General features: G+C 46.0%; 1 protein-coding gene and 1 long non-coding RNA gene across 2 annotated transcripts; one reads left to right on the forward strand and one right to left on the reverse strand.

The window, feature by feature from the left end:
* Positions 1-1838: 1838 nt before the first annotated feature.
* Positions 1839-13431, reverse strand: LOC139703029 (uncharacterized). The gene is made up of 2 exons (XR_011705558.1): positions 12842-13431; positions 1839-2122 (listed from the first exon to the last, which is right to left on the reverse strand). It is a non-coding gene; the product is annotated as an uncharacterized lncRNA (long non-coding RNA).
* Positions 13432-14418: 987 nt separating this feature from the next.
* Bhlhe40 (basic helix-loop-helix family member e40) lies at positions 14419-20042 on the forward strand. The gene is made up of 5 exons (XM_027931900.3): positions 14419-14924; positions 15088-15157; positions 15419-15526; positions 16485-16608; positions 17990-20042. The coding sequence occupies exons 1-5, from the start codon at positions 14845-14847 to the stop codon at positions 18841-18843; spliced, it is 1236 nt and encodes a 411-aa protein (XP_027787701.1). The 5' UTR covers positions 14419-14844; the 3' UTR covers positions 18844-20042.
* Positions 20043-61878: the final 41836 nt, after the last annotated feature.

Raw genomic sequence — 61878 nt, forward strand, 5'->3', positions numbered from 1 at the left:
TATTAGTACTAAATGGTATTGAAAGGTACATCCAGGCAAAGTCCATGTGCACAGCTGGCCACTAGATCAGACATCTTCATTAACTTAGCTTATCTGTCAAACAGCTTTTTTTTTTTTAAATCATTGGTCAACTGTAATTGTTTGAATTGTTCAGAAATTTTAACACTGAATTGTTCAGAGAGTTCTGAACACCTCCTTGGAACTGCGTGAGCCTTTGTGAAACGATTTTATACAGGCTAAATCGAAAAATGTATACATTTTCTTCTAAGACTCTAAGGAATAATACTTCAAAAATGGGTTTGAGCTAAGCACATGGTACACCCTATAATCACAGCAGCTTGGGAGGCTGAGGCAGGAGGAATTGAAAGTTTGAGGCTAGCCTCAGCAACTTAGTAAGACCCTAAGCTACTTAGCAAGACCCTGTCTCAAAAAAAAAACTTTTTAGTTCCTCAGGATAATGTATTTTCATATAGCCCTGAACTAAAACTTAAAATTTCCTTGTTTACTTTAAAAAAAAATATTAGTTATTCTAGGCAACCTCATAAGCTGGGAAAGGTCAAAGAAATGCTGGGACGTGATACTGACCAAATTATGTTGTTATATTGTGTGCATGTATGAATATGTAACAACAAATCCCATCTTTATGTACAACTATAATGCATGAATTTAAAAAAATGTGTGTGGGGGGGGTCAATTTTACCTTTTTCTGGGCAAAAAGTTAGGACTCCTAAATTGTTTCCTTGATGATGGTCCCAAACAGCAATTAACAATTTATATAGACTTACCCAGTCTTAGAACCCAAGTTCATCTTTAGTACATTTTGCAGAGAAAAGTCTATTGATGCTACTGATGTCTAAACTACATCCATGTGACTAAATGCTCAGACAGGCTAAGCAATTAGTAGCATTACATTAATAAAAATAAACAGTAGTCACCAACATAAATTGAGTCATTCTTATATGCTAGGCACAGTAAACAGTATGTTAAATGAAAAACTGAATTCTACCTTCACAATGGCTCTCTGAGTAGACACTACTGTCACTCTATATTACAGATGAGCCAACTAAATCTTTAAGTAAGAAGTGGGGGCTGATCAAGAATGCTAACACCATTGCCAGGTGTGGTAGCACATGCCTGTAATCCCATAGACTTTGGAGGCTGAGGCAGGAGAATTGCTAGTTTAAGGCCAGCCTTAGCAACGTAGCAAGGCCCTAAGCAACTTAGCAAGATCCTGTCACAAAATAAATTAAAAGGGCTGGGGGTGCTGGGGTTGTGGCTCAGTGGTAGAGCACTTGCCTAGCATGTGTGAGACACTGGGTTCAGTTCTCAGCACTGCATATAAATAAATAAGGTCCACTGACAACTAGGAAAATATTTTAAAAAGGCTGGGGTTATAGCTCAGTAGAGTGCTTGCCTAGTATGTGTGAGGCACTGGGTTCGATCCTCAGCATCACATAAAAACAAATAAAAAATAAAGGCATTTTGTCCATCTACAACTACAAAAAGTAATTAAATATATATACATATACATAAAAGGGCTGGGGATGTGGTTCAGTGTTTGAACACCCCTGGGTTCAATCCTTGGTACAACAACAACAAGAACAAACTAACGCTGTTGACAATGACTGAATAAACTTGGTTTCAGTACTTAAGAGAACAAATTATTTTCTAGTTAAAATGTCCTTGTTTGTAGGCAGAGAATGATGATTTTGAATAATTTTTACTTATTAAACAGTTGCCCTAAGAGAAAAGAATGTGATGACGTAACAACTTACTTCAGGTTACTTATAGCTTCGAGGTCATAAAATTGCAATTTCTAAGAGAGTATGACCTTGAAATTTTTGTTCATACAGTATGTATTTGGTAGATATTAGACACTCAGGAAATGTTTTCAATTAAATAAATGAAGGAAGTCCCTCACATTTTCTTTAATTGGATGTGGCCAAAACATCAGACTCCCCTGCTCTCTGTGTTTCTTTGAGTGGTAAAGTTGCATTCAATAAAATCTTTATCCTCGGGCTGGGGATGTGGCTCAAGCGGTAGCGCGCTCTCCTGGCATGCGTGAGGCCCGGGTTCGATCCTCAGCACCACATACCAACAAAGATGTTGTGTCCGCCGAGAACTAAAAAATAAATATAGAAAAAAAAAACATTTAAAAAAAAAATCTTTATCCTCATCTAGATTTCTCCATGTGTCTTCCTAACACAGGATGAGGTAGTTTGGACCTTCATCATCTCTGTCTGAGATTAGGATGGCACAGACAAGCACACACAATGAAGGAAAATTTATTCTCTCTTCTGTGGATTGGAGTCATTCATTAGTAGATAACATGGGACTGGTAGCTAATATCAGAGCTCTACAGTCCCAATTGCTGAGTCTCTTTTGATGAAAAGCAAACAAATGTGGTTATTGGAAGGTAAACCGGGGTGGTGGGATTTGGGCGCTAATTTATAACCATTCCATGAGTATTTTCTGCAGTCGTCAGTGCCACCAGTAGTCTATTTAGATAGCCAGACTCTGGGGTTCCCTAATGCCACCCAGGCCTCTCTATCCTTTTCCCATCCTTCCCTCCCTACAGAAGTCAGAGGGCAGAGCTGTCAAAGGCCTGGTTTTGTATGGCCACAAACTGCCCAGCATCAGCTCCCACTACAAAACAAACTTAAACCCCCACCTGAGAAGGCAGTCTGAGATAAGACAGGTATGGTGGCACACGCCACCTATCCTCCCGGCAGCTCCGGAGGCTGAGGCAGGAGGATTGTGTGTGCAAAGCCAGCCTCAGCAACTTAGCAAGACCCTGACTTAAAATGAAAGATTAAAAAAAAGAAGAAGAAGAAAAAGGCTGGGGATGTGGCTCAATGGTTAAGCACCTCTGGGTTCAATATTTCCAGCCCAAAAGACAGATGAATAAATAAAAGAAGGCAGTCTGACAGGTTACCTCTCCTAGATTTCTTCAACACTAAACCCGCAGTATTCTTTGCATGACTGTCAGCCACATTCTAGCTACCTCCAGTTCTGCACTATTGGTTTTCTTTGGTCAATTTGATGAAAATCTTTCCTGTGTTCCCTTGACACTGCAAACTCTCCTTAGCACAAAGGGATTGAGTTCTATGGCTATGATCCACCTAAAAATGAAGGCTGACATGCTCTAGGACATTGCTGGTCAGTCACGTGTCATTAGCACTGAGAGTTTGTTAGAAATGCAGAAGCTTCAGCCCAACCCTAGTTCTACTGAGAAAGAACCTGAATTTTAACAGGATGCCCAGGTAATCAGTATGCAGAATAAAATATGAGATTTGCTGTCCTAAGAGGCAGAGTGGGGAGTGGGATGTTGTCCAAAGAAAGCAGCACATTGTAGCCCACAATCCATTCTGTGAAAATAAAAGCCACCTTGCCTTAGTCTGTGTGTGTTTGCATGTGTGTTAGCACTTCTGCACTACACAACAAAATCCTCATTTTTTTTTCCTTTTTAAAATCCCTGTGCTCACCTCTAATCCCAGTGGCTTGGGAGGTTGAGGCAGGAGGATCCTGAGTTCAAAGCCAGCCTCAGCAACTTGGCAAGACCCTAAGCAACTTAGCAAGAACCTGTCTCTAAATAAAATATTTTTAAAAGGGGCTAGGGATGTGGCTTAGTGGTTAAGTGGCCCTGGGTTCAATCCCTGGTGCCAGACACACACACACATACACACACACACACACAACCCCTGTGCTGGCCTCAGCTTTAGAATTTGCAGCTCTGATGTGATTGGTCTCCTTTCTGATTCTCACATACTTTTCATCTCTAAGAGGCTGTCATCCATCCGTCTAGGGCATTTCTACCTGAATCAGATGGATAGGGTTCCAAGGGACCGCTGTTCTCTAACAACCAAAACAAGGCAGGTAAGCTCAAAATAATTGCTTTTTAAAACCCATCAAGAGCAGGGTCAAGCCTACATGAACTGAACTCAAGAGAGCAGCAAGTTCTCTGCAGGAGGGAGACACCCAGGGTCATTTTGTGATGGCAGAAGAATGATTTGTGACCATCGGGTGAGGACTTAACTGAAATGGTAACAAACTTCTAGGCTGAGGGAGCCCCCACCTAAGTGAGCATGCACCTCTCTGCCTGCCTGTGCAGGAGTTGCCCATCAATGCTGAGGGCAGGAAAGAAGGGCTCAGGAAGACTCTGTGAGGCATTTGGGGTTCTTACAGAGTCCAGAGAGCAGCCAAAGCTGGGGGAATGAGGGCTGAGGGAGCTCTTCAGAGATGCAGAGAGCAGGGACAAAGGGCAAAAAGCAATAAAAAAGGCTATCAGCTGGGCTGTAAGCAGGATGAGATCTCTCGCTGTCTTGAAACCTGTCAGCTCAGTTTTGAAGTCCAGGCAGATCTCAAGAATCTCACCCGTGCTGAGGTCCCAGACTCTGCCTAAGGCAAAGCATTAATCCCACCCTCAAAACAGCTGAAAGCAAGTGACAGGATTTCATTCTTTTTCATAGATGAATAATATTCCGTTGTATATATAAACCACATTTTCTTTATCTGTTCATCTGCTGATGGACACCTTAGATGATTTCGTATCTTGGATATTGTCAATAGTGCTGTAATTCAGCCATAAAAGACTATAAACCTTGCCAGAATTAACCCAACTATTATGCATAACATTTAAGCTCTAAAAAAAAAAGGACTATACTCCTGTCATTTGTGGCAACATGGATAGAACTGGAGAAGATTATGTAAATGAAATAAGTCAGGCAAAGAAAGACAAGTACTGCAAGACCTCTCATGTGGAAGCTGAAAACACTGATCTCATAGAACTATGGGGTAGAATAGTGGTGACTTGAGCTGGGCAGAGCAGGAGCAGAGAAAATAGAGCTAGGGAGGATAATGAGTGCAAGATTACAGTTGCACAGGAGGAGTAAGTTCTCGTGTTCTACAGCATGGCGGGGTGAATGGTCTCAGAAAAATACTGTGTATGTGCTCATGTGTATGTGAGAGACAGAGAGAAAGAGATAAAATGGGATGATTTTTGAAATGCAACACACCCAAAGTGAGACAGCACATGGTAGGAGCAGAAACAAAGAATAAGTAAGATAAGTAAAACTTACACACCAATATGGGTTCGTTAAGCCCAAATTTAAACCAATAATAATGATTCTATCAAAGATAAATACATTAAGCCCTTTAATTAAAAAGTAGAGATTAAGCTGGGTGCAGTGGCACATGCCAGTAATCCCAGCAGCTCAGGAGGCTGAGGCAAGAGGATCACAAGTTCAAAGCTAGCCTCAGCAACTTAGAAGGCCCTAAGCAACTCAGCAAGACCCTGCCTCAAAATAAAACATAAATAAGGGCTAGAGTTGTGTGGCTCAGCAGTTAAGTGACTCTGAGTTCAATCTCTGATATGAAATTTTAAAAAGTATAGATTATATTCAGGCCGGGTGGTACACACCTGCAATTCCAGCAACCTGGGAGGCTGAGGCAAGAAGACTGCAAATTCAAGACCAGCCTGGGTAACTTAGCAAGCCCCTGACACAAAATGAAAAAAAAAATTAAAATAACTGGGGATATAGCTTAGTGGTAGAACACCTCTGAGTTTAATCCCTAGTACCAGAGAGAGAGAGAGAGAGAGAGAGAGAGAGAGAGAGATTGTCAGCTTAAAATCAATGCAAAATCCAACAATATGTTATTTCTGAATACAAAATTCAATTATAGGAGCTGGGTATGTAGCTCAGCAGTGAAGCACTTAGCTAGCACATATGAGGCACTGGGTTTGATCATTAAAATAAATGAATAAAATAAAGGTATTGTGTCCATCTCCAATTAATTTTTTTATTTAAAAAATTCAATTATAAAGACACAGGTTGAAAGTATAAGGGTAGACAGAAAAAAAGCATACTACACAAACATGAAATATAAAAAGCAGGCTGGGGTCGTGGCTCAGTGGTAGCACGCTTGCCTAGCATGTGTGAGGCACTGTGTTCACCACATAAAAATAAATGAATAAAAACAAAGGTTCATTCACAACTAAAAATATATATATTAAAAAAAACATTTTCATCTCACTCCAGTTAGAATGACAGCTGTTAAGAATACAAACAACAATAAGTGTTGGCGAGGATATGGGGGGAAAGGCACACTCATACATTGCTGGTGGGACTGCAAATTGGTGCGCCCAATCTGGAAAGCAGTAGGAGATTCCTTGGAAAACTAGGAATGGAACCAACAGTTGACCCAGCTATCCCACTCCTCGGCTTATACCCAAAGGACTTAAAACAGCATACTACAGGGACACAGCCACATCAATGTTTATAGCAGTACAATTCACAATAGCTAAACTGTGGAACCACCCTAGATGCCCTTCAGTAGATGAATGGATAAAGAAAATGTGGTATATATATATATATATATACACAATGGAATATTACTCAGCATTAAAAGAGAATAAAATCATGGCATTTGCAGGGAAATGGATGGAGTTGAAGAATATCATGCTAAGTGAATTAAGCCAATCCCAAAAAACCCAAATTCCAAATGTCTTCTCTGATATAAGGAGGCTGATTCATAATGGGGACGGGGCGGGCAGCATGGAAGGAATAGACGAACTTTAGATAGGGAAAGGGGAGGGATGGGGGTAGGAAAGATAGTGGAATGAGATGGACATCATTACCCTAAGTAAGTATATTAAGACACGAACAGTGTGATTCTACTTTGTTTACAACCAGACATGAAAAATTGTACTCTATTTGTGTAATATAAATTGAACTGCATTTTGCTGTCATATATGACTAATAAGAATAAATAAAATTTTAAAAAGCAGGTGTAGTTATCAAAGTAGACTTCAAAATAATTATATTACTGAAGATTAAAAAAGGAGAAAGTATTAATGATAAAAACATCAAGAACATGTATAAATCAAAAATGTATATGCAGCTAATAATAGAACTTCAAAATGTATAAATCAAAAGTTTACAGACATGGACAAATCTACCACTGACTGCAGAGATTTTAACTCTCAGTAAGATGAGATAAATGGACAGTAACTCTCAGTAATTGATGAGTAAATGGACAAAAAAAATAGTTAGAGCTACATTATATTTTAGCAACACTATCTACCAACTTGGCCCAATTAATTTTATAAAATAATATACCAACAACTGTAGAATATACATTCTTTTAAAACTCATCAGGAACATTCTTCAAGATAGACTGTATGATGGGCCATGAAAGAGGTTTTAAGGGCTAAGGGTATAGATCAGTAGTACAGCATGTGCTTAGCATGCATGAGACTCCTGGTCCCAACCCCAGCACCAGATGGGGTACAGGGAGGGAGAAGTTTTAATAAATGTCAAAGAATTAAACTCTAAGAGTGTATCTTCTGAATCAATACTAACAAATTAGAAATCAAAAATAAAAAGGATACCTGGTACTACAGACCTATTTGAAAAACAGCTATAATGAAAAGTAATGACAATACTAAATGATGGCAGGGATGCAGAGAAACAAGATCTGTCACACATTGCAATGGGCAGTGTGAAATGGTACAGTTATTTAAGCAAAGTTTGTCAGTTGCCTAAAAAACTAAAAATACATTGCTCATTGACCTAGTAATTAAATGTACCCCTAAGTGTCAGAGAGAAAGAAAAACAACAACAAAACCCCCTGATGTCCACAGGAAAACATGTACACAAATGTTCACAGCAGGCTTATTGCTAATATCCCCAAACTGGAACAACCTGAATGTGCTTAAGTGGATGAATGATTAAACAAACTATGGTATATCCATAAAATGGAATACTAATCAATGATGAAAAAGAAACTTACTATGTATGCCCAATTACTATGTTTACCCAATTACTCAGATAAATCTCAAAAGACTTACGCTAGGTGAAAAAATATAAATCTCAAATGCTTATAAACTATATGATTCCATTTATATAATATTCTTTAAATAATAAATTACAGACATGGAGAACAGATTTGTGATTGCTAAGGGTTAAGAATAAATATGACTATAAAGGGACAGCATGAGAAAATTTTGTTGTGAAAGAAAAATTCTGCGTTCTGATTATGGTATTGGTTATACTAATCCTATTAAAATATTAGCAAGAATAGGGCTGGAGTTGTGGCTCATCGGTAGAGCACTCGCCTAGCAAATGTGAGGCCCTGGGTTTGATCCTCAGCACCACATAAAAATAAATAAAATAAAGGTATTGTGTCCAACTAAAAAATAAATATTTAAGAAATATTAGCAAGAATAGTTAAAGAAGGAAAAAGAAGCTGAATCTAAAATGTACACAGTAATGAAAGGAACCTAAAATAGCCAAACCAATCTTTAAAAAGGAAAAAGCTGAAAGATTTGCACTAGTTGATTTCAAGATTTCTATAAAGCCCCAGTAATCAAGAAAGTGTGGTATTAGCAGTGCCTAGGCAAATACACCAAGGGAAGAAAATAGAAAGTATATAAGTAGAACCACACATGTATGGTGAATTTTCAACTAAGTCATAAAGTCAATCCAACTGGAAGGGAAAGCCTCTTTAAACATTGCTGAAACAAAACACTAAATCTTAACTCTTTTTCACTCCACAAACAAAAATTATTTCAAGATAGATCACAGACCTAAATATAAGAATTTTATCTATAGTCGGGTATGGTGGCACATGCCTGTATATCCAGCAGCTTGGGAGGCTGAGGCAGGATCTCAAGTTCAAAGCCAACTTAATGAGGCCCCAACCAACTTAGTAAGACTCTGCTCAGAATACAAAAATATAAATAAATAAGAAGGGCTGGAGATATAGCTCAGCAGTTAAGCACCCCTGGGTTCAATCCCTTGTACCAAAAAAAAAAAAAAAAAAAAAAAAAAAAAAAATCATACCTATAAAGCTCATAGGAAAAAACATAATAGAATATTTTTTACTTCAGTCATCCCCAAGTTTTTGAAAAAGATGAATACACTTACATATACACAAACTGTAAAAGAAAATATTGAAAAACTGAACTTTATAAAAATTTAAAATTCTAATTATAAAAGATAAACAATAAAATCATGTTGCTGACCAAGTACTTGTATGTAAGGAACACTTACAAATCAACAATAAAATAAAATATCCAAATTGCAGGATATGAGGTCAATATAGATAAATGAATTATATTTCTATATACAACATTTTTTAAAAGGTGAATAATCCAATTTAAAAACCAAGCAAAAATTTGGACAAATACTTCACAAAAGAAGATATATTAAGGACCACTTAGCACCTAAAAAGGTGCTCATCTTTATTAATTTGCAGGAAAATGCAAAATAAAGCCAATACCAATACCATTTCAGACCCATTAGAATGCTCAAAATAAAATATGAAAATCTGTCAAGACTAATGTTGTTGAGGATGTGGAGCAATTGGAAACTTTGTATATTGCTGTTGGTATTGTAAAATGGTAACACCCCTTTGGTGATCTGTTTGGCAAATTGTAATAAAGTTAAACATATATTTAACCTATGACCCAAGAACTCCACCCCTGATATTTAGCCAAGAAAATGTACATTCACAAAGACTCCTATAGGGACATGAACTGCAGCCTCATTCCTAACCATCCCAAACTGGAAACAAACCAAATACCCATTCAGTAGAGACTAGGAAAACAAATTGTGTTAAATGCATACAATAAAATATACTCAATAATAATATTAATAATAGATGAATTTCTGATATAGGCAACAATGTAGAAGAATCTCAAAAACGTGAAGCAACAGAAATTTTTCTCAAAAGAATACATTCAGGCAGGTCGAGGAGGCACATGCCTATAATCCCAGCAGCTTTGGAGGCTGGGGTAGGAGGATCCCTAGTTCAAAGCCAATCTTGGCAACTTAGCGAGACCCTCTCTAAACAAAATATAAAAAGGGCTGGGGATACAGCTCAATGGTTAAGCACCCTTGAGTTCAAACCCTGGTACAAAAAAACAAAAAACATTCAGCTGGGTACTGAGGTGGGAATCTGTGACCTGGGAAGCCCAAGCAGGAAGCTCGTGAGTTCAAGGCCAGCCTAGGCAATTTAAGTGAGCTCTGTCTCAAAATATAAAAACTAAATGGTCTGGATATGTCACTAAGGGGTAGAACATTCCTGGTACTATAATAAATGAACGGGGAAGAAAGATTTATTTTGGCTTACGATGTCAGGGGTTCCAGGCCATGGTTGGCAGGCCCCTTGCTTTGGGCCTGTGATGAGGAAAAACATCATGGCAGGGAGCCTGGAGTAAGCTGAGCTGAAGAGGAGGGATCCTCACTAATATTCCTATCAAGGGCACGCCCCCAATTACCTAACTTCCATTCACTGGGCCCCGCCTCTTAAGGGTACCACACCTCCCAATAGCCCCAGGGGCCGGTGATCAAGCCTTTAGCAGGTAACCACTTAAGATCCACACTTTAACAGGAAATGTCTGTGAAGATACACACATTGACCAAAATTCATGAACCCTTGTATTTTACTAGACGTTTATCTCTCAATAAAGTAAACATAGAGTTTGTTTTGTTTAAGGAGCAAAGAATGAGGAGGTTGATTCTATATATAGAACAAAGGGTAGGAATTTACAGATGCTTTCCTGGACAAAGACATCTACATCCTTGAATCCACCCAGGGCTCACTTAACATTTTTTCTGAGTGGTTTGGAAGATGTTCAAATGTGCAGACACTACTCATCTCTTGCTTGTGGGGGCAAAAAATGAGAACTCAATCCCTATTGAAGAGCAAATTTTCAAACTGCAAGTCGGGATCTATTGGATTGGAGGGTTGTGAAACCAACTTTGCACATCAAGACCAGAATATCGTTCTTTTAATAAAATAGATTAGACTAGAAAAATATATGAATGCATATGCCAAGGGGAAGTATTGTTTGCGAGCTTTTTGTCTGGAATGCTTTGGACTATTTTTTTCCTAAGTGGTTTTAAAACATTTTTAAGTGAGCAATGGTTATTTAGGACTGCTGGTATGAGGGTCATGGTAGCTTATTGCTATAGCCCAACTAAGTCTGGGCTGCTCTATGCATAAGACAGGTTGACACACACACGTCATAATACACTGTACTTCTTACTATGATCTGTCATTTTAAAAATCGGAGGCTCCATAAACTGGCAAAAAGTGAACAAAATCTGAGCAAGCGAGGTGTAGATACTGTGAGGGGATCATGGACTCCAACCTGTGTGGGAAAGACCCGGGAGTTACCGCAGACAGCAACAACATAGACTCTTACCAATATACAACATCAGGCCACCAACATGCTGATCCCCACTGGGAAAAAAGAGAAATACTCATGCTTCCTTTATAGAAAATTACATTTTTTTCTGTACTTGGAAGAAATAAAACATCAGGGAGGGCTGCAAAATGGCAAGATAACCAAGGGCAGGTGCTCAGTTACACCACTCCAGAGGGTCTCTCGCATGGACTGCAGTATGAACAGCTCCCTCTGGAGTTGAGCAGTGTACAACCTATATAGCCCTACCAGACAGCCAGAAGTATAGCGATTAATAGCACAAACTTTGAAGTCCAACAAACCTGAGGTCTTATCCCAGATTATGCAATCTGGGGCACACTATTTAACCTCCCTGAGCCTCAATTTTCCAAAGGGTATGAGTTACATACCACTAGGACCTAGTTCAGTGCCTGAGGCAAAGTGGCTCTCAATAAATATATGTGTTAAGTGAACTAAGCTAATACTAGTACCAGCCACATAAAGTGGTGATAAGGAATGAATAAATTATCATGCACAAAGATTTTAGCATGCACGCAATCTAAAAACTAGCACGTGGTAAACCGTAAAGTATCTATAAAAGATTATATACTGAAATAGTGAGATTCTTCAGATGGAAAGATACTCGCTGGGAAGGAATTATGTTGTTTAATTTTTTAAAAAAGCAGTAAACTATAGAGAGAAGAACAGATTTTTAAAATAAGAAGAAATCAGGACATGGTAGGATGGGGATAGTTCTTGAAACTTGAGAGTATATTTAGAACGAATAAAAAGTAGGAAATGTCCTGTTTTATTATTTACAGATGTAGAACAAGTGAGAGCAAAACGTCTTGATAAATTCAAAGACTTCAGAATGATATTGTCATGAGTCACTCAAGCAGAAATGGTGGCATGGGGGGGGGGGTGACAGCAGAGGGGGACATAAATCCCTTCCTCTTCCAGAGCTTATTTCGTAGCAGAACTTTGGTTTTGACGCAGTCATGACAACTCCTCACGTTTATTAAAGTCGTGCAATAGAGCAGGTTACCCCAGGCTGAAGCACATACCCAGGGTGGACTCCAGTCCCCTCTCTGCCTCTGGTCCTACTGCCCACCTGGCAGGAGTAAGGTGGGACACATTTATTTCCTCCAGAGAGATGGCTGATAACAAGCCAGCAAAAATCGGCTCTAGGGAGGGAGGGATCTCTAAGCCCCGAAGTGAGGTCACCCCAGTTAGCAGTTAGAAATTGAGGCACATTTCACACTTGCTAATGGGTTTGACGCTTGTGAAACATAAACAGGAAGTGGAAGCTCTCCAAAGTGATCTGAAGGAAACACACTCCCTGTTTGGTCAATTCTCCACGTTGTCAAAGACACTGTCAATTAAGACTGACCCCCAGCAAAGTGCGCCCGATGCCAGTCCTCGCCCAGTCCCAGCAATGACCTCATTTTTCTCCCAATGTTTCCCACTGCAAGGTCATTCAGCAACGGGGTGACTGACCTGAAGCGTAGTGGGAAAGGTTTACAGTCATCTCTCAACTCCCCGAACTCGCAGGGCAGGAGAGCGCAGAGGTCAGTGAAATCCCCAGCCAGGCCTTATTTTAGTCATGAATTTCCACTGGCTACCTCCTCTGACAGTATCAAGGCTACTCACATCGCAGGATTGGAGTTTCAGCTGTTTTCTCTGCTCCAGGTCACAGAGACGGGACTTTTCCTGGGAAGGTAGGCAGAGGCCTCCGGAGGCCTAAGTGAGATCTTGAAGACCTGGGGCCTCTAGAGGAGGTCTTTTTGCCCCAGGTTCTGGGTTAACTTCTCCCGCTTCTACCTAAGCACTTTGGTAAATGTCAATTAAAAACAAAACGACAAAAAGCACCTTCACCTCTTTTTATTTCCTGCTAGCCAGGGGCCCTTATGTATTTTTCCCAGGGCTGCCTTCTCCTCATTGTCCTATCTATCCTTCCCCGGGGTTTCTGTAAGTTCAAGGACAGGATCCCTGTTTGATCCACCGGGCACTAGGCCTAACACAAGGAACCCAATAAAAGTGTCGACTGAATGAATGCGAAGATTTCACTGTGATAGGCGGAGAGTTTTCTTCCTGCTGGTTTTTCTCTTCCCTTCTCTCTTCCCTTCTGCAACACACCGAAAAACAGCGCCACCGAAGTTCGTGGCAGCAGAATGACGATTGACCCCGGCTGGCACACCACCTTCCTGGGGTCTTAGCTCGAGCCAGCGCGGTGGGGCTCCCAGTCCACAGCGCTGCGGCCCAAGACTGGCCACGTGAAGCGTCACGCCCCGCGCTGCTGCAGGGCAGGCGCCGCCGCCGCGGTTGTGTAACGCTGCAGCCGGAGGGGAGGCGACCCGGACGCCTCTGCTTCAGAGGGGGCAGAGGGAGGGAGGGAACGCTGGGCACCGCGCCCGGTGTCTTTCTGTGCTTGACTGGCCAGGGTGGGTAGGGGCAGAGGGGCACCCACGGGGGGGTGCACAAGTGGGTGCCTGTCCGCCTGCAGGCTGTGCCCAGGAGCGGAGCTCCGGGGGAGCAAGGGGCCCGCGGCTCACACCCTCGGCGGTCAGGTGCGCGCGGCGTGCTCGGCGGCGGCCTCGGCTGCCCCTGCGCTTGGCCGCCAGCCCGCTTCCCATGGGGTGACATCCGCCCCGCCCCTCGGTCCCTCCCCAAGGCGGGCAATTCCTGGACACGGGGCTGAGCGGTGGGGGCAGGGAAGCCGGGACGGAAAGAAACCCCAGCCTCTGGGGATGGCAGAGGGGCCGGGCGACTCCCTCCGCTGTGCGCCGGTTCCTCCGAGCGGGCTGGGCGGGGGAGGAGGAAGAGGGTTGGGCTGAAGCAAGCGAGGGGATATTCCTCTCCCGGCTTGAGTCAGACGCGGGCGGATCCGTCCTCCCCCGTTCCCTCCCAGGAGACGGGAACTTACTTCATTTCCCTGGGGCAGGTTCGCCCACGTTACCAACTCTCCCCCTCCCCCAGCTCCCCGGTTCCTTCCAGCTTCCGCGCCCCCCACCCAGCTGGGCAGGACCCAGGCTGCGCTGCCACCCCCTCTTCGGGGAAAGGAGGCCGCAGCCGCAGACACCTGGGGCCAGGGCTGGGGGTGGGGGCTCCCTCGCAGCCAGCCAGAGCGTTGTCCAACACGTGAGACTCATGTGATGAAGCCGGGGGAGGGCGGGCAGGTCGCTCCTTCCCTCCCCGGCAGCGGCCAGACGTGCCTGGAGTCACAGGGTAGAACACGTAGCTCCAACCCACCCACTCGCTCCCATTTAACCCAGCCCGCAGCCTCTCCATTACTCCTCGGCTCGTCCCCCCCCACACACACTCCGCCCTAACTGCTCCCCCGTTCCCTCCCGCCTCCCTGCCCGCCCCACTTCTCATTCACTTGGCTCGCACGGTGCAGACAGCGCAGGGTGCACACACCGCCAGTCTGTGCGCAGAGCCTGGAGCCAGAGGCCGCGAGGACACCCGGCCATGCACGCCCCCAACTGAAGCAACACCTCAAAGCCGCAGCTCGCAGCAGCTCTGCGCATTTCAGGGAACTCAGGCTCAGAGAAACCTCTGCGGAGAGACCCTCGAAACCTGCTTCAGGACACTCTTCAGCCCGACGCTCCGCTAAGTGCAGACAGGAGCGCACAGTGGCCCCGGATCGCCGCGCCATGGAGCGGATCCCCAGCGCGCAACCACCCCCTGCCTGTCTGCCCAAAGCACCAGGACTGGAGCACGGAGACCTACCAGGGTAAGTTGGCATTCTCTGGCCTCTTCAAGCCTCCACTGCAGCCCTGGGTCCTGTGCCTTTCAACTTAGCTGCTGCGGGCGCCTCCGGGGACTCTACGCCCGATAGGGCGCCTGCAGCCTGTGCGCACGGAAAGTCACGACCCTTCTTGGCTCTCTCCCTGCAGAATGGATTTTGCCCACATCTACCAAGTGTACAAGTCGAGGCGGGGAGTAAAGCGGAGCGAGGACAGCAAGGTAAGTGCACCCCTGGGGACCCCGCGCCGCAGTCCCTAGCTGCCCGCTAAGTTTCCAAGAAAAGTTTTCTTGCTTTGAGGTTGGCGGGGGAGATGCAAACTGTGGGTTCGGTGCCACTACTAAGTGACTTGGAAAAGAAGGGGCAAAAGGTGGTTCTGGGTGCGACTCTGCTCCTTAACCAGACTTTTTTCATTGCGGCGGGGTGTGGAGGAAGGGAGGTTTCGCATCCCCTTGCCCACCGCCTTTTCGTGCGCTTTGCAGGAGACCTACAAACTGCCACACCGGCTCATCGAGAAAAAGAGACGTGACCGGATTAACGAGTGCATCGCCCAGCTGAAGGATCTCCTACCCGAACATCTCAAACTTACAGTAAGTGAGAAGCTGGCCTCTCTCCAATGTAGCTCTTCTGCCCAGAGGGCGGGCCGGGGTCACCCGCCGCCTGCAGGCGTCGCGGGGAATTGCAGACTAGTCTAGATGGCCCGACCAAAGCTGGCAGGTGACTTGGTGCAGGGGTACCCTTCCCCAGTCCTGAGATTTTCTGGCCCTATGCAAATGAGGTGAGAAGCTCTTGGACCTCTCCAAGTTGGCTCCAACAACTGCCGGCCTCCTTTTTGGGAGCTTAAGATTTTTCCTTCTGGCCATTTTTAGAATTCTCTAGTTTTCCTGATTTAAAGGAAAAAACTAAGAATGTGCAGGGTTTTTTTTACCCAATTCCCCAGCCCCCCCCCCTTTTTTAATTAAGAGAGCCTGCTTCTTTTGGTGTGGGATTTTTTTTTCCTGCCCTTTCTTGACAGTAGCCAAAAGCTTAAGCAGTCTTTAGAGAAAGGGGGGTGGGGTGTGGGAAAGCATTTGGAGAGGAAGAAAAAAGCCTGGATGACCTGGAAGTTCTGAAAGGGTGTCAGGAAAAAAACTTGGGAAAGCCTCTTGGCTGCAGACACAGTAGAAGTCCCTCCGTGGGTTGACACTACTGCAGAGAAATGTTATCTCTGGATTCCCCTGAGTTAAGGTCAGCGGCGGCTGCTGCAGAAATTTATCTGTCAAAGCTTCCTCCTTAGGTAGCTGCAGCTTCCAAAGATAAATGACATGTGTTTTTTATCCTTTTATCATATGTATGTATGTATGTGTGTGTGTGTGTATATATATATATGTGTGTGTGTATGTGTGTGGATTTAGAAATGTTATCTGCAAAGTTAAAATGAAATTCAGCCAACCAGGAAAGGCTATTCTATTCTTTTTCCCCCTTTATAGACATTTCTCATTGCTAATAAGTGTCCCAGAGGTGGGACTTCTGTGACCTCACCGCTGACTAAAGCTCTTTTCATTCCAGACTTTGGGTCACTTGGAAAAAGCAGTAGTTCTGGAACTTACCTTGAAGCATGTGAAAGCACTAACAAACCTGATTGATCAGCAGCAGCAGAAAATTATTGCTCTGCAGAGTGGTTTACAAGCGGGTGAGTCTGATTAGTATCTCTTAAGAGTTGTGCACAGATAGAGAGCCCCTGGGCTCTACATGGGATGTGGCAAACATTCCTGCAACCAATTGCTTGTGCAGGTTCACCGAGGGAGACTTGTTTTATCTTTCCAAAAGGTCAGACTTTCCATTTGGAATGCTGCGGGGTGCCACCTGGCATGAATACGTATTAGTCAAATGATAAAATGTTGCTGTGGCATTTTGGCTTCAGAGTCTCTGGGTTCTGGGAGATTTCCCTACTCCCTTTTAAAATGCCAAGACACCTATAATTTGCATTGTGGGTGTTTTATAGTTTGTCTTCTTAGCCCTCTCTCCTTGGAGAATACATCACGGGTATGCCCCAGCATTTTCCTGTTCCTTTGCTTCTTTATCACTTGCTCTTCCGTTTGTTCTTTCCGTGTGGGGTGCAATCCTGGCAGGATGACAGCAGGAGTTTTTCCTGCATTTCTTGTGGTTCCCTGAATCGCCACTAGGTATCTTAGTGAATTGCACAATCTAACGAAACCACTGAAGTTTCGTCATTTGTTTCTCCTGACTTCCAGAGAATCAGAGATACTTCTAACCTTCCAGTCTCCTTCTTTCCAAATAATACTGTACAGATGAGAGAATTCCTGTACCCATGCCAACATCCATTCTTCTCTGTATTTCTTTCTGTGGCCAGTATGATGAGAATCACAAAAACCCAGCAAGTGTTTCTGCCAGCTCCCTCATTAAAAATAAAAGATGATCAGACCTAATTTGGGGGGGATCATGGATAGAATACATGTAAAAGACTTAGAAATAGCCTAAAGTTGACAGTGGGGATATACCTTTTATAAATCATTGAAAATAAATTTACTTTAGATGATATTTCATTGTTTATTTTATGATTGTCTGGCCTTGTGCATATTGCCCCAGTGAGACTGATTTTCTATCATTCAACTCTTGGGTTTAAAAATATATCAGAATGTTTGTTACACTGTCACAGCAAAAACTCTGGAATAATCTACAAATTCAGCAAGAGCAGAAATATCCATCTTTACTAATAATGGCCCATTTCTATTATGCAGCCATTAAAAGTCATATTTGGGGGCTGGGGGTGTCACTCAATGGCAGAGTAGGTGCTTAGCATCTATGAGGCCCTGGATTCAATATTCAGCACCCTGTTCCCCCAAATCTCTCAATGCTAGGGTTATAGATGTTCATGTTTATTTTTTAAAACTTTTCAGTGTATTTTTTTCCTCTGAACATGTTACATTTGAAGTTAGAAATGAATTGAAAATTAGCAAATGCTTTTTTTTTTTTTTTTTTTTTTAACACAACAGAAAGCCCCAGATGCAGAGCCCTCTGAAACATGTTCCTTTGGTTCTTTGTCTCTTCAGGTGAGCTGGGGAGAAACGTGGAAGCAGGTCAAGAGATGTTCTGCTCAGGTTTCCAGACGTGTGCCCGGGAAGTGCTTCAGTACCTAGCCAAGCATGAGAACACTCGGGACCTGAAGTCTTCGCAGCTTGTCACTCACCTCCACCGTGTGGCCTCTGAGCTGCTGCAGGGTGGCACTTCCCGGAAACCATCAGACCCAGCTCCCAAAGGGATGGACTTCAAGGAGAAAGCCAGCTCTCTGGCTAAAGGCTTGGAAGGCCCTGGCAAAAACTGTGTACCAGTCATCCAGCGGACATTTGCTCCCTCAAGTGGGGAGCAGAGCGGCAGCGACACAGACACAGACAGTGGCTACGGGGGAGAATCTGAGAAGGGCGATTTGCGCAATGAGCAGCCGTACTTCAAAAGTGACCATGGACGCAGGTTCACAGTGGGAGACCGGATCGGCACCATTAAGCAAGAATCCGAAGAACCCCCTACGAAGAAGAGCCGAATGCAGGTGTCAGATGACGAAGGCCACTTCCCTAGCAGTGACCTGATCAGCAACCCGTTCCTGGGCCCACACCCGCACCAGCCTCCCTTTTGCCTGCCTTTCTATCTGATCCCACCATCAGCAACTGCCTACCTGCCCATGCTGGAGAAGTGCTGGTACCCAACCTCAGTGCCGGTGTTGTACCCGGGCCTCAACGCCTCCGCCGCTGCGCTCACCAGCTTCATGAACCCAGACAAGATCTCCACTCCCTTGCTTATGCCGCAGAGACTCCCTTCTCCCTTGTCCGCCCATCCATCCCTCGACTCTTCCGCCTTGCTCCAGGCCCTGAAGCAGATCCCGCCTTTAAACTTAGAAACCAAAGACTAAACTCTTTAGGGGGATCCTGCCGCTTCGCTTTCCTTCTTTCCTACTTCCAAAAACACAAACCAACGTTTTTGTGAGTGCAGCGAGATTGTTCCGTTGTGCGTACAGAGAAATCTAAGGAGTGGGGATGCGCGCGCATGCGTGCGAGTAGGCGCGTGTGCCTGCGTTTATGTAGGTGTAGGACATCGCAAGCTTATTTTGGCGTAGGGAAGATGCCATAGGGGGGAATGATAGCAGCCAGCTGGGGCTTTTCCCTACCTGGAGAATAGCCCCCTTTGACACAGATCAGCTGGATTTTCAAAAGCTTCAAAGTTTTGGTCTTGTGAGTCACTGTGCAGTTTGGGAGTTTGGGAGTCGGGTCTGTGGCTTTGAGAAAATGGTACTTTCAAAAGAGGGTTTTCCAGAGCGCAGCTCCGAGCCAGCTGTTAGGACCCCACCCTTCTCCCTTTATTGTGGAGGTGACTCACCAGACTGTGAGGAGAGAGTAGTCAGACCTAGCTTTCTGCTAAACTGGTGAGGTAGCAGACACTGGCACAACACGGTAGGGTAGTGGTTTGGGGAGATTTCCGCAGGTCTGCTCCCCACCCCTGCCTCCGATGAATAAAGAGAATGTAGTTCCCTACTCAGGCTTTCATAGTGATTCGCTTCACTAAGGAACTGAAAATGGCCCCTTTGAGCTGCCAGGGAACAACTTCCCCAGGCCTCTGGCACCTGTTTCAAGGTCTCACGGTTAAGACATGCTGTCCAGGGAACCAAATGAAGTCTCAGAGATGCCCATACCCTCAGCGCCCCAAAGTGCACAAAGCTAAATAACCAATTGCTACCTTTAACGCAGAGCTAGACTCGGTTTTAGACTCAACCCTTTTAACCAAGCTTAGCTTCCAAAAGGCCTAACCAAGCCCGGGTGCCGCAGGACCCTTTCTGTAAACTAATTCCTCTTGCCCAACAGCATATGGGGTGTCCTTATTGCTAAAAAGGATTCTGTCTCCATCAAAGAGGTTTTATTTTTGATCCAGAGCCCATGTTTTCCTGACTTGTCCAGCCAGTCCTGCACCAGCTTCTCAAAATGCACTATGCTTGATTGACAATGTTTTCTTTATTTTTTTTTTCCGTTTTTGTTTTGGTATAAAGTCGTTGCCTTTATTTGTAAAGCTGTTATAAATATATATTATATAAATATATTAAAAGGAAAATGTTTCAGATGTTTATTTGTATAATTACTTGATCTACAAAGTGAGAAAAATGAATGTATTCCTGTTTTTGAAGAGAAGAATAATTTTTCTTTTCTCGAGGGAGAGGTACAGTGTTTATATTTTGGAGCCTTTCTGAAGGTGTGAAATTGTAAATATTTTTATCTATGAATAAATGTTAAGTAGTTGTTTTAAAATACTTAATAAAATAATCCTTTTCCTGTGGAAGAGAAAGAAAGTCTCCTGAATTTTTGAAAAAATACGTAGTTGTGTGATGTGGTTGTCCTCTTGAGTGAAGGCAATAACCAGTTAATCTTGATGTAATTTCATTAGGCTTAATCAATTTAATAGATAAATATTGGTTTAGGTTTATTTCTTTTTTAGGTTTCTTTTTTTTTTTTTTTAACTTAACCCTTGGCAGGGATTTGCAATCATCATATGCCTCTTCCCAGAGTTAAGCAAAAAAAAAAAAAAAAAAAATACATTTTCCCCTCCCATCTGCTTTAGTCATGATCTTTAGAACTTGACAGAAAACTTAGGTATGAAGTCATGGGTCAGAACATCAGGAGCATCAGGGTAAGTGCATTGAGAAAAGATTTTAACTGATGGTATTAGGCAATAATATTTGATGCCGAGTAAGTTGATTTTTTTCAAACCTAGCAAGATCTAATGGATTTGCTACGTCCTGTCCTATTGCTGCTGGAGGTGACATTCCATAATGACTTTCTACATCCTTCCTGGACTTCCTCCCCTTGGGTATGTTTGCGTGAATGAATGTTGGTGTTCCTTAGTCAAGTGCTCTTATTAAAGAAAAAAATTCCATAGGAAAAGATGTGGGAAATGACCCAGTCGAATATTTTTTGCTTTCCCCTTCACCTGGTTCTGCAATATTTCTGTCAGATGCTGGCTGTCCCAGGTGCATCTTCCAGAATCTTTGGGTTGTCTGGAACCCTGCAGGGGAGCTGCCTCCAGGTCAATCTCTTCTAGGCATCACCTGCCTATTAGAATTGTCTGCTTCAAATATCACCTTCTCTGGCTCCTGAATGGCCAGGAGGCAGGGTACATATTTCCTCCCAATTGACTCCAGACCACGTGGTGTAGAAGGACCCACAGAGAACAAGACCAGTCTGGTGGTCTATCACCACCCTCTCCACGCCTGTTTTTGACAAGATAAAATAAGGATTCTGAGGCTTTCTCACGTGTCCTACAGCAGGCAGATGGCTCTCTAGGTCCCGCCTTCTCCCGCCTTCTCCCAGCTCCTCGAGGTCTGCACTTGCAGGTCTCCTGATTGCAAGCCCCTGAATAATGCTTCCTTGAGATGCCAGATCTTTCCAGCTAGACTTTTTTTTTTTTTTTTTTTAATGAAAGCACAAAACCAGTCAAGTTTATCTGAGAGATGAAACTCTGGGGGTTGAAATCAAGCCCAAACCCTTCTTGCGTGTCCCGCCCACTTTCCTAGCCAGTGATTCAAGGAGTAACTGGGGACAGCGGCAGGAAGTGGAGCAACCTGAACTTAAAAAAAAAAAAAAAAAAATTAAGGTTCTACACACGGCCCATCCAGAATCCCCTTACTGGAGTCTGCCCTTATGAAACCCCCTAACTCTGCAGCTGTCTCTCTGTCTCCTTCCATTTGCCCTTGACATTGCTTCATCCAGTTTCAGCAGGATCCAAAAGCGCTCCCAGGGAGGTGCGGGGGAGGGCTTGCACCCCATCCTTCTGCCCCCTGGGCACAAAGAGGACCTCTGTTTAAAAGGGGGTGTGTGAGCGTGAGGGGGTGTGAAGCCCTGCCTCCGGGGCCAAGGAGAGGTGGCAGGAGGCAGGGGAATGGAGGCTTGGGATCTGGCTGCCCTCAGACAGGGCGTGATCCTCTGGGCCTGCCGGGATGGTCTCACCCAGGGCTGACCTGCCTCGCCTGTTGACACAACGTCACGTTTCCGACTGCAGCCCTTTCATGTGCGGCCCGCGGCTAAATGCGGCTGCCGGTTCCTGGAAGCAGACGTGCCTGGCACCGCGTCAGCAGAAACTTGATCCCCGGGGAAGCTTGGCAAGGCCTCGGCATTGCTCGGCCCCCAGAAATAGGGCCTGGCAGCGGGGCTCAGGGCAGCCCCCTGTGCCCAGTAGGAGGGAATATGAGCCCGGGTGGGAGGGAGCTGGAGGTAGGCTGAGCTTTGGGACAAGGGCCTAATTAATTAGGAGCAAGAAGATTCTCACGGGTCATCCCTCTTAAATGCAGCCTAACAACCTCCAAATACTATATTGGGTACTATTATAATTGACATTTGTAGATAAATAAAAGCAAGTTCAGAGAGGGAAGGTAACTTGCCCAAGGTCACAAAGAAACTTCAGAATGGCTATACCATTAGTAGGGTGGTGGATCTCTCTTTTTTTTTTTTAGAGAGAATTTTAATATTTATTTTTTAGTATTTGGCGGACACAACATCTTTGTTTGTATGTGGTGCTGAGGATCGAACCGGGCCACACGCATGCCAGGCGAGCGCGCTACCGCTTGAGCCACATCCCCAGCCCGGTTGTGGATCTCTTAATCCCATCCAAGACGAAGGTTTTCACAGAGCCTAGTCGTTAATAATCGTAATAATACAAATAGTTATATTACTACTAGTGATAGTAACAACAAACTTGTTTGTAGCACTTACTGTTTGGCAAGCATTCTTCAAAGTACTCCACATGCAACAACTTAATTATCACAGCAGTTCCATAAGGTAGATACAATTTTTATGCCCATATACAGTTAATGAGATGTAAGCACAGAGAGGGTAGTACTTTCTCAAGGTCCCACAGCTTCGGTGGTGAATGGGAAATGACACCTAAACAATTGGGCTGCAGAGTCTTTGTGCTTAACTACAAAACCACATGGCCATTCTTGCTAAGTTAACAATAAAAAGAGCAAGAGTAATGGTAATTGCAACTATTACTATCCTATTTTGAACACTTGTCCCATGCTAAAAGCCTTATCAAGCACTTTATGTGAATAATCTCTATTTGTTACAATGACTGTGGTAGGTAGATACTAACGTGCCTCCCTTGTTTTAATTTTAAAAAGATTTTTTTTTAACATGCCCCTTTCATAGATGAGAAAACTGGAGCTCAGAGAGGGGAAATACCTCATGTGAGGTGACATATTGTGTAAGGGAGGAAAGCACACTCTTTCTCTGGTGTGGATCTGCTTCTAAACTGGGTTCCTGATAGGTTGGGCTCTGACACGCATTATCTCATTTAGTCCTCAAAAGAGCTCTGCGGAGGAGGTCACCTCATGCCCAGTGTGACCATGAGATAATCGAGTTCAGAGTAAAGTCATTGCCCAACTCTTTATTTGCTTCCTTGCCCGCTCATCAGCCTCACCAGCCTCACCATCCCACAGCCAAGAATGGGCACATCCTCTGAAGAAACAAACCAAGCAGGGAAGCCAGGCAGATAGGAGCTGTGCTACAGGTTGTCTCTGCTGAGAAACAGAATCTGGACTGGTGAAAATCTTGCACTGGAGTGTCCTGGGGTGGGAGAAAGAAACTTTCCTTTTCTCACATCTCTCTAAGGCTAGGAAGGGCACAGGTAGGCAGATCTAAGGCTGCAGCTATGCAGGAACCACTTGGAGCAAGGCAATTGTGCTGGAAGGAGGGAGGGAGGCTGAGATTGAGTTCCAAGCTCTCTTGTTGGAAGGGAGGTTTGCAAGCTCAGAGACCAGGCCATGGAGGCTGCTGCCCTGCTCAGGTTCCTGCAGCCCACCCACACCTTGGCCCATCTCTCCCCCTTGGCTGAGGCACCTGCGCTTGCCTGGCTTTGTGGAATAGGGCCAGTATCTCAGGTTAGAGCTGGGCATGCTGCCCAGTTTTCTCACAGGTCCCTGGAGCCCCCAGAGGGGTTCTCGGAGAGGAGACAGAATGTTTTGCGTTCCCATGTAGTTTTGTATAAAGACTATTATGTTGCTAGTGGGATCCTCTGTTCTCTTGAGACCCAGAATTCCCACCCCACCCCCGGGGGGTGCCTGCCACGTGGCAGGGAGGGAGGGAGGCTCTGGGTTTCTTGCCCTTTCTTAGTGGAAGCATGTTCCTTTTTCTCTCTGCCTTCAAACAAGAATTCTACTGCTGCCTGGTGCTGTGGCGCATGCGGGGAATCTCAGCGGCTCAGGAGACTGCAGCAGGAGGATCAAGGGTTCAAAGCCAACCTCAACAACTTAGCAAGGCTCTAAGCAACTCAGTGAGACACTGTCTCTAAATAAAATATTAAAAAGGGCTGGGGATATAGCTCATTGGTTAAGCATCTCCAGTACAAAAAAAATTTTTTTTTAAATTTAAAAAATAAAGAGTTCTACTGCTGGAAAAACATACCACTAACAAGTTTGAAGTTACCAATCAATGGCTCCTTCCTTCACTCTCCTCCTTCCCTAGGACCCAGAGGGAGGCTGAGAGGGTGGCCACTCAAAGTCACCCCCTAACCCCCACTCGCCACCACCCCCTGTTTATCCCAAGCCATCTGTTTGGCCCCGACTACCACAGCAGAACATGAGCCGGCAAAGGCGTTGGCTAATGGAGCCCCTGACATGTGGGTGTCCAGGCTGGGACATCCAGTCTTGTGATGTGGTTGGACTTGGGCCCAGAAGGTTCCTTCTGTTATAGATGGGGCCCTCCCTTCCTGGAAGAATCTCAACCAAGTCATGGAGGTGGGACCTGAGGGCATCCTCCTGGTGAAGCCGCTTAGTGGAGAGGGGTCAGCCTTGGGCTGTGCCCAGGGGAATGGACAGACAGAATCTACTACCCCCATGACCCAACCTGCTCCCTCTCATCTTTCAGGGAGCAAAACCAAAGAAACATGTGCTTATTTGTTTGTTAGAATAGCAATATTTTAAAACTGACTGATAGATAGGGATGTGGAGGTGGGGATTATGCAAAGCTCTCTGGGGAATTCACATGGGGAAAGAGGCAGGAAAGCCATTCTCATTCCAAAAAAAGAAAAGAAAAAAAAAAAAAAAAAAAACGTGTGTTTCTGAAAGTTTTAAATAAAACGTCTCAGACTTTGCATGTTTTCTATGATGGAGAATTTGAAACATACACAAAAGTAGAAAGAAACAATGAAAGAAAAATAATCCCATTTAAACAAAGACTGAACACGGTGATGCATGCCTGTAATCCCAGCAACTCGGGAGGCTGAGACAGGAGGATCACAAGTTTGAGGCCAGTCTCAGAATTTTAGAGAGGCCCTAAGGAACTTAGTGAGACCCTGTCTCAAAATAAAATAAAATTTAAAAAAGATAGTTGTTTAGTCCTGAGTTTAGTCCCCAGGACAAAAAATAAATAAATAAAATAAAATAAAAGCGGGCAAAAGACATGAACAGACATTTCTCCAAAGAAGACACACAAATAGCCAACAAGTACATGAAAAGATGCTCAACACCATGAGTCATCAGGGAAATGCAAATCAAAACCACAGTGCCGCATCATTTCACACCCACGAAGATGGCTATGATAATAACAATAATTTAGAAAAAAAAAAAACAACAGAAAATAACAAGCGTCACTGAAGATGTAGAGAAATGGGAACCTTTGTCAATTGCCAGGGGGAATGTACAACGGTGGAGCTGCTGTGGTGGGAAACACTTTGGCAGTTCCTCAGAAAGTTAAATATAGGATTATTATGTTACACTGCAATTCCATTGCTAGGTATCCAACCCAAAAGAATTGAAAACAGGGCCTCAAATAAATACACACCTATGTTCATAGCAGCAGATTCGCCAGAGTCAAAAGATGGAAACCCAAATGTCCATTGACAGGGGAATGGATACACAAATGGTCTATATGTGCAGTGGAATGTTATACAGTCATGTAAAAAGAAATGAAATCCTGGCACATGCTCCAGTGTGGAAGAATCTCAAAAACATCAAGCTAAATGAAACAAACTAGACACAAAGGTCACAAAGTGTGTGCTTTCCTTTATAGAAAACATACAGTATAAATCCCCAGAGACAGAAAGCAGATTAGTGGTTGCCAGGGGTGGGGGGAGGGGAAAATGGAGAGAGACTTTTAATACATTGCAAGGGTTTTACCAGAGAACAACAGAAATGTTTTGGAATTCAATAGTTAATGTGTTGAATGACATTGGATTTTTTAACTTCAAAATGATTGATTGTATGCAAATTTCACTTAATAATTTACTTTTTGGGGGGATTGAACTCAGGGGTGCTTAACCACTGAGCCACATCCCCAGCCCTTTTTATGATTTATTTTGAGACAGGGTCTCCCTAAGTTGCTTAAGCCCCTCCTAAATTGCTGAGGCTAGCCTGGAACTCATGACCCTCCTGCCTCACTCTCTTGAGCTGCCAGGATTACAGGTGTGTGCCACAGTACCAGGCATGCCCAATTCAGTTTTATCTGTAATATGTATTCCCATCTGCTTCTCCAGCTCATTTATTACCTTGAAGCAAATCTGAAAATCATACAATTTTATTTGTAAATATTTCAGTATATGTATAAAAGATAAGTATTCTTTTAAAAAAGTTTACTATAATACTATTATTACACCTTATATTTTAACCTTTATTTATACATATATATATATATATATATTTGTTTGTTTATTTATTTATTTATTATGGTGCTGAAAATCGAACCCAGTGCCTCAGTGCTAGGCAAGCGCTCTACCAGTGAGCTACAATCCCAGCCTGATACCTTAAAATTTTTAACAGTTCTGGCTGGGTGCAGTGGCATATACTTGTAACCCCAGTGACTCAGAAGACTGAGGCAGGAGGATTGAATGTTTCAGGCCAGCCTCAGCAACTTAGTGAGGCCTTAGGCAAAATAAACAATAAAAAGGACTGGGGATGTAGCTCAGTGGTAATGGGTTCCTGGGTTCAATCCATATTTCCAAATAAATAAATAAATAAAAGTATTGGAAGGTAATTTACTGAATTGAAGCTGGAAATAATTTCATATTCAAAAACATAAAAAAGTATATTAAAAAAAAGTGTTGTCTTGTTCCCATCTATCATCCCAGTCTTCTAACTCCACCAAACTCACACAAGTAGAGTAGGCAGATAGAATCTGGAGTTTATTTAAGCATATCTATATATATTTATGTATTTTTATATATATTCAAATAATATATATTAAATATCTATATGTTTAAGCATATATATATGTATATAAATGCAGATGAAAATTCATCTTTTTTCACCTAAAAATAGCTTGCCATTCCCACTTTCCTACACTTATTATTTAACTAATATCCATGTGGAAAACTCTCCACATGAACACACAGAAATGTTTTCAATTCTTTTCTACAACTTCCCAGTATTTCACTGTAGAGATGAATTATAATTTATTTGATCAGTTCCCTATTACAGTCATTTGGATTATTCTGATCTCCAGCAGAACTGCAATGAGTGATTTTATACCTGTTTTTGCAGGTGTATAATATTATTTATGGAGTGAACTCCCAGATAGCATCAAGGGATCCAGGGCATGTGCATCTGTCATTCTGACAAGAGTCACAACCCATCCTCCATGGGACACCATTCAAACTCCCTTAGCAACCCCAGAGAGTTGCCTGTCTTGGGAGCCATTTGTGAGAGATGTCAGAAGCTTTAGAACATGAACATCTTGAGTCCAAATTATTCCACTTCTAGGAGTGATCTTAAGGAGGCTTTTAATTAGGCCTTTAAAGAAATTGACATCTGTGTCATTCAGAGTTTTCAGGGGGAGAGAGAGAGAGAGGGCGCAAGTGTGAGCGCTGGGTGTAGCTCAGAGGTAGAGTGCTTTCCCAGTATGCTCAAAGCTCAGAGAGTTCTATCCCTAGTACTGAAAAAAAAAAAAAAAAAAAAAGGAAAAAGAAAAAGAAAAGAAATTCAGAAAAATGGCCAGAGGGAGATTGGTTGAGTAACTTACAGTATTTGCAAATGCTGGAATGGTAAACAGTCATGAAAATTATGTTAGAAGTGTTGGAGAGCTGGGTGTGGTGGTACTCGCCTGCAACTGGGGAGACTGAGGCAGAAAATCACAGAGTGGAAGCCAACTTCCATAACTTAGTGAGATCCTGTCTCAAAAAATGGAAAGAGCTGGGGATGTAGCTTGGTGGTAGAGTGCCCCTGGGTTCCATCCCTAGTACTACAATAATAATAATGATAATACATTAATTAATAAAATAAAATGGAGTTTGACCTTGACCTTGCTCTTGCTCTCATGCCCTCTTCCCCTTCTGCCCTCTACCATGGGATGACACAGCACCAAGGCCCTCAAGGGATTCTGGGCCATGTTCTTGGGCTTCCCAGCCTCCACAACCATGAGCCCAATAAATTTCTGTTCATTACAAATTGCCCAATCTCAGGTATTCTGTTACAGCAGCAGAAGAGGTAAGAATTCATAATTTTTAAGCAAAGAATGACATGAATACTCTTCAAGGTTCTTTCTCCCTTAGTTTCCACACTTGTAAAAGGAGGACAGTGGCAATCAGCTCACAGAGGTCTTGTGAGGATTAAATGAGTCAAAATATCTAAGATGCTTAGTGCATTATGTGGAAGGAAGTTCCATGTCAGGGTTAGCTAAAATTAATGTTTATATTGTTATTGTTGTCATTATTATTATTATTAATGTATTATATTTACATAGAAAAAAATTTGACAGAGGAGGTGGGTGTGGTGGTGCACACCTGCAATCCCAGCAACTCAGGAGGCTAAGGCAGGAGGATCACAAGTTCAAGGGCAGCCTTAACTTAGTGAAGCCCTAAGCAATGTAGTGAAATGCTGTTTCAAAATTTAAAAATTAAAAATAAAAAAGGGCTGGAGATGTGGCTCAGTGGTTAGGCACCCCTGAGTTTAATTACCAGTACCAAAAAAGAAAAGTCACAGAAAATATAACAAAATTTGAAACATCTTTGCAGGTCTTATTTTTCCTGCTTTTCTATATTTTCTTTCTTTTTCTTATGATGAGCACATGTTGTTTCTGTGGTATATATTATATCATTAAGTACAAAAAAGGTGCAAGAATGGAGTTCTTGGAAATCTGCAACCAACAGCATCCCAGGAGGTGATGTGGAAATGGGAGGCAGGATGCCAGCTCAGCTCAGGGCAGGTCCAGCCCTACATGCTAGGAACAAGGCCACTCCCTCCAGTGGGTGAGGAGAAGGGTCTGGGGAAGGATGCCCCTGTCCCTGTGCACATGGAAACTTGTAACAGTGACTTCAGCAATTACATAGATGAGCAAAAGAGGTGCAAATCCACTCAGTAGCCCTTAGTAGAAGTTCTTAGAGGGACCCTGAGTCATTCACTGCTATGGTCCCGGAGCCCACCTTAAAACAGAGCAGGACTTCAATCGACATTTCTTTTTTTTTTTAATATTTATTTTTTAGTTGTAGGTGGACACAATACCTTTATTTTATTTATTTATATGTGGTGCTGAGGATCGAACCCAGGGCCTCACACATGCTAGGCAAGCTCTACACTAAGCTACAACCACAGCCCAGTCCTCATTTCTTGAAGGCACAAATCAAATTAGGCTCTGCTGTGTGACCTTGGGAAAGTTTCTTCACCTCCCTGAATCTGTTTCCCCAACTGTGCAAAGGTGATGATCTTGTAGAAACTCTCATGAGGGTGCACTGTGTACAGAGAACACGCAGCACTGAGCTCAGGCCCGGCACCAGTGCTGCACAAATGCTAAGTGAATGAAAGGAACTCACAAGACCTTATTCTAGGGAATGACTACCATAACATTCTCTCCTGAAGACACTGGTGGGGGGTAAAGGAAACACCCCAGGAGCTCTCCTATCCCTGCACCAGGCTCCAGGTATCTCTGTCTTACACCTATAGACATCAAGATTGAGATGAGGTGACTCACCCAAGGTCACACAGCCAGCAGATGGCACAGGCAGGATCTAGACTGAGGTATGACTCAGAAGACTTTACTGAAAGAGCCCTGGGTGTCAAAACAGACAGAGCACCGGAGGGCAGAGAGGCACGGAAAGAGCCCCCCCCCCCTCTGTTCCTAGCTCCAAGGCCAAATCCATCAGACAGACCCAGTGCTCGCTTTAAGCACTAGTGAAGCTCACTCCACTCCTGTCTGTACCCCCTAACCAGAAGACAGCTTTTTTTTTTTTTTTTGATATTTCAAAGAAAAGCATTGAGATCATCTTATAAGGAAAACGGAGGCCTAACTGGAGTTTCTCTACGTTTATTTTAATGTGAATTTTTTTATTTTATTTTCAGATTGCTTTTCCTGTGAGCCGGAGCCCCACATACAGCACACCTCCCTAGGAGGGCTTCATTCCTAGGGTGGGCTGGGGTCTAGAGATCGTTCCCAGCTTGGGTATGCTGGGTCTCTGGGAGCTTGAAGAGGAGGGAGGTTGGGGACTGGCCTGACCCTGGCTCCCTTGGGGGCCCTGTGGCTTCGTGCAGGGTGTTTCCCAGGGCAGTGGCCTTGGCTCCCCTGACCCGTGACTTCTCACGGACCAGCCTTTCAGACAAGGCACTCACTGTCCAAACATGTTCCAAGCCACCGGCTCGAGTCCCAGCCAGCCCCGGCCTGCTCCTGTGAGTCAGCCTTTCACTGGGGAAAGCACGGTGACTGGCCTCCAAGTCACTTTTTCCAGCTTGGCCCTTATCCTGGGCTGGATGTCAGAAGGGCTTTATTTGTTCCCTTCAGGATGCGGATGCCACGAGATGTTCCCAAGGGTCCTTCTGAACAAGGACAAGGATGGGGACAGGTCTCTCTGTGGGAGAACAGGTGGAATTGCTTCAATTCAGCCAGATAAAGGTCCTTACTTCCCTCTCCCCATCCACATGCGGGAAGGTAAAGTCATTTTAGTCTTTTTTTTTTCCCTTAAGTGTGTGGTGCTGGGGATTGAACCCAGGGCCTTATGCATGCTAGGCAAGCACCCTATCACTGAGCCACATCTCCAAAGGGTAAGTCCATATGGACACATCGTGGGGGCAGGTTGAGTGGCACCGTCCAGGTGACCTTTGTCACCTGTTTTTCTTTCTTTTTTGTGTGTGGGGGGGGAGTACTGGGGATTGAACTCAGGGGCACTCAACCACTGAGACACACTTCCAGCCCTATTTTGTATTTTATTTAGAGACAGGGTCTCACTGAGCTGCTTAGCGGATTGCTACGTTGCTGAGGCTGGCTTTGAACTCACCATCCTCATGCCTTAGCCACTGGGATTTCAGGTGTGGGCCACCATGCTTGGCTCCTTGTCACCTTTTATAGGCCATGTGGGCTCCGCAACCTGGGGACCTGGGACTCGGGGCACAGGTGGCCTTTTACCATTGAGAGATGCTTTCCTGAAAGATGATGCTCCCTCTGGCCCCTTGAGTTCTAAAGCAAGTGCTGTGTTACCTTGCATGAACCTTCCCGCCCCCTGCTCTATGCCAGGAGTCCAGTTTCAGAGCCTGTTCACCTCACCATCCCTTCTAACTCACCTCGGGCCTCCCAGGGCTTCCTGAGGCTTTCCCCACACCACAAGGCTGAGATGGATTCACCCAGTGGGACAGGGACAAGGGAAAGGCCACCACCATTAGTCAAAGCCCTGACCTCATCTTTGCCTTTGTGAGAATCATCCCTGATTCCTTCATCCAGGCCACGAACAGTTACTGGGACACTTTATATGCCAGGTTCTGGGCTTTGGGGGCTACCAGGATACACAGAGGGGTCATGTTCCAGTCCCCAGAAGGCTGACAATTGGAGAAGGACCCGGATGTCAATGGAATTAACACATGAGCCATTCACGGTGTATGAAAGCAGAGCAGACAACAGGGTTGGGTGTGGTTTGGGGAGTTCTGGAAAGTTCTACCTGAGATGAAATGGGTTAGTTGGAGCTGTCTGGTTGGGTTACAGAAGGAAGTGAGAACAGTCAGCTATGGGCTCCATTGTGTCCCTTCCTCCAAAAAGGTTACTGAAGTCCTAAACCCTGGGCCCTCAGAATGTGACTTTATTTGGAAAGGTTTTTTTTTTTTTTTTTTGGGGGGGGGGTGGGGGGGGTACTAGGGATTGAACTCAAGGGCACTGGATGACTGAGCCACATCCCCAACCTTTTTTTTTTTGGTATTTTATTTAGAGAAAGGGTCTCGCTCGCTGAGTTGCTGTGTCTCCCTGAATTGCTGAGGATGGCTTTGAACTCTCAATCATCCTGCCTCAGCCTCCTGAGCCGCTGGCATTATAGGTATGCACCACCGCACCCAGCTGAAAACCAGGTCATCAAGTTAACCTGAGGTTATTAGGATGGACCCCAATCCTGACTAGCATTCTTATAAAAAGAGGAAATTTGGACCGAAGCCGACTCGCGCAGAGGGAGGATGTCATGTGAAGATGAAGGCAGAGATTGGGGTGACGCCTCTATCAGACAACGAAGGACAAATATTACTAGAAAACACCTCCCGCAGCCAAGGGGTGACGGTGACGCATGGAACAGACTGCCCTTCACAGCTACGGAGGGAAGCAGCCCTGCCCACGCCTTGAGTTTGGACTTCTAGAAATCGAGGCCAGGTATGGTCCAGACCCCCTCGACCTGGGGACCCCTGATTACCGCAGTCCCTCAGCAGACACACTCAGAGCTGCAGGCGGAGAAGTATGGCAGGTTTACGGAAGAAGGCCACCCGGGCTGGAACTCGGGGCCCAAAACTCCTTTATCTTGATTGAAGGAGAAGTGGATCAGTGTGGGCGCCTCAGGCAATTATTTTTAAAAAATGACCATAAGAATAACCCTGTTGAAGATGTGTCGAATGCACGCACGCACACAAGAAATAAATCAGGGGAAGCAGGAAGTGACTGAGGTCTGCAGGAGCTTCCCTATGAGGGTGGGGATTGGAGTATTTACCCCTAAGAGAGAAGGAAGCCAGCAGGGTACACAGGCTGTGTGACCTCAGGTCAACTTCTTTTTGTCTCTGGGCTTTCAGCTTCCAGCTCTTCCTGAATCTGGGACATTCCGTGACAATGTGACTAGCTGCGTGCCTGATGGGAGGACAGTGTCAGCCACTCTCAGGTGCTGAGGGAGCAGCTTGCCTCACAGGGGTCCTGAGGCTTGAGCATGCCCCCTGGGAGCCAGGTCTGCGCTTCTCGACTCCGCCCTTAGGGAGCCAGGAGGTATACACGTGACCAAACTGGGCCAATCGGAATTCCTTCCCTGGGTGCAGATCAGAGAAAGAAAAATCACACCTTTGCTTTTCCAGCGCTTACGTGTGCTACCCTGTACCACGATCTTCTCCCTGCATTTCTGTTTGGCTTAGGTCAAGCGGGGAGGCATTTCTGTCACCTGCAATCATGAGTTTAACACATAGGTTTCACCTCTCAACTTCAGTCTATTTATTAATGAGGAGCCTGGGACTCTGCACTTGGCCTTGGTGTGTGCTGCGACAGGGACTGAGGAGCCATCCCTGCCCTCTTGGGAACCCGCCCCCCCCCCCCGGAGCAGAGAGAGGCTCCACTCACTCTTCGTACCACACAAGGCACTTTGAGCCCCCGTGATGCTGGGCCTCATTCGTTTTGCTCTGCAAAACCCGGCCCACCCATCACCCATCATACAGATGAGGAGACCAAGCCTCAGCGCAGAAGAGATGCCTTGTGTGTGCATAGTGGAGTCCTTCTCAGGCCCTCTGACACTTAAGGTGGAACCCACAAAGCAGCAGTCACCCTGCACAGTTCAAGCCCTGAATGAGGAAGGAATAATCGCCCTCCTCTCAGGAGTTTATCGAGAGACATTTCCCTACAGATAAAGAAGGGAAATTGCCCAAGGCTGACGTAGAGACAAAGCAGGAATCCAGGAAGCTCACCTCTGTGAGCCCAGTAAGCCTTAGGCCCACAGCATTGGGCGTAGATTAGGTGCTGGACAGAGGTGTGGAAAAGAGAATATGAGCACCATTGTATTTATTGAGTGCTTATTAAGTGCCAAACTCGGTTATGAGTGCTTTCCATAAAGCTCAATGAGCGGACCTTCACCCGGCCTTGTAAAGCTGGTACAATTTTGGCCATTTTGGAGATGAGAGGGTTGGGGCTCAGAGCAGTAACTTCCCTGAGCTATAGGAAGTGCATGTGAGAGACCTCACACTGTCCTGCTTCTGTGTGCATGTGAGAGATCTCACACTGTCCTGCTCCTGTGTGCATTTCTAGCCATTGAACTATACTGCCTATTTCCAAATGAATGAATAAGTGAGTAGGTTAACGCATATCAGAATATCAGACAGAAGCCTGGAGAAAACTAAACTCCAGAACATTCCCCCAAGGAAATAAGATGTGCTGAACCTTAAATCTACATAGGATTTTTTATTTTTAGTTTTAGTTTTGGTACTAGGGATTGAACCCTCTAGGGCTTACACACTGAGCCACATCCTCAGCCCTTTTTATTTTTTTTTTTTTGAGACAGAGCCTCATTAAGTTGCTGAGGCTGGCCTGAAAATTGTGATCCTGCTGCCTCAGCCTTCTGAGCCACTGGGATTACAGGCAGGTGCTCCTGTGCCCCACTAGGGAGGACTTTTGAATGTAAAAATAAAGACCTGGACATATTAGTCTGGATTCTCCTTATTCCCAAATGAACATAGTAAGTGGTTTCATGAGCCAGGCAGGGTAGTATATATATATGTGATCCCAGAGTCTCAAGAAGCTGAGACAGGAGGGTTGCAAGTTAGAGGTCAGCCTAGACAACTGGAGACCCTGCCTCAAAATAAAAAAAACAAAAAGGGCTTAGTGGTAGAGCACTGTGAGGTTCAATCCCCACTCCTGAAAAGAAGAAAAGAAAGGTGCTTTCATGGGTTGGGAGCTTTCTCAATGCCCCTTGCCTGCCCACTTCACCCTCAGAACCTGTCCACCTCCAAGTAGGAGCATCAGAAGTCTAGCTACTCATTCCTCCCAGCTGCTCTCCCTGACCCACCGTGGCCCTCAGGAAGGTCAGCTTCAGAAGTCCTTCCTTGCAAAGCCTCAGGGTCTTTCCTTCACAGTGAACACGTTCTAAGGCAAAAACTGACACATACTCTTAGTGTTCAAAGGCCTCAAAGAGTGGAGGCCAGAAGGACCAGATCAGCAGCCTGCAAGCTGGCCAAGACCCAGCCTGGAACAGATCCACTAAGCAGGCTAGTTGGGCCTCGGTGGGGATGGCGGAGCCCGCCAGGGCAGTCTCTTTATCTGTGGGCTGTCTTTGCCGGAGGACTAGATTTCACTTGCTATCTGTGCTACAGATCTTGAGAGCACCCTCTTCACCCTGCTGCAGGGACAGCTGCTTGTTAGCTTTGAGGCCAGGCCAACCACAAGACAAAAAAAAGCACACCCCGACTTCAAAGGGCTGCGAGCAGTGCCTTGTGCCCCCACAGTGAATCCATCTGCATGGGGATCAGGCAGTGCAGGTCTGGATGGGGTACCTAAGTTGCCTGAATGAGATTTGATAGGAATTTCTTTTCTATACAGCCTTGAATCAACCCTCTGGGGCTTATGGGGAGTCCTGAGGATAAAAGTCCTTTGAGTGAAAAATTGCCCTTAAAAAAGGCACCATCCTAGCACACTAGGACTTTAAGAAGGCTCAGGAACATTTCTGTTGTTCCTGGAACTCTGCTAAGTACTTTAGATGCATGACCCCATTTAATCCTCAAGACACTGATGTGGAGATGCTGATTTTCCTCCTTATAGGCTCTGGGGAAACTGAAGCTCAGAGACTTTCAAGGTCACACAGCTAATAAGCAGCAGAGCTGGGAGTCAAACCCATGGCCTGACTTCAAATTTCTCACTTAGTGGTAGTGCTGTGCTGGGTCGTATTTAGGCACACAGTCCCTGAAACCTGGATGGTTTGCTCACATCTGTTCATACAACCCTATTTATTAAGCATCTTTTATGTGACTGGTATTTGTTTTAGATGCTAGGGAATAAATAAAACAGACAAAAACCTCTGCCCTCATGGAATTTCCACTATATCAGTGAAATCAAAACAACATGAAAAAGCTGGGATTAGCCAGGCACAGTGGTACACAGAGTCCCAGCTACTTGGGATGCTGAAGCAAGGGACTCCCGTGAACCCAGGAGTTTGCTGTTACTGGTTTTTGCAGTGCTGGGTGAACTCAGGGCTTCATGCATGCTAGGCAAGCCCTTTACCACAAAGCCACATCCCTAGCCCCTAGCCCAGGAATTTGAGGCCAACCTGGGCAACACAGACAGCCTCAAAAAAAAAAAAAAAAAAAAAAAAAAAAAGCTGGGGGAGGGGATAATGTTTTGCTTTTTATAAATGAAGCCACTTGGTCACACATGGTGACCCACACCAATAATCCCTGCAGCTCGGGAGGCTCAGGAGGGAGGATTGTGTGTTCAAAGCCAGCCTCTGCAACTTAGTGAGGCGCTAAGCAACTCAGGAGACCATGTTCTCTAAATAAAATACAAAAAGGGCTGGGGGTGCAGCTCAGTGGTTAAGTGCCCCTGGGTTCAATTTCCCATACCAAAAAAAAAAATTAAAAAAAATATGAAGCCACTAGGGTAGGTGGTTCTGAGTCTATTAGCCCCCAAATCCATCCATTTGTTGATGTTGAGAGAAATATTCCTGAAAACTAACTAGGGATCAGGCAATGAGCCAAACAGATGCATTTTTTTCTTTTTCTTTTTTCTTTTTCTTCATCTTTTTTTTTTTTTTTGCCCTGATGAAATCTGCATTCTCTCCGGAATGTTCTATGTCTTCCTAACCTGAGGCTGCTGCTCCAGGAACATGAAGGAACTGTACTAGTTTGTATCCCTAGGAAGTTGGAGCTGTCCTCAGACAAGCCCCAAGAAGAGGAGGCCAGGCCAGCAATGTGGAACAAGAACTGGGCACAACTGATGCCCTTCGCCCTCCTGGGTGGTCATCCCTGACAGAAAGGAGTGGTAGAAAGAGCTCTTTCCTGGCATCCAGAGACTCAGGAGGCTGAGGCAAGAGGATTGCCAGCCGGGGCAACTTAGCCAGACCCTGTGTCAAAATAGAAAATAAAAAGGGCTGGGGATGTTAGCTTCCCTCCCCCACAAAACAGCAGGGACAGAGGATATGGGGGTTCAGAGTAGAAACCAGCAGCTCTGGGTTTTAACTGGCCAGGTGACCTGAGCCCACCACTTATTTCACTTTCCACACCCAATGGAACCAGAAGCCCTTGCTTTGCTGGAAGATTTGAAGAACATGAAGTACAGGCACAACAATGGCTATGTGAACATTTTTTGGTTTACCTCCTACGTTCCGCCCTGTCCCCACTGCCTCCCCAGTCTTCGATTCCTACGACCATAATGCCTCAGAAAGGATCTTATAAACTCATGCAACCAAAGGTATAAGTAACTGATGATATCTCAGTTCTGACTCCTCCCAGACCTGCAGGCTTTCTCATGAGGAGAAATCAGTGGAAAGGAACTTTTTTTTTTTTTTTGGTACTGGGGATGAACTCGAGGAGCTTTACCACGGAGCTACATCCTCAGTCCTTTTAATTTTGAAACAGGATCTTGCTAAATTGCTGAGGGTCTCACTAAATTGCTGAGACCAGCCTCCAATTTAGCAATCCTCCCGCCTTAGCCTCCTCCTGAGTCACTGAGATTATGGGGGTGTGCCACTGTGCCCAGCAAAACTTCTGATTCTTGCCCTAATGAAATAACCAAGACCAGATTTACCCTCCCACCCCCCCCCCAAACAATTAAACATTAACTGTGTTCTAGACAAAGTTCAATCATATTGATAAGGGTGCAAAATATCCAGAGCCCAACAAGGTAAATCTCCCAATGTCTGCCTGTCAATCAAAATAATTCCCACTGGAAGTAAGTTGGAGTACAACATAAGCTCCCTGAGGATAAGGGTGTCTGCTCATTGTATTCTTTACTGCACCCCAGGCTGTGGGGTAGCATCTGGCACACAGTAGGCACTTGATAAGTATGTGTTGAATCCCAAATGAATAGCAGAAGATGCCAGGCTCGAGGGAGGGCAACAGGAAGTGCTGTTCTGGGGAAGGGGATCTCCTGGAGCCCTGGAAATCACCCAGTGCTTGAGGCCTGCCTGACTCGGGGAGATGAGACCCTCTGTGCAGGGGCAGCCTCTGGGGGAGGCAGACCTCTCTGCGCGCTGTCATCACCCCGAGAGGAAGAGGGAAGTTTTACTCATTGATAACCATCACTGTGAACTGTTCCCCCTCACCCCTCCTTCAAGCCCCAGCCTGCTTACTGGAAGAGGCGACCCTGTTTTCTACATCCTGCATGCTGAGAGATTTCATCACTGGCTCAAGGCACGGTGGAGAAAGGCCAGGTTGTCGGCGCCCTGGCAATAGATAAGTCACGTCGTATTTGGGGGGTTTGTGGTGGGGTGGGGTGCAGTCCCCGTTGCCACATGGGTTGAACGCATCGGCTCTTGATTTGCAGGTCCTTCTCTGGTGCCCCCATGGATTTGGGTCATGCTTTGTGCGGGGCGGGGGAGGGTGCGTGTGCTCCAGACGCAATAAAAAGGGCAAAAATGAAAACCGTGGCAATTGAAATGAATTATAAAAGCCACTATTTTCTGAATGATTACTTCAAAAGGAGACATGATGGGTGGGTGGCTAGCAGCAGGTGGCTTGGAGCCAGACATCTTAGGCTCCTACTCTCAGCTCCACGCCTTAGCGGCTCTATAACTTTGAGCAAGTTACCTAACTTCTCTTGAGACTCCATTTCCTAGTCTCTACAATGGGGCTTTATTTCAATGAATTAAGGCACTTAATGCTCTGAAGGGCATTTCCTATTTCTTCTCCTGCATAGCTTTATACTGAAGCAGGGAGGGGAGGATCGTGGTAAAAAGCTCTGAGTTGGAACTTGGACACCCACTTACTGTGTGACCTTGAAGAGGTAATTTAACTTCTCTGAACCTGTTTTCTCATCTGGGAAATGACGCAAAATATACTCCATGAAGGTGGGAAATTCTGTTTTATTCACTCTTATCTCTTTGAACAGTGTCTGACTCTGTTGGGTGCTCAATAAATATTTGTTTCTTTTCTTTTCTTTTTTGTAGTACTCTGCTAGGGGTGCTCTACCATTGAGATTTGCCTCCAGTCCCTACCATTTTTTATTTTGAGACAAGTTCTTGCTAAGTTGCCCAGGCTGGTCTCCATTTTCCCTTCCTTCTGCCTCAGCCTCCTGAGTCACTGGGATACAGGTATGCACCACTGTGCCCCACTAAAATAAATACTTCTTGAATATTTGAATGGATATATAACAATCAGGACTGGTGACACACTTCACGAAACTCAGTGAAAAAGGGAAAATACAGAGCCCTGGTTTTAAAAATCATTAAGAATTTCAAGGGCTGGGACTGGGTACAGTGACACACACCTGTAATCCCAGCTATTGGGGCGGGGCGGCGGGGAGGCGGAGAGGCAGGAGGATCACAAGTTGGAGTCCAGCCTCAGCAATTTAGTAAGACCCTGTCACAAAATAAACAAGTTAAAAGGGCTGGGGGTGTAGCTCAGTGGTTGAGAGCTCCATCTCCAGCATTGCAAAAAGAAAAAAAAAAAAAAAAAAAACCTTCTTCAAGACAGTAACAATCACAAAAAGAAAAAAAAAAATCAAAGAATTTCAAGACAGAAACAACAGCACATTAAGTCAAGTGTGGGACCCTTCTAAATGTGGGGTGGCCTTCTAAATGCCACGTGCCCACAATGGCATAGTGATACCTGCCCCGCGGGGATGACACGAGGCAATGCAATGATCAATGATCGTATGTTCAGCCCAGATCCATTCTCAAGGCTAGCTCGTTGCTCAGTGCTCACCCTCAACCCCAGGACAGCGGACCCGCATGATCCCGTTTCACAGGGGCAGGAAGAAATCCAGAGAGGTGACGAATGACAGCTCACTGTTCCATGGCTTACTAGAGGGTAGCTGCAGGATTTGAACCCAGGCGGGGCCCGACCCTGGCACAATTCGGGGAGGGAGAAGGCCAGAGGCTCCTGGGGTGGCTGGTCAGAAAGAGGCCTGGGTTGAGGGCTGACTGTCAGGTCTCCTGGGGTTGGTTCCAGTCACTAGTAGGGATCAGCAGGCCCAGACAGGCTCCTGAGCTGGGAGTGGCCCAGCCTGCCCTGTCACACACAGAGAATGAAGGGCCAGGCAGGGAGGCAGCCGGCAGGGATGGGAGCACTGGCACCTGCCCGAGCCCAGCTCATACCAGCACCAGGCCTGGGTCGCAGGGGCAGAGCCCCACCAGCCATGGAGGCCTGGAGGGTCCTTTACGGTCCAGGTCCCTCCTCTGGCAATGCTGAAGTCCTCCCATGCTCCTCCTGCTCACCACAGACCCACTGGCCTCCTTGGGCCTCCTGCAAACCCACCACGTTCTCACTCACCCCAGGGCCTTTGCTCTCGCGGTAGTCTCTACTGGAAACCACCTTTCCTAAGCTCTTTAGCACCCACTTCACTCCACTGTCACCTCCTTAAAAAGCCTTCCCTGTCATCCTTTCCAGAATACACCACACTCACATATGGCCTCCCCCTCTTACTTCCTACCCCATCTGCAATCAGTTCCCTTCCTTATTGATTTTCTTAAGTGTCTGACATGCTTCACATTCGCTGGGAGAAAGGGACCACCTTCAGGGCTCGTCCCTCTCACTTTGAACTTTGCTAAATTCCGGAGGCTGACCTTGAACTTGGAATCCTCCTGCCTCAGCCTCCCAAGCCGCTGGGATTATAGATGTGCACCACCAGCCTGGCCACAACTCTTTCTGTTTTATTTATGAGATCCATCCATCTCAGCCTTCCTAGCAGAATAAACACTTGTTGAATCCATGGATGAGCGTAGCTGTATGACGCTGCAAGCCTAGTTTCTCTATCTGCAAAATGGGACTGCTCTCTACTGGAGGGGTGTGCAAAGAGAGCTACCCTTCACTGAGGCTCCCTGTGTATGGGCTGTCCTAGAGACATAAAATGTGATCTAGAAATGTGTGGTGAATGACAACCACCCCTTAGATTACTGCCATTGCTAGTCCTACTAAATGCCATAGGTTGGGAACCTGGTTGAGGGAGGGGCTGCATCGCTCCCTGCAGAGATGCACCCCAACGCCCAGAGGCTACACCAAGGAAGGAGAGGATCCTAGGGGCTGAATTCTCAGCAGGGTTCCTTCTTTGTGGATCTCAGTTCTCCCATCCCGCCCCTCCCCCAGCCAGCCCCGCCCTTCCCAACCACATACCAAGAATAAACCCCACACCCTGCCTGCCTCCAGTGTCACGGTTTCCTGTCTCTACGGTCACAAGCGGCTTGGGCTCTGAGGGATTTTCCAGCTCAGGGCAGTGTTGGTGGGACCAAGGAACTGTCACAGAAGAGGAGCTGTGATGTTAAACCCAGAACCAGGAAAACCCCCGAGCAGGCGCTGACAGAGAACTGGAGAAGGGCCCCTCAGAGGGTACCTGGGGCGGAGGCCGCTGGGAAGGGGAACCAGGCTTTCACTCCCGATTTCACCAGGGGCCTTAATAGCCACTGAGTGGGTGGCTTGCTGTCAGTCAGGGCTATCCTGGTTATATGTGGCCAAAGGCCACAATGAGGCATGCCACAGATCATCTTGAAAATCTGATGAGACAGGTACACTGGTGCACACCTGTAATCCCAGAGATTTGGGAGGCTGAGGCAGGAGGATTGCAAATTTGAGGCCAGCCTCAGCAATTTAGTTAGACCCTAAGCAGCTTAGTGAGACCCTTTCTCAAAATAAAAAGTAAGGGGCTGAGGTGGTAGTTCAGCTGTATAGCACTTGCCTAGCACGTGTGAGGCACTAGGTTTGATCCTCAGCACTACATTAAAAAAATAAAAATAAAGGTTATTGTGTCCATATATATAAAGAGCTGGAGATGTGGCTCAGTGGTAAAATGCCCCTGGGTTCAATCCCCAGTACAAAAAAAAAAAAAAAAAAAAAAAAATTTTTTTTTTTTAAAGACCCTAGGTCCCAAGAGATCCCAGTTTAGAGACTGGACTGCTCCTTGGGGAAGTCTTCTTTTCTCTCCCATCTCTTCCCCTTCTAACAGGAACCAGTGACTCTCCCGTGCATGTCCTGCTGTGACCCTCTGAGCCCCACTGATAACCATCACAGTCAGATACTATCCCTAGAGAGTCACTTCCCTGCTTGCTCTTTCTCTCCTAGTTTCTACTAGTTGATAGATGATATCTATCAACTTCTACACCTGACAGGGGACCTGGCTTCTGTCTTGCTCTGGCTCTGACAGGCTCAGTGACTTGAAGCAATTTCCACCTCTTCTCTGGGTCTCAGTTTCCCCATCTGTAAATTGAGGCCCACCGTGTCCTTTTCAACACTAATATTCTAGGATTCAAATTGCAAGATTCAGCCACAAGAATCTCTACTGGAAGGTGCTGGGGGGGCTGGCCTGGACCATATCCCCAGGGCTTGCGTGCACCATCTGCCAGTTTCTGCCAGAAACTGAAAGGCACCTTTCTGCTTTCCTAACTGTGTGTCCATAGCCCAGTTTCTATTAATTGACAGAGGATAAGATGTTTGGAGAATTAAAAGGTCAAAGTACTTAACAATGCTGCCTAGCACCCAGTAGGAGTGGGTTTTGGGGGGGTTATCTTTGGTACAGGGGATTGAACCCAGGGGCACTTAACCATTCAGCCACATCCCCAGTTCTTGTTTTTTATTTTGAGACAGGGTCTCTTTAAGTTGCTTAGGTCTCTTTAAGTTGCCTGGCTAGTTGCTGAGGCTGGCCTTAAACTTTCAATCCTCCTGCCTCAGCCTCCCAAATTGCTAGGATTACAGGTGTGCATCACCATGCCTAGTAGTAGGAGTATTTTATGAGGAAGCTATCATGAATGTGAAAACAAGACAGAAACTCTAAAGAAAAAAAAAATTAGGCTTCCAAAGAAGAATCTGTCCAATAAACTTTAGGAGTATGCCTATGTGCACGGGGGATACAAACATGAATCCAGAACTCAAGAACCCAGAATTTAAGGTGCTTAAACCAGAGAAGGCAGAGTCCTCAACCAAGGTTACCACTGCCTTCAGTGTATCCCTCAGTACTCGAGGCTGCTGTGTACAGTTGTATAAACCGTTGACTGCACAAGGGTGATAACCTTAGGGTTATTAGAGGCTGGAATTCTTAGGGCCTGTGGAGCTGAATACTCCCAGAAGGACCCCCTCTAATTCTCACACATGAGCCATGGGGGCTAGCCCAGACCCCGACCCCGCAGCATCCCTATTGCCTTGCTCTGATCCCCTCCAAACCCCCACCCCAAGCAACCAGTGTCGTTTTAGAGACGAAAAAGTAATGTCACCACACACACTCATGAGCAACGGCATCTGTAACTTGACCTTCAGCGATCCTTTGTAGCGTTCTCCCTGCTCTTTCTCTCCCATCCCCACCATCTCCTTCCCCTTCGTAGTCCACAAACCACACAGTCTACACAGCACAGCTACACAGTCTATACTGCCTCGCTTCTCTTCCTGGAGCGAGCCATGCTCCATCTGGTCTCTGCACAAGCTGTCTCCACCGTCTGGTCAGCTAATACCACAAGTATTCAGATCCCAATTTAGACATTTCCTCCAAGAAACCTTCTCTGAATCCTCCACAAGTCCTCTTTGCTGAATCAGTTCACATTCCTACTAGAGGCCCCTCATGGTGGTTCCTGTGCTTTTCTAGAGCATTTTGTCAGAGTTATAATGAAATGATTAATAGTACAAATAGCTTATTATTTCCTTCCTCCCCCAGGAAATTAGAAGGCCCCGGAGCATGGAGATTAGGTCTGTTTCATGCTGCTGATGCTAGATAAGCTTCTATCTGTCCACTGACCCATTCATCCATCTACTTAACCCCACTGTACATAGTTGGTGCTGAATAAATGAACAAGCATAGCTTGATACAACAAAGGCCAGTGAGAGATAATGCCACTTGCTGGAGGAAGAGCAGGTACAGACAGAGAAGGCTGAAGCAGGGAGGTCTCCTGTCTCTGGGGAGTCCGGAGAGACGGGTGGAACTCCCAGGGAGCCCTGGGCCTCAGGGGCCTGCAGCAGAGGGCAACTCCCGGACACTGGGTCATCAGGGGGAAGCCAGAGATCTGGTCTTTCCCAGCTCCCGTGTGTCCTAGGATGTGGGCAGCCACTGTGTCTTTGCTGGGAACATTCCTAAGAGATTCCCTAATTTTCCTGACTGAGTGAACATGAACCCTACATGGTTCCAAATTCCATCCTAAAACCACAGGGTGGTTTGGGGAGCCCCAACACAGAGCCTCTGCCGCACCAGCAATTTGGGGTCAGACTGTTCTCTTGGATGCAGCGAACACTCTTGTGGTGCGGAGAGGGCAGGCCCAGGGGCCGTAATGGATACCTTCTTGAGGCCAGCCTCAAAGTGCTTTCAGCTGTGGGGTGGGGACAAACACCACTGCCCCGTGACAAGGGCTGCCCTGTGCCTGTTCATTTATCTGGAATTACAGTCAGATCTCCACGTCTATGTGTTTTGTGCTTACAGACTCAACCAACTATGGTAGATCAAAAATATTTTTTAAATGTATCTTTACAGGCTTTTATACCCTTATCATTGTCATTCCCTCAACACTAAAGTATACAACTATTTGCATAGTAGTTGCACTGTATTAGACGTTGTAAGTAATCCGGAGATAATTTAAAGTATATGGGAGGGCTGGGCACAGTGGTGGGTGCCTGTAATCCCAGCAACTCAGGAGGCTGAGGAAGGAGGATCACAAGCTCAAGGCCAGCCTCAGCAGCTTAGGGAGACTCTGTCTTTAAATAAAATTATTAAATTAAAAAAGGGGGGGGGGCTGGGGTTGTAGCTCAGCTGTAAGAGCGCTCACTAGCAAGTGCGAGGCCCTGGATTCGATCCTCAGCACCACATAAAAATAAGTAAATAAAATAAAGGCATTGTGTCCAACTACACCTAAAACATAAATATTAAAAAAAAAGGATGGCATGCAGCTCAGAGGTAGAGCACCCCTGGATTCAATCCCTAATCCTGAGAAGATAAAAAGTACTTAACAAAGGAATTTAAGCGTCTATCGGTTTTGGTATCTGTGAGGATCCTGGAACTAATCCCTTGTGGATACCAAGTGATGGCTATAATTGCTTATTAAATTTTAATTTTTAAATTACTTGGGGTGTACAATGGGTGTTAGGAGCATATGTGCCCCTTAGGGTGGTGGGAGGATGATGGAGATGGTTACTGTCGGCTTGAAGCCTGGCCTGTGGCCGTGCTCAGCATAGGTGGGGACACTTATGGCTGCTGGCATGTCCCACCTGCACGAGACCTAGACACTTAGCATTGGGACTCTGCAGAAAACACAGCTGCTCCACAGCGGCATCAGAGCACAAAGGCTCAGGAAGGGAGGTGGCCCCGTGTGGGAGGGAGTGCTTCTGCTGGCCCATGGGGTTTGGAATCTCGAATCTCTGGGTCATCTTAAAGTGCTTCCACAAGCTAACCTCAGTGCTGGCTGCTTTTGTTTGTTTGTTTGGTGCTAGGGATGAAACCCAGGGCCAGGCACATGCTAAGCACATGCTCTACCCAGGAGCTCCACACCCAGCCCCAGAGCTGGGTTATTGACTAATTCATGCCATTTGAACAGGGTGACTTTTGCCTTAGAGTTCCACGCCCTTTGCTCTGGAGGGAAAGGAAGGGGAAGGACTAGAAGGAAGATGCAGTAAACTGAGGCCCAGCTCATAAAGCCACGTGGATCTCAGAGCTTCCAGTGGCACAGCCAGAGAAGGAACTGAGGCTCAGGCCTCGGTTTTCTCGTCTGTAGAACGGACTGGTTGCAAACATGGGCCACAGTAGCTACAGGCAGAGGCTGTGGGTGGCAGGCAGGAAGGTCAAGGGTTGGTGCTGGTGGCTGCTGAGAGATTTAGCCGGGTAGGGAGAGGGCAGCTTCTAAGAATCAGGGACATGTGTTTTGTGCCATGAGACTTTTGCAGGGACCCCCCTCCTTAGCAACGGGAGGTCACAGCCGAGGTATCTGACCAGATGCAAACAACTTCCCTGTCTGTTCTTGTTAATGCTGATAAAAGGGCTTCCTTCCGCATTCTCAGGACCAGCTTGTCACCCCTGGCTGCTGGCCGGCTCAGCCACCAGGCCCACTCTTGTCACAGTATCCTCCCACCATCTCCGCCCTGTCACCGCCCTGGGCTTGACCTCGCCCTAGACGGTCTGTTCAACAGAATTCAGGGGACACTCGCCTCTCCTCACCTCTGCTAGTTCCCTCTCTTCTTTCCTGCGCTGGTGGGTTCGGGTTTCACTTCTCCTCCAGGGCCAGGGGGAGGAGAGAGGGAGGGCAGTACCACCAGCACCTCCTCTGGCAGCCTGCTGGCCTCAGGGACAGAGGTGTCCAGACCTGGTTCTGTGGCCAGACAGCCTTCTCCACCTGCCCTGTCCAGGTTTCTTTTTCTGTACCCTGGGGAGGGGTTGGTCACCTTTACCTCCCCTGGGCTGGGAGGTGGACACCGGTGATCATGGCTAATGTGCTTTGTGTGGGAGGTATCTCATTTAAATGTCCTCATAGCTCTAGTCCACACTCAGCAGAACCTGCTCAGAGAGAGGCTGTGGCTGGCCCAGGGTCTCCAGGGTGCAGGTGGAGGCAGGACTGGAACCCTGGCATTCTGCCCCCAGAACACGAGCTCTTAACCACATTCTCACACCATCTTCCTAAGAAAGCAACATCTGTGCAGCACGCTGGGAACTCCCAGCAGCAGAAGCTGCAGGTTTCTGGAAAGGAAAGTTCCTCCTGTATCCCTATCCCTAATCTATTTGGAGTGACAGGGAGAGACTCCCTGCCCTTGCCAGCCTGTCTCACTGAGGAAGGCCAGGCACCCAGTCTATACTTCTCCTGGCCCCATCCCATCACACTGGTGAGGGTCAAAGCGGCTCAGAACTGTTAAGGAACATCAGCAGGTTCACACAGCTGGTCCATGGCAATGACAACAAGGTTAGAATGCATGCTGATTTCTTTATTCAGTTATTGAGCACCTGCTGTATACCAGCCTGCATGTCAAGTGCTGGGTGTGCAGTGGGGTCCATGGCAGGGCTTCTGTCCTCTCAGGGATTCTGACTAAAGGGTAGTGGTGGTAGTGGTGACAGATCTTTAGAGCTGGGCTGATCCCACTCCACAGGGCAGTGTCCCTTGAGCTGTTGACAATGATGTCACCAATCCAACACTGAGCAGCTGACCCCACCATTAATGGTCACAAAGACCTCGCCTCTGGAGGCTAGACCCTGTGGCCACAGGTGCTTTGGAGAAAATTCCATGATTTTCCATGACCCTGCTGTCTTGCTTTCTCCTGAAAACACCCAGCAGCTGCTGCCAGGCCTGTGGGCAAGAAGAGAGAGCACCGCGGGAGGGAAGGTTCTGACAGGGGTCTGGGTGGGGCCCTGAGTCACCGCCACCAGTCAGGAGTCTTTGTCTGAACACTTCCCCTCCAGGGGGGGCAGGAACACCCATTAGGAAACCAAGGTGAAAAAGAGGGTGAGGCCCAGTCTGGGAATTGGGACTGGACATCTCACCCTGGGCTCTCTCTCCCTGCTCATTCAGGCCGAGTGCTTGGAGCTGCCTGGAGCTGCTAGAGTCTCATCTCAAGAAGAACCCCTGTCTCTCAGTTCCAGCCCCTTCCCCTGCCCCTCTCTTCTGCTGGGCGGCACATGCCCTATGACTCCAATGACTCTGGGGTTTAGTGTCAAAATAAAAAGTGAAAAAGGGCTGGGGATGGAGTTCAGTGGGTTCAATTCCCAGTATCAAAAGATAATACTAAAAAGAAAAAGACACACTATTAATTCTGTTGACCTATCTATCCACCATGATGGACGGTCCACGCACAGACCAGTTTCTCTCGTTGTAGGCCTGTCTGCTGAAAATCAGCAGGATGCTGTCCACCTTCCCAGTGAAGACCCAGTGGCTCATCACACCTGACCTTGAGTCTCCGGGCATGAGACTTCTGTGCCTCTTTCCACACAGAAGTTCTCACCAAAAGTGCAGAGAAGGCCCAGGGCTGCCATGTCTGGATTCCTGCAAGCCAAGACCCACAGGGATACTGAAAACATTCCTCTACCACAAAAAATGTTTCATCATGGCTGGTAAGAATACAGGTAAGGAGCCAGGCGCCATGACACTTTTCTATAATCCCAGCTACTCAGGAAGAGGCAGGAGAATCAGAAAGTTCAAGGCCAGCCTTGGCAACTGATGAAACCCTGTCTCAAAATGAAAAGAAATAAAAAGGGCTGGCGATGCATCTCAGTGGTAGAGCACCCCTGGGTTCAATCAGTACTAGGGTGGGGAGGAATACATAATTGGCGACTGGAGAAGGAAAGAAGGAGGAGGAGAAAAGAAAAGGGGGGTGGGTAAGTAGAAATAGAGCAAGAGAGAGTCTTGCAAGTCTGGGGACAAACAGGGACAGAAACAGGGCTCTCCCAAAAGCAAACACAACAGGCATAGCAAGAGACACAGGGAGACAAAGGTGGGAGAGACAGAAAGAGGGCAAGAGTGAGTACCACAGAGACCAGAGAGAGCAAAAAGGTGCAGGGAGCCGGGGTGTAGCTCAGCCGAAAAGCACCTGCCTGGCATGCTTGAGGCCCTGGGTCCCACCCCCAGCACCACACAAGAATATAAGACGACATCCTGTCTGTGTGTTTTGGCTAAGACAAAGTGCAAAGGTAGAGCAAAGGGAGAGCACCAGAGATTTCTAGGGCTGAAAAGAAGAGTAAGAGGTTCGTTCTTTCTCTCTCTCTCTCTCTCTCTCTCTCTCTCTTTCTTGTTCTAGGGATAGAACCCAAGGGTGCTCTACCCCTGAGCTACACCCCTTGCTCTTTTTATTTTTTATTTTAAGACAGGGTCTCCATCAGTTGCCCAGGCTCTTTAGGGAAGCTAGGCTGCCAGCAAGAAGAAAGGTGGCAAGAGTGACATGGAGCCATGCTAAGGAGCCCAGGGCCTTCATCTTGAAGACTAGAGGGAAGTTTGGAAGATTTTAAAACCAGGATCCCTGCCCCTCTCTCTCCTCATTCTACAGAAGAGGAAACTGAAGCTCAGAAGGGCTTCCCTCCCCTGCAGCTAGGTCGCACAGCCCGGCTCTGGGGCCAAACCCAGGTCTCCAGGCTCCCACCCTGGCAGGGCCCTGCTCCCCAGAGAGTGACAGAGGGCAAGGGAGAGGATGCAGAACACTGGTTTTAACACTTCAGACAGAAGATTGAAGAGCCTCAGAAAGAGAAATTAATCTGCTCTGATTCTGGGCGCTTGCAAACCCTGGTTCGTGAACCCGGGTTGTTCTTCTGGCCCCACCCTCCTCCCCACCCATCAGCATTTTGCAAAGGGAGGAGATTCTCTGAAAGGCCAGGTCTGAGGCCATACAGGGCCCAGCCACTAAGGAAAGGGGCTCAGATGGGTTGGAGACCTGCCACTGGGAGGTGGATAAAGTCCCTGGAAACCAGGTGGAGCCCGGTAGGCGGTCTCCAGAGATGAAAGAGCAGACAGGCTGGGCGGGCCGCCTGCAGATGGATTGATTAATGCACAGTTGCAGCGGGCAGTCAGTCAAACCCGTGGGTTCAGATTCTGCTCTGTCCTGGCTTGATTTCGGGCGGAGTGGTCTCGCTGTGTGCGGGAGGCCCTTGGCAGGGGGGGCTGTGCTAATTTGCATGAATGAATTCAACCGCTCGGCTGGCTTGAACCGCTGCAAAGAAAGTCACTGAAAATATGTTTTGCAGAGTGCCTGGGGACAGGCCCTGTTCCAGCAGCCACCCCATCTCTTGAGGGCCTTGGGTTTTAGTAGTAATAGAGGGAGAAAGATGAGGGATGAGTAATAAATAAAATAGTTCCAGAGTCCGTGGGGGATGATTCTAGGTCAGGATTTGTCAACCTTGACACTAAGGATATTTGGAATGGGTATTTTGACTGTCAGGGGCTGTTGGGTGCATTACAGTACATCAAACAGCATTCCCGGTGTTTCCCCCACGACATACCAATAGCGACCTCACTAGTTGTGATAAATCAAACCCAAAATGTCCCCAAACATTGCCAACACATCCCCTGGAAACCCAAATCACCCCTGCCTTGTTGAGAATCACCTCCCTAGACCAGAGCTGTTCAATTAAATAAATAAATAACAATGCAAGCTGCAAGAATAATTTAAGATTTTCTAGTACCTACATTTTTAAAATAAAAATATCTGGGTATGATGGCACAGGCCTGTAATCCTAACTACCTGGGAGGCTGAGGGAGGATAGTGAGTTCAAAGCCAGCCTCAGCAACTTAGCAAAGTCCTAAGCAACTCAGCAAGACCCTGTCTCTAAATAAAATATTTAAAAAGGGCTGGGGATGTGGCTCAGTGGTTAAGCACTCCTGAGTTCAATTTCAGTGGCGGGAGATGTAGCTCAGTGGTAGAGTGCTTGTCTAGCATGTGAGATTCTCAACACACACACACACACACACACACTCACATAAAATAGTTTTTTTTTTTTTTTTTTTCCCAGTGCTGGGGATCAAACCCAGACCTTCTACATGCTAGATAAGTGCTCTATCATTGAGCCTAGGTGAAATAAATTTAAAGATGTATTTTATTTTGCTCCAAAATATTATCATTTCAACATGGAATCAATATAAAAAGTTAGCCATGAGATTTTTTTTACGTTCTTTTTTTCTTAAAAAGTCTTCAAAATCTTATGGGTATTTTCCACATAGCACATCTCAATTCCAATAGCTCCTCTGGGCCTGCTGCCTGCATGGCGAATTTCAGCGTGTGCTCTTTTGAGCACAAGAGAAAGCCTGAAATTGGAGCCCTGCTACTCAGAGTAGAGCAAAGACCAGCAGCTGTGCATCTCGTGGCAGTGCAGAAGAAATGCAGGATCGGGGCTCTGGGTGCAGCCCAGCAGAAGAACTCTAGCTATCACACAGCATGCAACAGCAGCTCAGGCCCTCCCCTTCTCCAGACCTGTTGAATCAGAATCTGCATTTCCACAAGTTCCCCAGGTAATCTGTATGCACATTAAAGTTTAAGAAGCACTGGGCAAAGAAATCAGAGTATCTGGGATTCAAGTCCACGTATGGAGAGAGTAAGAGGTCAGAAAATAGACCCTACATCTTCCTAGGAAGTAACATTTGTGACTCGGTTTCTGCATTTCTAACATGGGGCTTGTCCGTACTCTTTCTTAGGGTTGGAGTGGTTCTTAGTAAGTATGAGCTTGTCACCTGGTACACTTTCCTCTCTGGGTACCAGTTCCTGCCCCCCGCCCTTTTAAGTATTTTTCAAAAAAATATGGACACAATACCTTTATTTTATTTATTTTAATGTGGTGCTGGGGATCGAACCCAGTGCCTCACATGTGGTAGGCAAGCTCTCTACCACTGAGCCACAACCACAGCCAATCCCAATTCACTCTTTATTTCATTAAAAACCTTTCTCAGAATCTACCTTTCTTATTATTTAGGCCACAGGTTGCTGAGGGGGTGGGGGCTAAAAGGAAGTTTTTGCTGCCAGGAGTGCTGCCCCAAGAAGGCAGGCCCTGGATCCACCCCAGGTGGAGCAACCTGAGGGGCCTTGGTGTGGGTGAGGCCCCCACACCAAACCTAGATGGGGTGTGCAAATGCCTCACACCCTCTCACACACAGTAAGTGAGCAGTTAGGGGGCAGCGTGGTGGCTCTGACGCCTGTGAGGACTTCCTGTTCCCAAGGCTGGAACATTCTAGAAAAATGGTTACTAAGGAGGTAGAGGTCTGCTGTTTCCCAAGTTCCCCCACAAGACTAGGTCTTATCCCTGCACCTGTGCAGGAGGGTCCATCTCCACTCCAGCCCGGGATCTGGGTGAAGCCAAGCTCTGGGTTCTCCAGTCCTTTTGATTTCTACTCACAATATATCCGAAATGGGAGGTGCTTATCTCCAAACCCCACAGCTTAGCCTGGTTTTCACTTCCTTTGCCTTTTCTCCGGCCTCTGGGCAGGCTCCCCTCTGCAGGTGGGAGGCAGGAGGGAAGGTGAAGCAGAGGTCAGGCGAGGCCAAAGCCAAAACCTGTGAGAGAGGTTCCCCTGGCCCTGCCCTCAGCTCAGCCAGAGGGGGCACTTGGGCTTCACAGACTGCTGACACGCTTGAGCAGGGACCAGGGAGCACACAGGCACAAGTGGGTTGAAGGCACCCTGCTTGCCTGTTTCCACTTCCCACTGAGTTTGCATCTGGCTTGGTCAAGCCAGAGTGCTGGATTTGCTATCATGGCCTTGGGATTATTCTGGAGGTTATAGTCATATATAAGAAGGCAAGATTGGGAATGGGGCTGGGGCTCAGTGGTGGAACACTTGCCTAGCCTGTGTGAGGCCCTGGGTTCAATCCTCAGCACCACATACAAATAAATAAAATTAAGGTATTGTGTCCATCTACAACTAAGAAAAAAAAAAAAAAAAAGGTGAGGTTGGGTGTGGTGGCACACACCTGTAATCCCAGCATTTTGGGAAGCTGAGGCGGAGGATTACAAGTTCAAGGGTTGCTAAATTTCCAGTTTCAGCAACTTAGCAAGACCCTAAGCAACTCAGTGAGACCCTATCTCTAAATAAAAATATGTAAAAGGGCTGGGAATGTGGCTCAGTGGTTAAGCATTTCTGGGCTGAATCTCCGCTACCAAAAAAAAAGAGGTGAGGTTTTAAAAATGAATAAGGCATGCCTGTAACCCCAGTGACTAGGGAGGCTGAGGCAGGAGGACTGCAAGTTCAGGGCCAGCCTCAGCAATTTAGTGAGATCCCGCTTCAAAGTTAAAAAAAAAAAAAAAAGGGAGAGGGGGAGAGGGAGGTGGGCTGGGGATGTGGCTCAGTGGTAAAGTGCCCTTGGGTTCAGTTCCGGTTCCATGAAGGGGCAGAAAGAGAACAAGGCTGTTGGAGTGGGAGTCCCCTGGTGGAGTGTCTGCCTAGCATGCACCCGGCCCTGGGGCTCTGGGTGCCATCCCTGACACCACACATGGTCACCGTCATAAGGCCCTAATATTTACTCTGTCTTCATAGTGATTCAGGAACATTAATTACTTTTCAAAAGGGAGCAAAGAATAAATAAAAAAGAAGAGAGAGGGAGAAGGAAGGAAGGTAGAAGGAAGAGAGAGAAAAGTCTTAGACCTTGTAGAGTGTTCAAAAAAAAAAAAAGACAGAGGAAGGAAGGAAAGAAGAGTGGGAGCAGGTGGAGGAACTGGATATGCCACATGCACAATACATCGTGGGCCTGACACTGGTTATTTCTGTTTGTTTTGTGGTGCGGGGGGTGGAACTAGGGCCTGTACGTGCTAGACAAGGTCTTTGGCATCCGGCTGCACCCCTAGCTGAACCGTCCTCTTCCCCATCTCTTCTTCCTCCTCCTCCTTCATTTCATACCCATTTTACAAGTAGGAAGAGTTAGGCCCAGAGTGGCCACTTTGAGTCAGCGTGCCCTGGATTGGAGTGTCCCTTACTAGTTTGGTGACCTTGTGTGGGTCACTGATTCTGTCTGGCTTTCCATTTTCTCATCTGCAAGATGGAGACAGTCATGGCTACTACATGTCAGGCTGGGAGTGCCAGCGCCGTGGTGGAGCACGTGCTTAACATGGGCAAGACTCTGGGTTCCATCCCCAACATCCTAAGAGGGGAAAAAAATACAAAAAACCAAAAACACTCTGCAGAGCTGTAAAGGAGATAGTACCTGCAATGCCTAGTCCATACCTAGCTTTCAAAACCAGGTGGCTCGGAGCACCACTGCTTTTGAGTGAGTTGCTTGGGGCCGTGCGGCTAGCCAGGAGCCACAGTTTGGACTAAAAGTCCAGAGTGCACACATTTCACACAGCAGACTGACTCACTAGGTAGTGACGAAGCAGGAACGTGGCACATAAACTATAAACCCTCTCCCCCACAGGCACACATTCACACGGGGAGTGACACCTGTTGTTTTCGTCTGCCTAGCAACCATTCTTTTTTATTCTGGGAACAGCATCCGCTTCTCTTTCAGTCCATGAGATTCATATAGATTTAACACCGTCGCCCAGACCTCAGGGTGAAGATCGTGACTCAATCCAGGCCAGGATTAATCCTGATATTTGTTGTTGTTGTTGTTGAGAAGGAAAGATTTCTTTCCTTAGATATAATTAAGCTGGTAGAATGTAAGCCTAGAGCTACTGGGAAGATTCTTGGCCATTTTTTGGGTCCATGAAAGCAGAGCTGAGAGATTAAGAACAACAGATCCCTAGTACTATCATCTGATCACCTGGATACAGCTGTGCCTGAAGCCATCTGCTGGATTTTCCCCTCCTCTGGATGATTTGAATCTAGTTTCTGTCTTGCAAGCAAGAGTCCTCACTGACTTGTGTGACATTAATGCTCAGGTGCTTTAAAACCTAACAGACTGACTCAAAGTTATAAAGACCAAGGAGGAAAAAGGCTAAACAAATAAAAAACACTTTCTCACTTTCTTTCAGCTTATATTACATGAAACAACTGCTTCTGAGTGTGCAAACATGTCCAAAAACAATCCCTTCACATTACCACCACTTATTAATGACCTGGCTACCTACATAAACACCACTGTTCTTTGTGTCAGGATCAGAGCCATCCACATAAAGTGTATGTCGATTCCACAAAAATTTACCAAGCTCCATTTCAGATGCCTCTTTGAGAAAGCCGGAGTTGATGAAACTAAGTAAAATCCAGATTTTCTCAGAATGTATATCTTTACAATCTAGTTTTTAAAATGCTTTCACTGGTGTATTATAGTTGGGTTCATTATGACCTGTCACTCATGCACGGGATTTCATTTGCTCCTTTTGGGTCCTCAGTGCCTCCTCTTTCCCTCTCCTCCTTCCTCTCGCTGATCTCCTTCCTCTACTCTATTGGTCTTTCTTCTATTTATTTATTTATCCTTGATGGGTGCTTTATAGATATACATAGAGATGGAATCCGTCGTGGTGTATTCATATATGTTTGTAGTATAATTTTGTTAAATTCATTCCATATTTCCTCCCATTTCCCATCTCTTCTCCCTCCCCCCTCAATCTCCTTCCTCTACTCCATTAATCTTCCCTTTATCTTTATGATATCCTCCCCCACCCCTGACACACACACACACACACACACACACACACACACACACACACTTTTCTCCCTTATTTTGCTCTACCTTCCTCATGAGAGAGAAAACCTTCAACCCTTGACTTTCCAGCCTTGGCTTATTTCATTTGTCATGATGTTCTCCAGTTCCATCCATTTACTAATGCCATAATTTTCTTCTTCGTGGCTTAGTAGAACTCCATTATGTATATATACCATATTCTTTATCCATTCATCTGTTGATGGGCTCTTGGCCTGGTTCCATCACTTGGCTGTTGTGACTTGTGCTGCTATAAACATTGATGGGCCGGTATGACTGTAGTATGCTGATTTTAATTCTTTTGGATAAATACCAAGGAGCGGGATAACTGAGAAAGTATACATATAGAGAGATCTCTCCGTATTTTTAATTTTCAGTTTGGGATTGTTCTTCTGGTTGAACTCCTTCAAAATAACAATCATTCAATAAATATTTACTGTCCCCTTCCATGTAGTAGTTGTCTTCTCATTTGTCTTAGGATAAATCAAGATGAGGAGAATCACCAGGTGCAGTGGCACATACCTGTGATCCCAGCAACTTGGGAGGCTAAGACAGGAGGATTGCAAGTTTGAGGCCAGCCTCAAGAACTTAGTGAGGCCCTGTCTTGGAAAAATTAAAAAACAAACAAACAAACAAACAAACAAAAACTTAAAAAGGACTAGGGATACAGCTCAGTGATACTACAGTACCAGTTACGTACTGGTAAATCCCCAGTATCAAAATTTAAAATAAAAACAAATGAGGATTATTATTTTATTGTGTCTTAAGTATTTAGCATTCCAACACAGAAAACAAGTCTTCTCCTCTCCCTTCCCAAGAATCCATGTCTTCCTCCTCTTCCTGAAAGACTGTGACTTGGCAGCCCAAAGCTCCACCTTGGAGTTGGCTTTGATTACCAGAGATAGCATCTGTTGGGGGCGTTGAGCCCCTGAGTCATACAGAGGAATGTCTCCCACCCAAGCAGCCAGACTTCTAGCCACGCCGGCTGGTGACCCAGCTGCCCCTGAGCTGAGAAGCTGGGAGGGCCGCCTCACAGACGGTCACCCCATGATGACCTCACCTGCTAAACCGGTGACTCACCACGTGATTCTCTCCCCTACCAGCCAAATCTTGCTTATTTGGAATACCTGAGGGGAATACCAGTCTCCTGTGTTTAGCAAAAACGCGATTGTGAGCTATTTTTGTAAAGGCATGATGTTTTCTTTCACACGGAGGCCCACCAAACCCAGGCAAAATTAAATGGGTGCTGGGTTAAGGGTACAAGGAATCTCCTTCTGCAAGAAAGAGTTGAATAAGAATGGGAATCGGTGATGTGGTTTGATTTCTCTCTCAAATATTTTTTTCTCATCGTGATGAAACATGCACAACACAAAAGTTGCTTGTTAACCAGCGTTTATACGCCAGTGGTATAAAGTCCACCCACAATGTTGTGTCCATCACCGTTATCCATTTCTACAGCATGTTCATCATTGCAACAGAAATCCTATATGCACCAAACAAGAACTTCCTGTTCCCCCTTCCCAGCCTCTGGCAACCTCCACTTCTGGGTGTCTGTTCTGGGTATCTCAGGTCAAGGACCTTTTAGGTCTGACTTATTTCACTTAGCATCATGTATTCAAGGCTCATCCAGGTTGAACCATCTCAGTACTTCATTCCTGTTGAAGGCTAACTGTTCATTGTATGTATGTATTTATCTGTTGATCTACTGGTGATGTTTAGAGGTTTCCAACTCCTTGGCTATTGTGGGTGGCTTAATTTCGAGTCCTAAAGATTGTTTGCTTTTTTTTTCTTTCTTATTTATTTATTTGGTACTGGGGATTAAACCCAGGGATGTTCTACCAGTGAGCTCCATCCCCAGCCTTTTCCATTTTTTATTTTGAGACAGAGTCTTGCTAAGTTGCTGAGGCTGGCCTTGAACCTGAGATCTTCCTGCCTCAGCCTCCTGAGGTGCTGGAATTACAGGTGTGAGCCACCATACCTAGCCTGCTTGTTTTCTTTAATAGTTAGAAAATCTCTGTAAAGATTCTCAGTGTTCATCTGTAAGTTGGGACTAAGATAACCAATTCAAACTACTTCTCAGGGGTGTTGTGAAAATGGAAGTTAGATCCACAAAAATACCTGCATCAATCAAAAGTGTTCTTACCTTGTTTTCCTAAGCTTTTTGCTTAACTTTTCCCCATGAAGAAAAAAAGAAGAAAAAGAAACCTACCCTTTCCTAATCTCCTTTTAAAATATAATAATTTTTAGCTAGAAATGATCCCAAGTGAATAATTTTTTTTCTGGTGTGTTTGTGTATATTTTACTCTCTCCATTCTCCCCAAAACTGAGTGCAAGTGTATCAAATGCCTAGTATGGACCAAAGCACTGTTCTACTAATTACTAAGTATTAATTCACTAGCTGTGCCTCAGTTTCCTCTTCTACAAAATAAGGACCAAAGTAACAGAACCAACCTCATAGAGCTGTTGTGAATACTTAAGGTGGTAGGTTTAACACAGTGCCTGGAATATAGGGGGGCATTCATGGTAGCTGCATTTATATTATGTTTGTATTTTTATTATGTGTGTGCACGTGCGCATGTGCATGTGGTTCTGGAACCCAGGGCCTCAAACATGGTAGGAAAGCACTTTGTCACTTAGCTACCATCCATCCCCTTATTATTTTTTTTTAAGAGAGAGAGAGAGAATTTAATATTTATTTTTTAGTTTTTGGCAGACACAACATTTTTGTTTGTATGTGGTGCTGAGGATTGAACCCGGGCCGCACGAATGCCAGGCGAGCGCGCTATCGCTTGAGCCACATCCCCAGCCCCATCCCCTTATTATTATACATTTCTTTCTCTTTTCTCTCCTTCCTTCCTTCCTTCCTTCCTCCCTCCCTTCCTTCCTAGCTTCCTTCCTTCCTTCCTTCTTTCTTTCTTTCTTGTACTAGGGATTGAACCCATGTTCTTGTGCATGTGAGGCAAACACTCTACCAACTGAGCTCTATCCCCAGCCTTATAAATTTCTTATTTACAGTTCTCTTCGTTTTAATCTTCTCAAATTATTAACACACAACTAAAGATTAAATGCATGGTCTTAATGCAGTAAAAAAACGCATCAATGGCAAAAGGAAAGGGCCACATCTACCATGTTAATTCATGTAGTGAGAGGTGCCTGGCAATGTAAAGAGTTCAAGTTTAAGACTCAGATCTAGTTTTACTTCTTAGTCAGTCTCCCATGCACTGGACAGTCCAATTCTCCTCCTCTATAAAATGGGGATAACACTTGCCTTATAAGGTCATGGTGAAGTCTAAATAAGTTCATACCTGTGCACTTTTGCAAGTGCTTGGGACATGTTTGCTGCTACTATTATTAGCATCCCTCTCTTTGCCTGGCACATTCTGGGTACTCAATAAATGTTTGCCTAAGTGAATTAAAACAAGCAATGCTTCACTGAGGGTAGATAAGGCCAGCCAGCCTTTAAACAGTCATGAGAAACTGCTTCATGAAAAGGAAGGTACGGAAAAACAAAACTAAACAAAAAACAACCTCCAAACACAGGGGACTGAAAAGTCACTTCTATCAGCCACGTGCTGTTTTAGCCTTCTTTAGGGCTCTTCTTTGGGCGTGGACGTTTTCAGGGCTGTTTCTAAGACCCTCAGAGAATAGTGCTTTGAAATCTTGATCATCGCTGTATAATAATGGAAAGAGCCCCCCCCCCCGCCCCCAGGATGGCCCCCAGGGCCCGAGGCCTCTGTCTCCTTGGGCCAGCACCCTAGACGGCCAGTGGTTTCCTGAGCCGGCTGTGTCCCAGGTCATTTCCCGGGGAGGGTTAGCCTGCTAAGGCTGCCAGGATGCTGTTGGTCTCCATGACAACAGAGCTAGCGAATGAGGAGATGCTGCAAACGAGTGGTGTCATCTGCGAAACCAAAACCCCCCTGCCGCGCCCACGCAGCAGGGCCCCTGGCCTCAGGAAGTGGAATTCTTCTGGGAAAGCGGCTGACGTCGCTGGTGGCCGGGCTGCTGCCCCTGCCCAGGCAGTCGCTGATGCAAGCGCAGCCCCTGGCCAGCAAGGCCAGCGAGGCGGGCGGTCCCCCGGGAACTGGCGCAGAGCTCCGTCTTGTTCCCTTCCGGCCACCCCGCCCGGTTCTCCCTGTGAGGAGTCAACAGCTCCTGGGTGGTTCCCAGTGGGGGAAAAAAACTGGGTCGGTCCAAACCAAACCTCCGCTGAGCTTCCCGGACTGGGACTGCGCGAATGTGAGCATCCCAATCTGAACACGTTAGGGTCAAGGTCAAGGGCTATTCGTGTTCCCTGCCGTCCCCTGGGGATGGCTCAGTTGGCCTGGGATACCTGGTGGCAGACGGTGCCAAGGAAACCGCCCCAATCATGAGGGAACCTTGTGTCTGGATGCGGAGGCGGTGAACCGCCTCTGGGATGGAAGTGGTCCAGCCAGGGCTGGTCTCTATCGCCCTCTGCTGGGAGAATGGGGGGATCGCTCTAAAATTCCCACCGGCACCTCCCAGAGACTTGGAGAGGGGCTGCAAGGTTAGGGAGCACCTCCTCTTTATGAATAGGGATAGGGAGACAGGCGTGGTGGCCCACCCTGCAATTCCACCAATTCGGGAGGCTGAGGCAGGAGGATGGCATGTTTGAGGCCAGCCTCAGCAACTTATCCAGGCCCTCAGCAACTTAGCTACAGCCTGTCTCAAAATGCAAAATAAAAGGGGATGGGAATGTGGCTCCATGGTAAAACATCCCAGGTTCAATACCCAGAACCCAAAACAAAAGAAACAAAATCAACTAGCCAAATGAAAAAACCATAAAGTAACAACACGGGAAACGGAATCTTAGAGGGTAAGGGATGTATCCATAGTTGTGCCCCTACTCTAGGACCAATTCAGGACCACAAGTGGCACTAACACTTTCACTGCCAGGCCTATGTTTTTGAAAAGAGGAGTGTCCCATCGTTAACACCTGTGACTGAGGTCTTACTCCACAGTGTTCCTGGGAGGACTTTCATCACCTGGTCCCATCAGAGATTCTAAATGGGATTCAGCACCCTGACTTTTTGCAGGGTTCACAAAAGTCAAAACTATTTTTGTAATAATATCGAGGGGCCAGGTGGTGCACTCCTGTAATCCCAGTGACTCAGGAGGCTGAGGCCGGAAGACTACAAGTTCAGGGCCAGCCTCAGCAATTTAGCAAGACCTAGGCAAATTAGTGAGGCCCTGTCTCAAAAAATAAAATAAAATAAAATAAAAAGGGTTGGGGATGTGGCTCAGTGGTCAAGCACCCCTGGGACCTTTGGGTTCAATTCCTGGTACAAAAAAAAAAAAACATAAATGGGTCCCAACACCAAAGCATTTTAAAACAGCTGCTCTGTTTCAAGTGGTCACCTCCCAGTCACTGTCACATCACCCTCCTTTATTTTCCTCATGGTTCTTTTCACTAAAGAAATGACTTGTTTTATTTTGAATGTGTTCATGAATCTTGTTCAAATGCAGATTTGGATTCGGTAGGCCTGGGGTGGGGCCGGAACCTAACAAGTTCCCAGAGACTGAGGCTGCTGGGCTGGAAACCACATTTTGAGAACTGCGGCTCTAGTGTTTTGTCTCTTCTGGAGACAGGGCTTGCTTGGGACCCCTCCTATGAAAGCAGATCAGATGGCTATTCGATATATCGGCAACCGGAGAGAATGTGGACACGTAGCTCCTCCCTGCCTGGGGTTCACAACCCCTAGATGAAATTGAGGGTCAGCCAGTTTGCAAATTGGGAGAAGTAGGAAAAACAGTGTCCATGATGAAGAGGAACTGGGTGGGGTGGGCTACATTGCTGCAAGCTACTCATGAAACAGATATTAAGCTTATTCGGGTACAGTTCTAGAACCAGCTAGAATCAACCCCCAATCTCAAAGTACAATGTACATAGTTGAACAGTAGGAATTTCAGTTGTCATGCAAAAACTTTTACAGGGGGTGGGGTAGGGGATTTCTAAATATGCCATATAGCATTTTTGTAGTGGGGTGGAAAATATATTTAAAACCAAACTACTTGTAACTGCTTCTGCTATCTAAATCGGGGTGATAGTATAATTTACATCAGTGGAAAAATGAATCTCTACACTGGGTCTTTCCACTTACAGAAGGGAAGAAGACTGACGTGGTAAACCTTCTGCCACGTGGGTTCCACTGCCAGAGAAGGGATTACAAACTCAAGGGCCTCCAGAAGTCAGGTCATGTCAACAGGAGAGCCCGGTGGATTCCGTGAAGAGGAGCTGTTTTGCCTGACTGAAGAGGGTAGGCCTTATTCAAGTTGTGGCCGCCATGTTTGATGGAGGATCTTGTGTTATCCTTGTGTTATCTCATCTTTTGAGAGAAGTCAGAATCAGAAGCCCAGAGTTACAGGTGAAATGCATCCATTTTTTTTTTTTTTTAAGTCAGAAAGAAAATCAAATCAAACACACACACACACACACACACACAAATGCAAACTGTGTGCTGGGACAAGCAAAGTAGATCTTCCCAGTTCTGAGATAAAGGGTAGAAAAGGGATGAGGTGGGCCTTTGTTTAGCCAAGCACTGAGTATTCTCCAAGGAAGACCATAAATATATTCATAACTGGGCACCTATGGTGTGCTAGCTCCACAGATGCACTTCCTTTATATTCTCTGACTGAAACTTTGTAACAGTGATGAATTATTACAGAAAGGAAACTTGCCCTCAGTTACTCAGCTAGCAACCGGGAGAACTGTATCTGGATGACTCTCTATATTATATTTTTAAATTCTTTGAGGCATATAAAATAATGTGATAATATATAATATTATATATAAATACATAAATAATATATAATAATCATTCTTAGCACTGTGGTAGCTTGCATTTG

Source organism: Marmota flaviventris, chromosome 20 (assembly GCF_047511675.1).
Source record: "Marmota flaviventris isolate mMarFla1 chromosome 20, mMarFla1.hap1, whole genome shotgun sequence".
NCBI classification, from domain to species: Eukaryota; Metazoa; Chordata; class Mammalia; order Rodentia; family Sciuridae; genus Marmota; species Marmota flaviventris.

Excerpts from the sequence above, each read along its gene's own strand:
- Bhlhe40 (XM_027931900.3), top strand. The coding sequence starts at position 14,845 with ATGGAGCGGATCCCCAGCGCGCAACCACCCCCTGCCTGTCTGCCCAAA. Across the intron at positions 14,925-15,087 it reads GAGCACGGAGACCTACCAGG|AATGGATTTTGCCCACATCT; the intron begins GTAAGTTGGCAT and ends CTCTCCCTGCAG. Across the intron at positions 15,158-15,418 it reads AGCGGAGCGAGGACAGCAAG|GAGACCTACAAACTGCCACA; the intron begins GTAAGTGCACCC and ends TGCGCTTTGCAG.